The 70193-nt window shown below is 52.1% G+C and overlaps 2 protein-coding genes across 2 annotated transcripts; both read left to right on the plus strand.

Moving 5' to 3' along the window:
• Positions 1 to 22393: 22393 nt before the first annotated feature.
• MLN (motilin) lies at positions 22394 to 28753 on the plus strand. The gene is made up of 4 exons (XM_008581561.1): positions 22394 to 22511; positions 24278 to 24394; positions 27831 to 27912; positions 28706 to 28753. Exons 1-4 carry the CDS (start codon positions 22395 to 22397, stop codon positions 28714 to 28716), a joined length of 327 nt encoding a protein of 108 aa, XP_008579783.1. The 5' UTR covers position 22394; the 3' UTR covers positions 28717 to 28753.
• Positions 28754 to 35339: 6586 nt separating this feature from the next.
• LEMD2 (LEM domain containing 2) lies at positions 35340 to 52270 on the plus strand. The gene is made up of 9 exons (XM_008581562.1): positions 35340 to 35438; positions 37308 to 37348; positions 39817 to 39892; positions 42984 to 43060; positions 43972 to 44051; positions 45742 to 45887; positions 46919 to 47020; positions 47098 to 47200; positions 50627 to 52270. Exons 1-9 carry the CDS (start codon positions 35399 to 35401, stop codon positions 50775 to 50777), a joined length of 816 nt encoding a protein of 271 aa, XP_008579784.1. The 5' UTR covers positions 35340 to 35398; the 3' UTR covers positions 50778 to 52270.
• Positions 52271 to 70193: the final 17923 nt, after the last annotated feature.

Consider the following 70193-nt stretch of genomic DNA (forward strand, 5'->3'; position numbering starts at 1 on the left):
TGCCTTCCTGTAGTCTCTCCACCCCTCAAATGAAAACTTCCCCTTTTGATTCTTGCCTGAAACTTGTTCTTTGTTGGGTAAGGCTGGTGGTGGGGAGGCCTCGGAGGAAACAGAGGAATGATGTCAACATGCTGCTGCGAGCAGAGGTTGGCATCATGGGCCTTTAAAAAGTTTCATGTTAGGGCCGGCCCGGTGGCGCACTGGATAGTGCGCCTCTTGGGAAGCGCGGCGGCGCTCCTGCCCGAGGGTTCGGATCCCACATACAGACCGGTTCCCACTCACCGGCTGAGCGAGGCGCGGGAGCAACACCGAGGGTTGCAATCCCATTGCTGGTCCCCGGTCCGGTACGAGGGCAACACTGAGGGTTGCGATCCGTTGCCGGACACGGAAAAAGACAAAAGACAAAATAAATAAATAAATAAATAAAAATAAAAATAAACAAATAAATAAAAAGTGTCATGTTAGTGAGGGCACAGCACTCATACAGGGTGTAATTAAAAGGAATAAATAAATAAATAAAAAGTGTCATGTTAGTGAGGGCACAGCACTCATACAGGGTGTAATTAAAAGGACTTTGACGTTCAGGCTGGGGGCTGGGCTTTGAGAGGAAGGGGAGGGTCTGGGGCAGCCCATACCCTCCTCCAAGGGGGAGGAGCCCCTGCCGCATCTTGGCTCACATGGTCCCTTGTCCTGGAGCACCCTCTCCTTCCCATGCAATCGTTAGTTTACTCATCCTTCAAGGCCCATCACAGATGCCACCTCCTTTAGGAAGCCCACCCTGAACCTCCAACCTACTATCTCCCACCTTTCCCAAGATGCTCGAAGCCCGCTCATAAATGGGATCCTGTCCCTGGTAGACTTACACGTGTGACTGTGTCCTGTGGCCGGTCTTGTCTCGGGCAGAGCCAGCACTCGCCCTTACTCGTGTGAATAACCTTTGGAAACTGTTTCCATGCCAAGGGGGATGTTCCAAGCAAAATACATGAACAAAAAAAAAAATCTGTGCTTTGAGCTCTCCAAGGGCTCACACTCTGGATAAAGAGCATTTGATGGGAAGACGTCACCAGTTTCCAGAGTTCCAAGGGGAAGGGCGAGACCCCAAAGTGGTATAAAAGACCTCACTTTTCCCTTGAGCTTTCCAGTGCAGGACAAACCACTTCCCACCAGTTGCTACACGCTTCACTCCTTGTAAAGAACTGGTCGTGGCAAACATTGTGTCTACTCTGTGCCGGCTGCTGTTCCAGAAGCTGGGGATACAGCCCTTAGGAAGCAGACAAAAACAACCACCCTCAGGGAGTTCACATTCCGGTCAGGAGAAACAGACAATAAACAAAAAAAAAGAACTAAAATATATGGTGTCAGAGGAGGGCAAGGGCCGTGGAGAGGAAACACTGCCTGGTGTCCACGGGCTCCTGCTAGGGAATTAGAACCGGACGGGGAGAAAGGGGAGGGACTTTTGCGTCTTATCCACTTAGGTATTGCTATGAACGATTAAAAACCGTAGGGATTATTTTTGTAATAATTTTTAAAATTTTGAAAGGAAACGAGCAATTCATGCATGGTGTGAATGGCAATTATCTATTCAACCTAACAAGCATTTATTATGTGCCTACTGTGTGCAGGGCAAAATTTTAAATGGATAAGACACAGTTGCCATAGTCAGGACACTTAAGAGGCATGATGGGGAGTGAGACAGACAAAATGGCATTAATAGGAAGGAGGAGGAACCACACTGGAGGTGTTTACAGGTACAATGGGGACGGAAATGGCAATGAATTCCACCTGAGGAGTCAGAAAAAGCAGACAGAGGAAAGGTAGTATTTTCATTCAGCCTTGAAGGACCCCAGCTCACGGTAACGGCGTGAACAGAGCCTGAAGAAGAAACTCGGTGTCTACATTTTTAAGGAACTGGACCAAAAGCCTGAGGTGCTGGGTGGCCTTGGGATGGGGGGTTGGAAAGTACTGGAGGGAGGCCAGAAAAGGCAGGTGGCAGGCTGGTGGTGAAAACCCCTCTTTAAGTGGCTGTGACTTTGCAGAGAGCCCTCAAAGTTCTAAAGCAGAAAGACGAGCCCCTCAGATATGCATTTCAGAAGGGTGGATGGGATGAGGCAGAGAAGGAAGCTGGCCGGTCCTCCTGGGAGGAGTCAGGTGCAGGTGTCCCAGAGATGGGTGATGAAGCCCTGGACTGGGGACAGTAGAGGAGCAACAGAGAATGAGTGTTGCTGACGCCCAATCTCAGGGAAGAAGAGAGAGAGGCTGATGTATTCTGAGATTCCCAGCCTGGCCACATGACTGTGGCAGTGCCAGGATCAGTACCACAGGGCCAGGCCTGCCCTATTTCCCAGCCATAGCTGATTGGTCCACATCCAGGCACATGATCCAATGGGGGGATACTAGAGGGTGGGGGGCTGAGAATCTACCGGAGACTTGCTCTAGAGTATTCCTTGCCAAATATATATAATGAAGGACTCAGTATTGATATGCCCACACTCCTGGTCCCAGCACAGGAGTAGGCACACAGCCTGGTATTCAGAGAGAAAGAGGGCAGAAAGGGCTAGTGCAGTCCAGGAGGACTTCCTGGAGTAGAGAGTTGGATTTGGAAGGGCAGAGGGAAGGGCAGAAGCCATGGCAGGGGTACAGGACCAGGCAGGTCCTTAAAGTCCATCTCTTTCTCTCCAGCCTTCTCAGGGAAGGAGCCCCAGTGTAGCCCTGCACCTCTGGGAAGGGTCTCTGACTCACCCCCACCTCCCCACCCCTCTGGCCTGGAGTCCCTGAGAGCAGCTGTGGTAGGGAGTGTGAGCTCTCAGCAGATAAAGAAATGAGCCCAGGGAGAGCAGCAACTCGCCTCAGGTCACACATCCAGTTAATGGCCCTGCAAGGACTCCAAATCCAGGCCTATTTCCCCTGGGGAGGTGGCCGGAACTGGGCAGACCAGTACATGGTAAAATCTCCCAGCCTATATGGGACACAAAGGACTGGCCCAGAAACACTGACTCAGAACCCGGGTCGACTCCCGCAGGCACTGAATCTGGGCAAGCTCTGCAGACCTGGTACAAGCCTGCCGAGAAACTCCTCGGCTCCAGCCTGGGAGAGGAGGCTGGTCCTGGGAGTGGGGTCAGGAGGCTAACAGTGCTCTGACCTCAGGGCCTCACACCGATGCCTCCCCACCCCCTGCCAGCTACCACCATCTGGCCTGGGGGGTCTCTCCCTCCAGAGCTTCAGCCACAAGCTACCAGGCCTCATGGAGAAGGAGTGAGAGGGGGAGAAAAGAGGCTCTGCTTGTGCCAGGCCAGGTGCCCATAGACCCCTCCTCGGTGGCGGGGATCTGAGTGGAAGTGACAGCAGTGATAGGCACCAGGTGCCCAGAGTGCAGATCAATCCATCAGGAGGTCAGATGGCTGTAAGTGTGCTGCAGTAGAAGCGGGACGCAGATGCCTCCACAACTGGAGTTCCCCCAAATCAGGATGAACCCACTCCAGGGACATCTTGAGGCCTGGGGGCAGCAGGAAGCACTGCCTGCTCCTCCACTCCCCACCTGGCTCTGTACCAAACCCCGTTCTCTCCCCACCACACTCCATCCCACTTCCTCTCTTCTTTATTTTCCTTCCCTCCTTCCCTCCTCTCTTCCCCCTTCCCCGCCCTCCTCCTCCATGGATGTTCCTCCTTTGGGTTAAGCATTGCCCTCTCCTATGTCCTCTCTTTAATCCCTCTGGGGAAGTTCTCAGGATGTGTCAGTGACGTCCCTGGAAGGAGGCAAATGAGAACAAGAAAGGGGTGGGTGGGCGAAGAGCGTCTCCCTCCTTCTCCCACTTTGCCTCCTTGCGCCCTGCTTTGGGACTGCAGTGACAGGAGGAGAAGCCAGACAAAGAGGAGGCCAGGGAAGCTGAGAAAATGTCAGCACCTGCCCACAGAGAGGGGTTGGAGCAAGCTGGGGAAACAGGGCTGACCCCAAATTTCAACCCCAGAAGCGTTCCTGTCCCTGACAGGGACCAAGGATAGCTACCTTGTTTCCCATCCCTGGCTCTCCCCTGGCCTGAAGGATGCTTGTCACCTGCCCGATGAGATGCAGCTGGTGGGACTGGGTTACAAGGTGCAAATGAAGCCATTCCCACCATCACCGTGCACAGTAACCGGATGTGGCAGGTCCTCAGCAGGGAATGGTCCAATACCCCTGTCACCCCCGGGCCCCCTGGGTATCTGTCCCTGCTCCTGGGGAGAATCAGGCCACTGTTGTCCATTTCCCAAGGGCTGTTCTCAACCTGCATGCCTCAGCCCCAGGTGGCTTTAGAATTCTCAAAGATGTCCTACATCTCCTGCCAACTGAATGCGGCTTACAGACAGAACATGCTGTCCCACACACTTGCACTGCCATTTTTCAAATGTCTAAAGATGCTATTGTGATTAATAAAATGCAAATCCATCCACAGCATCCCTGGATCCACAGCAGATTTTTGTCATTGTGAATTTTCTACACAGTGACAAGATACTGAAAATGCAGTTGAAAGTGTTTGTTTTCAAACAAAGTGGTGCTGGTTTTTATTCTTTTTTGGTTTTTAAAATATTTTTATTATGGAGAATTCCAAAAATTCACAGAAGTACAGAGAATAGTCTAATGAAGCCCCAGGTACACCTCGCCCAGCATCGAGTCATCAGCTCATAGCCAGTCTTGCGGCATCTACACACCCAGCCTCCCCTGGTGTTTTGAAGCAAATCCCAGCCATCATCTCATTTCATATTTCAATAATTCACTATGCATCTCTAAAAGGTAAGGATCTTTACTTTTAAACAGAGTCAAAATACCATTATTATGCTTCAAAAAAATAATAAAGCTCGATGGTAATTCTTTCATATCCTGTTGGTGTTCAAAGCTGTTGAAAGTTTTTTATGTCAAACGTGGATTCTTATTCTTGAAAAGGAAGGAGCCATTGGTCTGTGTGTCTTCCTCACATTTTGAATGTAACTGTGCAGGCCTCTGACTCCCCATCCAAACCCCTCCCCAGCACAGCGGGTAGGAGCAATCTCAGGCCAGAAACCGAGTCTTCTTCCCTCCCCAAGCCCCCACAAAAGAAGGAAGTCAGAACCATAGCTTGCGGGTCACAGTGGATGTCTCATAATCCTGTGTTCAGGTGAATTGAGCTGCACTTTTACCTTGGAACGTAGGTGTTTGAAGGCCTCAAAGCTTGCAGGATAGTGAAAAGCAGTGGGAGCAATCTCAGGCCAGAAACCGAGTCTTCTTCCCTCCCCAAGCCCCCACAAAAGAAGGAAGTCAGAACCATAGCTTGTGGGTCACAGTGGATGTCTCATAATCCTGTGTTCGGGTGAATTGAGCTGTACTTTTACCTTGGAACGTAGGTGTTTGAAGGCCTCAAAGCTTGCAGGATAGTGAAAAGCGGTGGGCCCCCCAGCCCCAGCAGAAGCAGACCCACCAGGAGAGGGTCCATGTCCAGATACGGGGTAGAGGCAATCAGCTTCCCCCTCTAGCTGTCTAGAACAGAGCCCGCATCCCCAGCCATTCTCCTGAAAAGGACCTTGCCTGCCTAACCTCTCCCCAACTCGATCAAGTCCTGTGAGAAGCTGTCCCCAAGTGTCCTACTCTCCACTCTGCATCTAAATGTCATCTCCTCCAGGGAGCCCTCCTGGCCCACCTAGTACTGAAGGGCCACCAAACTTTATCCTCTGTACCCTCTGGACTTTGCCTGGCCCACCCTTAACTGAGGCTGTGGGTCACTTGCCTCCCCTCCAATGTAGCTGGGAGCTCCTGAAGGCCAGGGACCATGCCTTCTCCTTCTCCACATCCCCCATCGTAGGCTCTCAGTAACTGCTTACAGCTGAGCAAGTAGCAGACCATCTTTATATCCTGAGATGTTCCTTCTCCCTCCCATCCTTCTCACCACCACCAGGGCATCTCACCCACAGATCCTTTTATTTCACCAACTCTTATTAAATACCACTGTGTGCCAGGGAGGGCTAAGCCTGGGGAGGAGAGTAGAGAGAGAAGGCAAAGTCACTCCACCCAAGGCGAGCTCAGCAGGGGCTCAGTGACAAGGGCAATGTCACACATGTGTAGGTCTGGGTGCAGGTGGTTTCTCCAAGCCATTCACATACAGATGGGACTTCTTGGTTCACACAACCCCACAAAGCCTGGCTTCGCTTCACGTACAGGTTTTGTTAGCAACTCAAACCTGAGTCAGACACTTAAACCTGTCCTTGGTGGAGATGACATTTAAGTTGGAGAAAGATTTTCACATCCACATCTCAATAACATCTCAGGTCAACACAGGAGGTGGGAGATGGGAGACTAACATGCCCAGTTGTCAGTTGCTGAAAGTGAGACACAGAGAGGTCATGCCTTGCTTAAGGGGCACACAGCATGGCAGGGAGACTGTCTGCCTGAACCCTGTTCCACATGCATTTCAGTGGTCACATCCACAATGCATGGTCTGGTCCCCTCCCAAGCCCCTTGTTGTCACCTAGAAAGGCCTCAGTCTTCCTTGTGTCTAGTGCTCAGAGGTTGGGAGAGGCCTCCAAGAGACCCCAGTATGGCCTACCCCCCAACTCCTTATATTACAGTTGAAGTAACTGAGCAAATATGGGGTTTCTCTCAGCATTTATTGAGCCCCTACCATATATACCATGCTCTTTACATCCTTTATCTAGTTATACTCACAATGCCCAGCAAGGCAGACATTTATGACCCCCTTATTCTCATGAAAAGGGGCTCCAACCACACCAAGCCCCAATATTTTCGTAACCTCAGTGGCCAAATATGGGAACAAGCTTCTGTGTCAAAGCTGTCAGCAATTCTCTGATTTACGTTGGGCAAAGACAGCTCTTTTGTTCTGAGAAAAATAATGTAGCAGATCGTTTCTGTAAAAGTGCAGCCAGACTTCTCTCCTGGACTAGAGGGGATGGATCTGCTAAGAAGTTCATGATTCAGGAGACAGTATCCACCCCCCAACCCCATCTCTCTCTGAGCTCAGCAGAGGTTGGGGGCCTGGAATCTGGGTCACAGGGCCATGGCCAAAGGCACTCTCATTAAAGGTATGAGCAGCCCCTTGACATCAGGTCGATTCTGAGGTGAGAGCCTCCCAGTGGGAGAGGGGTTGGGGAGGTGCACATGGAGGCATGGAGCCTTCAGACCCCAGGATCAGAGCTCCTGCTAACCAATTTTTCTTTACTTGGCTAAGCCCTAAGTAAAGCTTGCTTAAACCCCAGAGCCTGGTCTTAGTCAGACTTCACGAATTAAGGGAATTAGGCCTGTGTTCCAGCTCAGAGGAAAGGGGTTTGAGGACGAAGGAATTGACCTAGAAATGCCCACAGTGAGGAGGTGGCAGTCAGAGCCCAGGAACAGCCATCAGCTGGAGCAATATGCTGGTGGAGCAGCTCCCATGGATTTGGGAGATGTGCAAGAACTCCTTGCGGATCCCCGGAACTACTTTGGAGGGGAACCTGGAAAAGGCTGGACTTGCCGCACAGAGCAGGGAGCATAGGGGCACAGAGTATTGTTGTGTGGGCATTGAAGGAAGTACGGTCCCCATAAACTAAAGAAGCTGGAGGCATCTGGGTTACAACAGATTAGAAAACTGAGGCCCCAACGCTTGGGACCGTGGCGGCGCTCCCGCCGAGGGTTCGGATCCCATGTGGAGACCGGTTCCCGCTCACTGGCTGAGCGCGGTGCGGGCGCAACACCGAGGGTTGCGATCCCGTTGCCGGTCCCCGGTACAGGAGCAACACCGAGGGTTGCGATCCCATTACCGGTCAGTAAAAAAGACAAAAAGGAAAAAAAAAAAAAAAGAAAACTGAGGCCCCAAGAGGCCAGGGGGTTGTGCAAGGCTCCCAAAGCCCCTGCTTTCCCCACTGGAAAAGATAAATAAAACATTCAACATGGAACTGTTGATTCTCTCTCCCCCAACAAGTATCTCTTCTTTCCTCAGTTTTCTCCAGCTCAGTAAGTACCAGCACTGTCTACACAGTACTCGAGTCAGAACCCTGAACACCATCCTCATTCTTTTTTCCATACATTCAATCATCACCAGATCTGTTTCCAAGTACCTAAGTCACTTGAATCTTTGGTTTCCATCACCGCTGTCATCTCTCCCCAGCCTGTGACCTCCCAGCTGGCGTTCCTGCTTCTCTCCTTGCCTCCCCACAACCCACTTTGCACACAATACCCAGAATGATCTTTTAAAAACATAGTTCAGGTCCGGGGATCCCCTGTCTAAAGCCCCTCAGTGTGTCCCATTCAAACACCTACCCAGGGCCAGTGTGCTCATTCACATGAACACCACCTGTTTCTGGCTATTGTAAGAAAGAAAGTGCTCTGCTGGAGGATATGGGGCCTCAGAACTTGTAACAGGATACTGTAGATTTGGAAAACAGGTAAGAAGCATCTTTTGGCAGGAAGAGCCTGGACAGAACATCCCCAAGGCATCCCCATCACCACATAGAGGGGGCCTGACTTTCTTTCCATCTTTGGCCATTTGAGACTCAAAGTCCAGGGCAGGAGTGAGCAATCGGCCAAGCCAAGTTCTGTGCCAAATCCTAGCAGAGGCAGAGAGAGGATCTAGCCCCTCTGGCTTCCCTCTCTCTGCCCCCAAATGGGAGGATGGGGGGCTGCAGACAGTCAAAACATGGTAAATGTCCTCACATGACCTTCAGGTCCCTGCATGATCTGCTCCTCTCTCCCCTCCCCCAGCTCAACCACCCTCCCCACCCCTGGGGTTCACTCCACTCCATGCTGACCTGTTAATTTCTATAACACAACTGGGCTCTTTTCGGCCTCTACAGTCTCCTGATCGGGCTGCTCCTGACAGAGGAGTGGTGCCCACAGCCCACTGCCCGAGCCTGCTTACTCCATTTCTGCTGGAGGTTCGGAGGGGTGGGAAAGCTAACTCCATGTCTGGGAGGGGTCAGGCTCCACTTGGTTGTGCTGGGTGACCCTAATCCAGCCTTCGGGCCTGCACATTTGTGGACCCTGAGTGTTGTCAGGGCAGCTTAGGGCTCCGGCTGCTGCAAGAGAGAGTCCTCTGGTGCCAGCCACATCTGCCCCCAGCTCCAGGGTCTGCAAGTGAGGGCTCCTCCCTGAGGCAGAACTCACCCTCATCGGGTGCAGATATCCTGTCCTTCTGTGTCCCATGTCCCTAACATGTCCCCTCCTGCCTCCTCCCACCTCCCTTACCACCAACAGCTGCAAAATTTCAGCCAAGAGCATAAAAGACAGGTGCTTGTCTTTGGCTTTATTCTTTTAACAAAAAAACAATGAAGTGACAAACCCTAGGAAATCAAGCTGGAAGAAAACCAACCCTGCGTTCTGAGGAAATGTTAAATCAGCGAATTGAAATGCCAAGATGAAAGCAGGAAGGCTGGGTGGAGCCTGTCACACCCATGCTCTGATAGTGACAGTGGGGCAATGGTGGGGGACACAGGCCCAGCTGGGGAGTGGAGGTGCTGCCGGCACTGCCAGGCTGTGAGGCTTGACGTCACCACCCCATCCTTTGACTCTCCTCAGGCCCCTGGGCTCCCATACTCTCTCCCCTCTGGTGTATACAGTATGGTTTGGGGGGAGCTCTCTTGCATTGGCCCCTCCAAATACCAAATTACACTTAGGTCCCTCACCACCACCCATCATGCAGGGGTGCAATCCCAGTGGTGGCCTTGGTGAGTTTGATCAAGAGATGGTAGCCTCCTTGGCTCTCCAGAGATGGCCCACGGGGCTGGGACTCCTGGAGGAGAAGGGGCTCTCACACCCTCCTCCCCACAGAGAGAGCTTAGCCCTCAAGGAGGTGGACTGCATTTCTCTTTCCCAGGGCCCGACACTCAGTGCCCTGGTCATGGGCTGATGACCTTGGATCTGCTGGATGCAGGAGGGCTCAAGTGGCTTAAGTACATGGGGAAAGGAGAGGGGAGAAAGAGGCAGCTGGGGTCTGTGAAGGGGGTCCTTCAGGTGCAGCTGCTCAGCGCTGGCCTGTGAGGTGTGTGGGGGGGGAGGGAGAAACAAAGAGCATTTGGAGAGAACAGAGACCCAGAGATGCAGCAGGGGCAGCAGGAGGATGGGCATCTCCATGGGCATCTCTCCTGGCTGGGCTGGACCCAGGTGTGAGGGTCACACAGGACCTCAACTACAGCAGCTTGTGAATTGGAGGGTGAAGGAGAGTCCTGCTGCACACTCCACATGGTTAACATGTGCTGGACTGTTTTGTCCTCCCATGAGCTGTCTTCTCACTGCACAGGTCTGTCTCGGTGGTTCTGTGTGGAGCCTCCACTCACTGAGCAGCTGGGAGAGTCTTTTAGGATAAAGTGGGGCCATCGTGGCAGAGCACTGGGCTGGTCATTATGAGCTTTGAGGAAAAACACTGAGGGACAAACAGTTCCCGTCACACAGATATGATGAGGCCAGTGGCTGAGAGGAGGGCTGGGCTTGTCTCTCCAGGGCTCCCCTCTTTGGAGAGCTAGCAGCCGGCCCCACCCGCAGCAGGAAGGCTGCTGCAGAGCCGACCCACACTCCCCTCTCCATCTTCCAGAATCTCTCATTTTCCTGAGCACACTTGAACGAGGGGTAATCATTCCAGAGACTCAGCAGGGGTTGTTTTGCTGCCCTTGGGGAAAAGACAAATATGTCCAAGCCTATTTGTTTAAATTATTCAGTCCTCCAAGTTCCGAAGCTGCATGGAGTGCCCCGGGGTGGCTAGATATACCAGCACCACGGACAGCGCACCAGGCTAAAGTGGTCAGGCGCCCGCAGGGTGGAAGCTGGGAAGGGGGTGGCTCTAGGCCTAAGAAAACCCCACTCTTGAGGCCCCAAGAACATGTCCCTTTCACTGCAGCTTGAAGGGACATCGGATAAGGAATGTCACCACTGGGCCCAGCTGCCTGATAATCAACCATTCTCAGTGCCCTGCATGGAAAGGCAATTAAAGCAAGAATTAAAAAACCATCGCATCATTTAAAATCCAATAACACGGCTGGCCTGAAATGTGTCCTTGGTCTCTAGGGAGGGTGAAGGTGGGGTGTGGGAGGTGCTGATGGCAGAGGGATGCAACAACGAGGGCAAAGAGAGGCAGAAAGGGAGGGGGGCTGGCACGGGCATGGAGAAGATTTCTGAGGCTTGCACGCCTTCCCACCATACAGCCAAAACCTGCCCATCCACCCGCTCTTGGAAGCCCTCCCTGATGACTCTGGCCTCAAGGACGGTCTCTTCCCTGGAGTCCCCCAGAGCTTGCTGCTATGAAAAATGCCACCTCATGGTACTTAGCATTGATTCCTGGCTGGTTGTCTTTTCCTCTTGAATAGAATAAGTACTCCTGCAGGGGTGGGCCATGCTCATATCATGAGTGTACATACCCCCACCCAGTGCCTAGCACAGAGCTGAACACTGGGCAGGTGACCACTACTCACCGACGGCTTGCCCGGCTGCAGCTCTTACACACTGCCCTGAACTAAAACATAGTCTTACCCCTGACCCACATTACCTCCCCACAACCCAGCAAGGCCGTCCCCCAAATGAGGACAACAAAACTCATGAACCTCAAGAGTCTGTTTTTTTTGTTTTTTTTTTTTGTTTTTTGTTTTTTTTGTCTTTTTCCGTGTCCGGCATCGGATTGCAACCCTCAGTGTCGCCCCTGTACCGGACCGAGACCGGCAACGGGATCGCAACCCTCGGCGTCGCTCCCGCGCCTCGCTCAGCCAGTGAGCGGGAACCGGTCTGTATGTGGGATCCGAACCCTCGGGCGGGAGCGCCGCCGCACTTCCCAAGCGGCGCACTATCCAGAGCGCCACTGGGCCAGCCCCGTCAAGAGTCTGTTTAACACAAAGTGAGTTCAGCCATTTCCCCCTTTTTGTCCCAGTGTCTAAAAGGGGTTCATGCTCATTCCTTCATGCTAAAGCTCTGAATTTGCTTCTCACTCCTAAGAGAGCCAGAGAATTTCTAATCTACTAAGATGACGTTAACCCTTTTCACATTTCCGCCTTATTGTCCCAGTGTCTAAAAGGGGTTCATGCTCATTCCTTCATGCTAAAGCTCTGAATTTGCTCTCACTCCTAAGAGAGCCAGAGAATTTCTAATCTACTAAGATGACGTTAACCCTTTTCACATCAAATAAAGCCCTCCTGCAGGTAATCTTCCCGTCACAAGCTCACTGCCTTGATGTAGCTTGGAAGTGAGTGGGGATGCTCCGCTCCCTTTCATTTTCCATCCTCCTTAGTAAAATCCTAAACCAGGAGGATTCAAGTTTGATTGCAGCTGTTCCTGCAGTTTATGCCTCCGGTCCCTTGGGGGCTTACACGTGTCTATTTTAAATAAATCCCCCCTTTTTTCTCTCCTTTTTACAAAGAACAACTGCAAATCTTCTCTGAGGTGGAGCTTTTCTTTGGGATGGAATTCAGTTCTGACAGTCAAACATTCATGAGACAGGGCCCTGGGTGAATAACGATTAAATGAATTATCTCTATGATGGTCTTGCCTGAGAGCTGAGGGTGTTCTTTCAAAGTCCTGCANGCGCCCCCGGGCCGGCCCCGTCAAGAGTCTGTTTAACACAAAGTGAGTCCAGCCATTTCCGCCTTATTGTCCCAGTGTCTAAAAGGGGTTCATGCTCATTCCTTCATGCTAAAGCTCTGAATTTGCTCTCACTCCTAAGAGAGCCAGAGAATTTCTAATCTACTAAGATGACGTTAACCCTTTTCACATCAAATAAAGCCCTCCTGCAGGTAATCTTCCCGTCACAAGCTCACTGCCTTGATGTAGCTTGGAAGTGAGTGGGGATGCTCCGCTCCCTTTCATTTTCCATCCTCCTTAGTAAAATCCTAAACCAGGAGGATTCAAGTTTGATTGCAGCTGTTCCTGCAGTTTATGCCTCCGGTCCCTTGGGGGCTTACACGTGTCTATTTTAAATAAATCCCCCCTTTTTTCTCTCCTTTTTACAAAGAACAACTGCAAATCTTCTCTGAGGTGGAGCTTTTCTTTGGGATGGAATTCAGTTCTGACAGTCAAACATTCATGAGACAGGGCCCTGGGTGAATAACGATTAAATGAATTATCTCTATGATGGTCTTGCCTGAGAGCTGAGGGTGTTCTTTCAAAGTCCTGCAGTGTTTTTGGCTGCAGTTTCCCAATAACTTTGTTGCTCTTTCAAGAAAAATCTTATCCTAAGAAGTGGAGATGGAAAAAAGGGATGGATGTTGCCAGGGGAAGGAAGAGTGATCTCTGTCTGGTGTTCCCTGTCTACAGAACTGCTTAGGTAGCTCTTTCCTGTTTAGATCTAGGTGAATAGCCAAGGCCTGCTACTATCTAAACCAATGTCTCCAAATTCATCCTGCATCCTGGATGCCACAGTGTGAACACCAGATCATGCCTCCAGCTTACCCTACTACCCTGCCTGAGATTTTAGGAGCTTCCATTTGGTGCATATTTCAGTTAAATGTGGGACACCAGAGACCACAAGAATCAGAAACTGAGAATCCTGCTTGTTTATGGTGGCAGACCAGGTTTCTGCTCAGCCAAACATCTATGAAAGGATTGGGGCGTGAGCTCCCTAGGGAACAAGAGCTGTGAGTGGCCCCCTGAGCACCAGACTTGGCCAGCAAACAATTCCCATGCAATTCGTGGGACCCTCACCCTTCCCCAGACCCCACCCAGCTGCCCATGGACTGCAGAGGAAATAGGATTCCCCCCACCTTTCCTGCTGCTTGCCTCTGGAGTGGGCTGGTGGGAAGGAGGCCTGTGTGATGGTCACCCACAGCTGTCAACTGCAAGGCTGCATGTGGCCTGCTGTTTCCATTTGCAGAAGCTGGCAGCCCCCCAAATCCAAAAGCCATCAACCCAGTAGATGTGGAGAAGTCAACGACTGAGATTTGCTGATGCAATGGAAGTAAGAAAGTTTGGACAGCTAGAGTCTTTTACCTGAATCTACCCTGGATTAGCCTGACATTTGCAACAATTTTGGCTCCCATCCACACAGCATAAAACTTCTACCAACACTTCTTTCCTTCTTAAACATAAAAGTGCAAACTTTTCTCAATTACAGATTCTTAATCATTTATGAAAATGTGTCGGCTGTCCCTGCCTCCTCGTTCTAGTGCCTGGTGCCCTCGGATCAGGGAGCCGGAGCTGCCTGCCCTGAACAGGTTGAAGAGAAAGGAGAGGTTTTGGCTTATGAGAGGCCAACCTTTCTTTATAATTAACTCGTCACTCCCAAAGCCATCTGCTTTCTCTTTGCACACATCCATCATTGCTATAAAAATATAAATACATATATTTAAAATTCAATTAAAAGGAGATCTGGTGTCACAACCTCAATTCACAGAAGGAACAGAAAAAACAAATCCCACAGAAGTCCATCCCATAGACCCTGCTCTTAGCACCCACATTCTGCCCCTGGAAAAAAAGTTATGTGACCTCTTCCTGAAGTTTTATAGCAGCAGCTTTCGTGATAAACCCCCATAAATAGAAAGGGAACCCAGAGTAAGCTGGTGACTGGGATATTTCTAGGAGTAGTCTAACCACCCGGAGTAATATTGACCAGGAAGTCAGCAGGGATGCTATTGTAAAACTCAGTTGAGTCCCAAGTTGCGTGCACACTGTCAATAGTCCATGAGGCTGAACCAAAAAGGAAAGTATTTTATCAGATTGTTTTGGGTCCAGGTTGTTGGTGCACATTAAGTAGACTCGACAGGAAATTGGAGATGCAGGAATGTCAATTCAAGGAAGAGATGTAACACACAAACAAGAAGCTCAGCAAATTGGAAATTCTGGTGCACATTAAGTGGACTGGACAGGAAATTGGAGATGTAGGAATGTCAATTCAAGGAAGAGATGTAACACACAAACAAGAAGCTCAGCAAATTGGAAATTAATCCTGATGGACTCTTTCTGTGTCTGTATTTTCCTCTCCACTTACACTGTCTGTATCATGGGATTTTTGGTATACAATTTCTGCTGTGTATCATTTCCAACAAATCATTTGTGAGTTCTGAAAAAAGGTCCTGAGCTATAGAAGAAAAAGAATAAAAATACCCACAGATCACCAAAGCTTGTGTTCCCTGGGCCAAGGCACAGTTGTTGCCCAAAATACCTCCTTCAGTGCTTTGCTTGACCTAGTTTTAAATGTCATCATCATCAACTTGTACTTTTGCTCCTGAATCCAGTTGCACACCTCTAACTCTGTGAGGGTCATCAGGACTTTAAACACGAAGGCTTGGCAACAACTATCTCTCCCCTCTCCATCTCCTGCAGCTGGATTATTTGCCTCTCCTTGGCCTTTGCTTAACATGAGCAACACACATTTAATTCTTACCAGCGTTCTGGGCAAGCCAACCTTTCAAAACCTTTCATTTTTCATTTTTATACCTTCAACTTCGGTACTCCTAGCAATCCCTGGGCTATTTCGGCTCATCTGAACTCTGCCTTTCTTTAGCCACTATTCTCCACCTGTTCGAGGGAACCATCTGGAAAACAGAGCAGTGTTTGAACTGCCCCGCCTCCCCCAGGTGCCCCCAATTGCAACTTTCCTTCCTGTGGGTCCCTCCTTTCGTCCCTTGCACAGGCTCCATCCTACGTCTAGCTGCTCACCTGGCCATTTCCAGCTCGTAATTCTAACCTCCTGACATCTTCTTGTATTAGGTCTCTGTCCTCCCTGATGTTTGCTACATCTCCCAATTTAGTATCATCTGCAAATTTAATTAACATGCTGTTGCCTCCCTGTTCCAGGCCATTAATGAAGATGTTATGGCAGTACCCAGCAAACAATATTTTCAAGGTCATGAGGCAAGGAGAGCTACATTGCTAATACCTCTGCCCAATATGGGAAAGACAATCAAGTGTCCACGTATGGTTTGAGCCATCTCCTCTGAGTGTTGTGAACTTCCTTTCCCAGGCTTGGGTTAGATTACGCCTCCCCCTGCCTCAGCCACTACACATCTTGGCAATTCCCATTGGGAAAATAAAGAACATCAGATTATGCCTTCCTTTTATTTTTGTCCAGTTTCTAGCAGGAGAAACAGCCACTAACTAAACATTGGTAGGGAGAGATAACGTACATGGTAAAGACAAAGTAGTCGTTTTTTGGTTCGTTATCCACACATCTCTCCGTTTCTAACGCACTAACTGTGACAGCAGAAAATACCCATCAAGGGCAATGGCACCTGACAAAGAAGGGAGAGAAGACATATTCCCACTGAGACAGTTCCTAAAAGGCCGACCCACGAGCTCTGCATCCCAGAGGGCCGTGAGGGGAGGCCGCTTCGCCCCAGCAGCTTGTGCTGCTAACACCTTGTGACCCAGCAGCAGACCTGGGCCCCCACTGGTCTGCATTCCTCTCTTGCATTACAAGGAATAGCTCACTGTGAATCCTGATTTGCCTTCCTTCCACATCAAACTGCAGATATCACACTGTAATACTCCGAATTAATTGGGTCAGAAATACCAGATCCCAGATAGTGCTATTCATGCCCCCAAAATTGATTCTGAGTTATTTACTGTTTCCAGCACTTCCCTTCTCCCCATCACTCACTACAGACCCATCTCGGGTTCAGAGGCTCCTAATCATTTCTCAGACAGAGTGTCTTGAAGGCGTCTCTGGATCAGAGCCCAGACTGGCCCAGCCAAGGCAGGTCACAGATCTCAGAGGCCTGGTATGGAGGAGCCCTCGGGGAGCGGTCTCAAATGTCTCCTTGTGCTCGGTGGATAGGCCTGCCCTGCCATCTGCAGTCTTCCTCCCCATCCAGGCCTGGCTCCTCCAAACCTAAGAACACATGAGAAGAAACTGCACTTGTCCTAGGTGGTCGGCTCTGACAGCATCATGCTCAGACACCTTGCCGGGGATAGCGTAAAGAGGGAGTGGCAGGGGTTTTTTTGGTTTTGGGGGGGTTTTTTTGACCAGTAAGGGGATCGCAACGCTTGGCTCGGTGTTGTCCGCACCGCGCTCAGCCAGTGAGTGCACTGGCCATCCCTATATAGGATCCGAACCTGTGGCCTGGGGGGTTTTTTTGACCAGTAAGGGGATCGCAACGCTTGGCTCGGTGTTGTCCGCACCGCGCTCAGCCAGTGAGTGCACCGGCCATCCCTATATAGGATCCGAACCTGCGGCCTCGGAACTACCAGTGCTGCACTCTCCCGAGTGAGCCACGGGGCCGGCCCGGGAGTGGCAGGTTTGTAGAGTGTGTACCAGGCTGCTGTCATGTGTTTCCCCTATAGCCATCCATATGCTCGCTCAACACTGAGAGGCAGGAAAGCACTGTGCTTAAAATTTTGGATTCTGAAGCCTGACTCCCTGAGTTTGAATCCTGGCCCAGCCATTTTAATAGCTGCATTTCACCACTGTAGTAGGCCAGTTTTCCACCTCAGTTTTCCCACGTGTAAAATGGGATAATAATCACACCAACCTTGCAGGGCTGTAGTGAAATTTTAAAGAGCTGGTATGTGTAATGTCTGGCTGTTATTTATTACATGTTCCAGATATTGTTTAGATCAGGAGCCAACAAACATTTTCCATAAAGGGCCAGGTAATAAATATTTTAAGCTTTGTGAGCCATAAGATCTCTATCACAACTACTCAATTTTGCTGTTGTAGCCCAAAAGCAGCCACCGACAAAACATAAATGACTGAGAGGGACTGTATTCCAATGGACATGGAAATTAAATTCACATGTCACTACATATTATTCCTTTGATGTTTTTAATTATTAAAACGTATAGGGCCAGCCTGTGGCTCACTTGGGAGAGCGTGGTGCTGACAACACCAAGTCAAGGGTTAAGATCCCCTTACTGGTCATCTTTAAAAAAAAAATTAAAAGTATAAAAACTATTCTTAGCTCACAGGCTGTATAAAAATAGGTGGCAGGCTGGATTTGGCCCAGGCACTCATTTTGCCTGCCCTGGTCCAGGTGCTGGAGATGCAGGTGTTAATGGGCCCACAGCGGCATCGTAGAGCCTCCCTGGAGCGTCCCAAGCCTAGAAGCTGGTGGCTGCCTCACAACCCTTGAGCAGCTTTGCCCCCACCAAGCTCTGTGTCCTCATCTTAAAAACCCCTCTTGAAATTGGGGCACTGAGACTCAGGCCCAGAGTTAAAGGACAGCAACTCAGTTACAAACCCTGGCATTTCAAGCTCTAATTCCTCTGAGATCAAAGACTTCTGAGACACACGTGCACATGTAACAACAGTGGCAGGCCCAGCGTGCTGGAGTTCTAACCTCGGAAGTGAGGGTAGCGCCGCACACAGAGACCCTGCTCCAGCAAGCAAGGACACCGAGCACCATCTGCTTCCATCAAGACTGGCTGAGTAGGGAATTTAGAGGTTACCCGTGTTGTTGGAAGCCCTGCAAATGTTTGCCACTTTCTAAGGGAAAAAGCCACAGCAGACAGACAGGGGTTCCTGGACAAGAAGAACCCCCACCTGGATGTCTGGGTGGGGCAGCCTCTCTGGAAGGCACTACCAGTCAACGTGGTTTGCCTGGGGAAATGTCCACTGCCCACCCAGACCCTCTGGATTTCACACCCAGAATGTTCCCTGCCTTGGTCTCCCCTGCGCCAAAGCCAGCACCTGCCATTGAGTGATCTTCCAGTATGATGCTTTTGTCATATCATCCACATCAAGGTTTCATGAAGACCCCCTGTCCCCCACATCAAATCTAAATCCTTCTGCTTGGTTTCTAAAGGCTCCCACATTCAGGACCAACAGAGTCACTCCCAACCCACACAGGGGACCTCCTGAGACACCTGATCCTCTGTGCCATTCCCTGTGCCTGCATGTGACCCACATCCCAGAAGCCCCATCCCCATCCTCATCCTCTGCCGCACCTGGCCATGTCCAGCCTTGACCCTGTATAAAGAGACCTTGCAGGGGGGCCACAGATGTGTCATTTAGGTGTGCCTCAGTTTTCTTATCTTTTAAATGGAGGAAATAAACACACCAACCTCATGGACTTGCTGAGCTTGATTGGAACGTGCGTGTCAAGCATTCCCTGAGTAGAACTGTGTTCCCGGAACGGCAGCAGCCAGCAGCAGCAGCAGGCCCGTGGGACTCCAGCTCACATGCACCTCCTCCCTCTTTGAATCGTTAAACAGACTGTTTGCATTAAACAATTGCCACAACATGTCTCCCAGATAGGTGTAGGGTCTCCCCTTTAGGTTACAGACGCATAGACCCTCATGCCACCCTTGCTCCCTTGTGGCATGCAGCCCTGAGCAGCCCTGGGTCTGGATTATCAATCGATTGAAACACTGTCACACACTCCTGAGCGCTTTCTTTCATGAGGGGCTTCAGGGGAGGGACTGAAGTGAAGTTATCTTTCTAATACAGTGTTCTGACAGCCGACAAAGAATCTGATCACTTAGAGTTAGCTGGAGACGCTCAACGACATCATCTATTAAAGGAGCAAAAAAGAAAAGGCTTTCGTTATAATGACTTCAGAGCAGCAGCTGTGTTTAAAGTGGACAGGAGAGTGCCATCTGGGCGGGGCAGCTTCCACAGAACCCTGACCATCACTCACAAAAGAGGCCTTCCAGGAAAGCCCTGGAAGCCCACAGCATGGCAGGTTTCCATGAGCTCTGAGAATCCAGGCTCCCCCACCCAGAGCCCCCAAAAGTGTGGCCAAAGGTTAATGGGTTCCAAGGGGAGGACGGGAGGGATAAAAGGGCCCATCAGACCAGCCAGACACCAGAGGACAAGCAGAGAGAGACTCCTCCGGGCCCCTAGACCACGCTCATACCGTAAGTTGCTGTAGGAGAAAGTTTGGGGGGGTGCTGCCAGCATAAGCCCTGAAGCAAAACAGAGGTGTGGGCAGAGCCAGCCCAGTCCACAGCTCCCTGGGGTGTACTGACCTGCTCCTGTGTCCCTCTGCCACCTTTAAATGCCTAGCTGGAGGGCCGGCCTGTGGATCACTCAGGAGAGTGTGGTGCTGATAACACTAAGGCCACGGGTTCGGATCCCTATATAGGGATGGCCGGTTTGCTCACTTGGGAGAGCGTGGTGCTGACAACACCAAGTCAACGGTTAAGATCCCCTTACCAGTCATCTTTTAAAAAAAAAAAAATGCTTAGCTGGGCCTCAGACTGAGCGCCCCAGCTGATTCCCAAGGGAACTGGCTAAAGCTGCCCTCACTGGGCAGAAGCAGGGCTGAGGCCTGGTGGCTGCAGGAAGCAGGCGGGTGCACCTCCTGGAGGAGCAGAAGCTGTGTGGGGTGGGTCTGGCACACCGACAGTGGGCTCAGAACCCAAACCAGGGCTTAGCAGGGACACAGGGCCCCACTTGGCTTTGTGGCTTTGCTCTGGAAAGTTCAGATAAAGAAGCTGATCGCGAGGGGAATCACATGGCTAGGCAGTACTATGGGAGGGGGAAGGGAGACGGGCCCCCTCCTGCAGAGCTGCATGTGAAGGCTGAAGCCCCATCCCTGAGGATGGAAAAGGATCCAGCACCTCATTCCACAATGAAAAGCTCTCTCCCACTCCCAGCTTGCCAGAAAGCAGGTGACATGCCAACTGCCAGTTGGATCAAGAAAATGAGCAGCAACTGGATTTTGCAGTTTTTCTTAATTTAAAGTTTTTATTGATTCTTATGGAATGAATTAAATGCAAATACCAGAATGAAAAGGAATCTATAGCATCTCTGTGAAGGAAATAGGACGCTATAAATGTGACACATCTGTCTCCTCTGGGATGAAAAGCAAAGCCCCAGAGACTCCTCAGGGAAAGGATGGGAAGGAGAGGGGAGGCACCAACGCCACCCATCCTCTGTTCAGCACATGCTCCTTGGGCTCTGGAGAGGGTCTTGGCTTCCCAAAAGGTGATCATTAATGGTCCGGTGGCCCTTCCAACCTACTGGGAATTTGTATGCAGCTGGGATGGGGAGGCTTTAGCTGTCTGATCCCTGGTATTCTTGCTCATGGAGTGTGAACAAAATGGACAGAAAAAGTAGCAAGAGGGGAGGGAGAGAGAGCAGAAATAGCAAGAAGGCAGAGGAGTGTCCTGCTTGGCAGAGGTGGTTTTGGATGACTGAGGAGACAGGTGCTGTCAGAAAGGTGGGATGCAAGCCCACAGCCCTGGAAGCTTCCCTCCAAGGGAACAGCTGGGCTTACACCTGCAGAGAAGCTTGGTGGCTGGCCCAGAGCAGGACCCTCTACCACCCACAAAACCCAGGGTGCCCGAGGCTGGGGAGCCCTTTATCTGAAACCTTGAATCACCACCACCCCTACTACCACAGAGGCTTCCCTGGTCTCCCCTCCCTGTTCTGGAGGTCTGGCTCCTGCACTCAGCAGCCCACCCAGCACAGGACCGGTAGTACACAGGATGCATTCAGCAGGATTGCCCCTAGCAATGCCCTCCTGCACCTACTTGTGGGCAGAGACAACATGGGGTGGGATATTGGGAGAGACACCAGGCCTTGGAAAGCCAGGGTTCCAGCCCAGCTGCCTCTGAATGAGTCAACAGAGGCTAACACCCAGCCAGGTTGCACCACCCCTGCCCAGGATCTCCCTGACCCTGCCCAAAGCCTACCCAACTGACACCCTTTCTCAAGTCTCTGTACCTCTGCAGTCACCTCATCACCTGCTCCCTGGCAGGACCTGAGCCTTGAAAGCCCCCTGTAGCCTGCCTTCCTGCCAGCCATTCCAGACATATCCACTTCCCAGGATGCAGGAGGCCCCCCCACACACTGGCACCCCACCAGCACTCATGGCATTCCAGGGCATCGGCAGGCTTGCAGGGAGGAGCCCCCTGTTGTTTCTGGCTGTGGCCAGCAGGCAGCTAGACACACTAGTGCTGGGGAGAGGCTTGTTCCAGAGCCAGCGCTCAGCCCAGTGGGGTGGGGGCCCCACTTGCAGCTCTTGGATGCAGCTCTGTGCTGAATTTTACCATCTGGCTCTTCCTCCACATGGGCCGAGGGTCTCAGCATTTTCTTCTACAGACCTGGGGTCTTGGCCTGGTGCTCCCAGGTAGAGCCACAGTCATCTGGGCCTGAGTCCATCCCTTTTGTCATTCTCATCAGCACATGGAGCAGGGAGGCCTCCCTGGGTCTCGGGGCACAGTTCTGTTGATAATCTAGGAGCTCTTTCTCCAAGAGATGAGGTCCCTCCTGTCTCACGAGCTCAGCTGACCCCAGAAGACCTTGCCTGTAACAAGAAGTGCCGACAAATGGAATGATTCTTCCCTAGTGTGTGGCAGGGGGCTAGGTGGCCTTTCCTAGGAACTTAGTCAGCTCTCACAGCTCAGGGCAGACAGGGTGCTCAGAGCTCATCTGGCAAAGCCCTGATCCCAGGCCCAAGTCCAGAGAGGCCAAGCACTTGCTCAGGATTACACATCTACACATGGGGCGTGGAGCAGAGCTGAGCGCTCCTACCTCCAATGTAGCAGTCTGCCACCAAGGCCTAAACTTAGTGACAGGAGCTCCTTGTTGTTGTACAGCTCCAGGATGGTGTCCCGCAAGGCCGTGGCTGCGCTGCTGGTGGTGCATGCAACCGCCATGCTGGCCTCCCAGACGGAAGCCTTCATCCCCATCTTCACCTACAGCGAACTCCAGAGGATGCAGGTAGGAAGCAGCTGCTGCCCACCTCCCAACATGGCTGAGGTGAGTCACAGCCCTGCAGTGGTGCTAGTGTCTCTGAAGCGGAGTGTTCCTTTGGTGAACCATGTTAATTACCTATGCCAGTGATGCCAAGGAGAGCATGAAGCCACAGGACCTGAAACATCCCCGAGCTCCAGCTGTAGCTCTGGCCACCTTCACTGGCATCACTCAGAGATGTCAGTGGCTCCCATGAGCGACATCTTCTCCCACCCCTGCCTGTCCTTTGGAGGAAATTTTCAATTAGCAAGTCAATAAATATTTACTGAGCTTCTCTGCAGCACAAGGGGCTACCCTGGGTGATGGGCCAGAAAACGCAAGGAAATCCAAGCACCTCCCCTGTCTTCAAGGAGCAGGCTAGGGAGCCAAGACACACACATATGAAAAATTAACTAACAATTGATGACGAAAGAGAGATGTCACAAGGCAGGACATGATAAATTGCTCCCTAAGTGATGCCAATGGTAAGTGCTTGGGTTCAGAGGAGGGAGAAATTGCCATGGGCTGGAGCTTTTTGGAAGCCATCAGGGAAAAGATGAAAATCCTGAGACATGAGTGAGGAATGGATGGGAGCCAGTGTCCAGAGGTGGGGAAGAAGGTGGCCTTCTACCTAGTGGTGGCAAAAGCCTCTTTCTCTTTAGAGCCCAGAAGAAAACAAGGCAGGCCTGATGGAAGTCAGGCAATGGGGCCTAAGGAAAACTGGACTGCTGGCTCAGCCTCCCTGGCACCTTTTACTATAGACTTCAGGGGTTCCCTTTAACCCAAGGAAGTGAAGAGATGGGACTTTCATGCCCCACCCTGTCTGAGACGGAGGTTCCCACAGGGCCAAATGTATGAATTAGTTCCCTGGGAGGCCTCAGAGCCCTGTGGCACAGCCTGTCCGTACCTGCACACTGTGGGCCAGGTTTCCACATTCCTAGTGAATGTGACCCTTTGCAGAGGTGAGGCTGAACCCAGCTCCTCTGCCTCCACTCTGGCTCAATCTCCCAAGGAGATGGCCATTGTTCTGGAACCACTGCCTCTCAGTGCAGGCCAACAACAGAATCCCAAGAGTGTCATTAGAGTAACCAGAAGAATGGGTTTATCTGGTATCAGTGCTCAGAGACCTGGCCAGCAGCATGCCAGGTGAGATTGGGGGCTGAACAGAGACAGCCAAACTCAGGAGAACATATGCTAGCAAAATGGCAACCAAAGGACACTTTGCATTAATTTGCTCCATGGTTTTTCTCCTCGTAATTGCCAGGCACCAGGATGTTTATGAAGAAGCAGCAAACTCCTTCCTCCATAATTCATCCCCCTGTCTTGCCTCTTATAAATCACCTCCCAGGGACTCTGAGTTCCCGGGCCACCCCATGGTGCCCTCACAGGCTAGGCTGTCTTGCTACCTTTTTTATAGGCTTTCTGCTAAGAAAGACACATTTTCCCACTTAATATGCATGAAGGGCAGCCATTATTTTCAGCTTTTTAACTTAATTAACAGTAACAATCCGGGTGCGATGTTTTAACTTCAAAGGAGCCAATTCCTTTTCCAGTTGACCTGTTGGTGGGGGACTCCTAGGGTCATCCTTAAAACCCTGAATGTCTGAGACTCTATGTAGCAGGCACTTGAGAGGAAGGGTTCTCTCAGTCTGTGGGGAGCTCAGGCCAGTAGCACCCTGGGCAGATGGAGACAGGGGCAGGGCTGGGCAGATTGCGGGAGGGCAGTTTTGTGCAATTTTATACTCTGCCCCTAGGAGAGGGAACGGAACAAAGGGCAAAAGAAATCCCTGAATGTACAGCAGAAGTCTGAGGAGATGGGTCCTGTAGACCCCACAGAGCCCATTGAGGACGGAGAAAACAAAATGATGAAGGTGAGCAGACTATGGGGACAGTGGCGAAAAATCAGTGTGGGGCATGGTTCCCCAGCCTGGCAAGGAGGCAGGGCCCACCAACTACAACCAGTCATGGGATGTCCTAGGATCCAGCAGTGAACAAGACATCCAGGCAGCAAGCACCATGCTGATAGGCAGGGACAAACACCAACAATGACACAAAGCAATTATTGTAGGCACCAAATAAGGAAGTATGATAGAGGGTGACCAAGTGGTGTTTGGGGCACTGCTTTGTCCAGCGGAGAGGTCAGGGAAAGCCTCTTGGAGGAGGTGACATTTGATTTGAAGCCTGAATAAAGAGAAGGAGCCACTTGTGCATGGAGCTGGAGCAAGGGCCTCCCAGAAGAACGAACAGCGAGTGCTAAGGCCCACTCTGTTTGGGGCACTGCTTTGTCCAGCGGAGAGGTCAGGGAAAGCCTCTTGGAGGAGGTGACATTTGATTTGAAGCCTGAATAAAGAGAAGGAGCCACTTGTGCATGGAGCTGGAGCAAGGGCCTCCCAGAAGAACGAACAGCGAGTGCTAAGGCCCACTCAGGAGCACCTGGTAAGTCTCAGGCCCCTGTGATGGGGGTGTGCTGAGAGGGGGCGAGAGGTCAGCAGGGCCAGCTCAGGTAGGGCCTGGTGCACCAGGCAAGACATCTGGGAAGTCACTGGGGTTCAAAGCAGACAAATCACCCAATCCAACTTAGAAAGATCTGGGGCAGCGCAAGTAGAGGCAAGAGACCAGTCAGAAGGCAGCTGCAATCCTCGCAAGAGAGGTGAGAAGGGCATCGGTTCCTCTCCTCCTGCACAGGGGCCCAGGAGACAGCTATCGACCTTGACACCCAGGGCCTGGGTCCTTCTGCACTGATTAGGATCAGGGCTGCAGAGAACCTTGAGTGTGTCCTGTTCAGCTCTTTAATTTCACAGTCTCGTTTACTCAGAGGATGAATAAACGAGCCCCTCCTTTGTGTGAGGCACCACTCTAGGCACTGGGGATGGAGTAGTAACTAAAACAAAGTCCCTGCCTTCGTGGAGCTCACACTCCAGCGGGGAAGCAGAAAGGGATCCCGAAGGACCAGGGACAGACTGCAAACAAGGTAAATCAGCAAATTTTGTAGTACGGCAGGTAGTGACAGGTGCTGTGGAGGAAAATACAACTGGCCAAGGAAATGAGATGGGTACAGTATTAAATAAGGTGAGCAAAGCAGTACCCCAAACCCCACTTGGTCACCCTCTATCATACTTCCTTATTTGGTGCCTACAATAATTGCTTTGTGTCATTGTTATTGTCTGTAAATGAGTAGATGGCATCAGTGCAGAGACCCGAAGAGAGCAGGGCAGTGAACCATAGGGATGCCTGGAGTAAGAGTATTCCCGGCAGAAACAGCCAGTGCAAAGGCCCTGAGGCAGGGGCGGGAGGGTGCATTCAGGAACAGTGAGGAGGCAGAGAAGCTGGAGCAGATGGAGCCGGGGAGATGGTAGGCATGAGGCCAGACTGTGGATGTCATAGGCCATTGTTTGGACTTTGCATTCACTCCACAGGGGTGGGAGCCCTTGGGGGCTTTTGCACAAAGGAGGGATATGATCTGATTTACATTTTAAAGGGATCTCCCCAGCTGCTGTACAGAATTAAGGAGAGTACTGAGGTGTCTGCTTTAGTATGAGAGAGAGAGAGAGACTCGGCTTGGAGTGGTCATGATGGAGGCAGAGCAGAGTGGTTGGATTTTAGAAAATGGAGGTAGAAGCCCACTGGATTTGCTGAAATAATGGATAGAGGATGTGAAGAAAGAGAAAAGTAAAGACTAACTTGAAGGTTTGGGGCTGAAACAGCTGGAAGGACAGATTTGTCACTAACAGACAGTGAAGACTGTGGCTGGCTGCAGTTGGTGGAATAAAGATCAGGCGGTCAGATTGTACCTGTGAACTGTGAGATGCTCTTGGGCATCCAGGTGAAGACGTTGCACAGGCAGGTGGAAATACCAGGCTGGAGTTCAGGAAAGAGGTTAGGGATAGAGTCATCAGCTACTCGATGGCATTTGAAGCCAGGGCTGGTTGAGCTCCCTGAGGGGGCAGATGTGGGTGGAGAAGAGGAGAGGCCCCAGGCCTGAGTGTGGGGCACTTCCATGTAAAAGAGCCTGTGAGGTGAGGAGACGGACATCCAGCAGAGCAAGGGCCTCGCCAAAGACACCCAGGCCAGTGATCTTTCCATGCTCTGTCAGGTAGGTGGCCCAGAGAGTGACCTCAGCACTGTCACTGGGCTCAGCATGGTGGGCCTCCTTTCCTCCCCACATCCACTCTGATCTCCTTGAGCTCATGAGGAGGGAGCCAGGAGGGAGCCTTGCAGCTGGCAAGAGGAGAACTCACTAAGAAGTTCCCTCTACATTCACCTGAGGCAGAGCTGGAGACACCAACTCCCAGGTTAATGAGATGCGATACATCCAAAGTAGCATCCTTTTTGGGGAGACTTGGGGTAAGACACCTCGTGTCCCCTTTCCATCTCCCTAGAACCATGATATACAGGATGTCCTTTCTGGATTATGCAGTCCAGCCTCCTCATTTTAAAGGGGGCAAACTGAGGCCTAGAGAGAGGCATAACCACAGCAAGAGGATGGCATAGGCAAGTCTCGAACCAGAGCCCCACAGTGATGCCTTTCAGGCATCCTGAGCCCCGAGGGTCTAGAGGGCAGGCCCCAGCCTGTTCCCCACACCCAGGGAGCCAGGTGGGAGGTGGGGGAGTCGGGACTGGGACTCCTCCACGGGGACTCTCCGGAGAGGAGGGAGCAAGACCATTGAACCAGGAAGCTCTGGGGGATGATGGGAGATCAGTCAGCACACTGGCTGCCTCTTGACAGCTCCTGCAGGGCCTCACTCGCGTTCCCACGGTGCCCGGTAGTCATGCGCGCAGACCCTGGAACCAGGCCGCAGGGGTGTAACGTCTCCTTTCTGCTACTTACTACCCGTGTGGCCTTAAGCAAGTTACTCCACCTTCATCCTCAGTTTCTTCATCAGCAAAATGAGAACACTAATAGTCCCCACCTCATAGGGTTATTGAGAGGCTTAATATACATAAAGCACTTAGAACGGCACCCAGTACAAGGTAAGACTCCTCGATGTTAACTATTATTATTATTATTGGGGGGAAGGGGTGAGTTCCTTCCCCATATGAAAAGCCAGTGGGCTTCCTGCCAACACCACCCCTCCTGTCCCAGCTTCCAAGAGGGGGATCCTCCCAGCAGGACTCAGTGACTTGCAGGATCCAGCCTCCTAGTTAGAATTGTAGGGAAGGGGGGATGTCAGGGGATGGGGAAGAGTGGAGCCAGGCGGAGCAGGGTGGCATGGCTCCCGTGGGCCTCTCCTGCCACCTGTGGGGCACCCGGGGTTAATGGCCCTCTCCACATCTCTCCCTTCTTGTTAACTCTGCCTTATTTCACAGCTGACTGCTCCTGTGGAAATTGGAATGAGGATAAACTCCAGGCAGCTGGAAAAGCACCAGGCTGCCCTGGAAGCGCTGCTGAGCGAGGTGCTGCTGTGCACCCAAAACGGTATGGGAGGGGCTGGCCCCCGCCCGCCCTGGTGTTAATATTCCAAGAGCTCAGCTGAGCAAGGCTTGAGGACAGCAATTGGTTTGCTGCCTTGCACTTGAGAACATGGAGCTATCTGCTCCTCCAGCACACCCCCATCTCCCAGGGGAGCCTACTGGGGGGGCGCTCTGATATCTGCCCGTGGACACGGAGCCCCAATTCTCCAGGGAGGGGGCCCTAGGCCCCTGCCTTGAGGATCAGTCCTTTTCCTAGAAACCCCCCTGGCAGAGGGCCACTACAAATCAACAGCAACCCACCCAGCCCTCTCCCGTTCCAGATATTTTCATTCCCTCCCAAAACATCACTGGGCTGGGTGGTTGCTCTGAAGGAAACCCTGGTGCAGTTTTTTGGTTTTTTTCTTTTCTTCCGTCTCTGTAAATCAAAGTCCTGGGCCCCATCTGGCCTTGCCCATTTCAAGGTCTGCCCAAGTTACTTGTGCAAAGCTAGATCTTGTCTGACAACAGCCACTAATTACTTCTCATGGTCCTCAGGAGGAAAGGAGAGAGACAGGGAGGGAGTGTTGGTAGAGATGGAGAAACTGGAAGGTTAAATGACTTGCCCCAGGCTACAGAGATCTTCCAGGTACCCTGTGAAACCCCCATGTCCCAGGCCCCCAACCTGCCCTGGATGCACCTCCTCCCCCTGACCTGCAGGCAGGGTTTAGAAGGAGGTTTCATAAACAGACCTGCTGATACCACTGAGCTGCAAACCTTTGCTTTTTCCCCAGCAGCCAAGTGACAGCCCCACTCTGGGGAGAAGGTGAATGGATCCGGGACCCTCTTCCTGCCTGAGGGAAGCCCCAGAAATCTACATAGTCCTCAAGCTGGGCTGAAGGAAAACAGTCTCCAAAGCAAATCCTCCTCCAGCAAATAAAGCATGAAATAGAAAGAAACTACTCTTTTATTTAATATTTTAATTTCCAAAGGGCAAACTCAGGTCATGAGGAAAAGGAGGAAAAAAAGCTCAGAGAGAGTTGGCCATAAATGGTGCATACATTAGCAGAATGTGTCCTTCTGTTAGTTTTATGTTCAATTATCAGCTTGGATTCGACAAACTGTAAGATTTGCACCAGTACTTCCATTATAGGTGAGAAAACCAAGCACCAGAGAGGTGGCATTTTTGCCCACACACTGAATCAGTGGGAGAGCGAGGACTGGAATTCAGGTCTCCTGAATTCTGGTCCATTTTCTGTTTAGAGCTCCAGGTCTAATGGGCCAGAGGATTTTAAGGCATCTGCACTTAACCCCTTGCTGAGTAACTTCCAATCAGCCCTTTAACCTCAATAAGACTTTGCAAAAACAAGGTGGTAATACTTGCCTGGAGAGCTGGGAACCGAGGCACCAGCAAAGAACAAATCACTATTATTATTATCATCTCATGACTATGTGTGGCAGCTTCTGCAACAAAATTGCACAGCCAACCCACTTATTTCTGCCTTCTAAACAAAACTGGATGGGAAATTTTATTCTAATTTAATTTTACATTAATGAGTGTTCATTTATTTATAGACTGGGGCCATATAGGAACCATAGCTTCCCCCATCCATAGGTTACAAGCAATTAGACACAGTATCCATTCTGTATTTCCACCCACCTCAACCACTGCAAGGGCTTAGCCACAGAAAGTAGTTATCAAAACAAGAAAAGTCCAGTGCTTGAAAAGGACCCTCCTTTGGGCTGCTCTGAATTCTCCTGAGGAACACCCAAACCTTCCGTGGGACCCAGACCCTGCCACGCTGCACAGCCACACACATTTCCAGTGCACATACTGATTAACCCAAGAGCAGCTGCAGGTTCCTGGGAAATGCTGCCAAGACATCCTGTAATAAATGGAGAGAGAGGGCTACTGCAGCAGAGCATGCAGGGAAGAAAAGCACACCATGGGGCGGAACCGGATCCAGGACTCCTCCTCACCCTTCTGAGTTCCACCATGCCAGTTCACCCCATTCTCTGTAACACACGCCAAAAAACAGAAAAACAAGATGCTCTCCGTCTCTTTCCATGAAGAAAACATTTTGTGTCCTCCACTTACCCTCTGCTGGAATCTGCCCCTATAGTGAGACCATCTTCCCCATCACCAGCAGGGGGTACCCATTTCTGGGGTGGGTGCCCCAGCCCCTCTGGGGAATTTTCCCTAACATCCTGGGATTGAAAAAAAGCATTGAAATAGATGCCACAGAGGGAAATAAGACCCCTAAGAGATTTCACCCCACGTGGTCTGCACTTCTAAAAATGGTAATTAGTTCAGCAACTACAGCACCTGGAAAGGGCTCAGGTACCATTCGTTCTGCAGAAAAGCCCTGTTCAAAGCTCAGCGCCGTAGCCCAAAAGTCCCTGACCCTCACACTGCACCTCTGATGTGCTTCTCAGTAATGAGCTGCAACAGGGACCCAGCTACCACCTACATCTGTATGCACAGTGCCCCGGCCACTTGTTTAGATGTGTCAGCTCCTTTCTTCTCTCGTTTTCCTCCTCCTGCCACTGTTCGATTTCTCACAACCAGCCCAGATAATTCTTTTTCACCAATGAGCTCCTCCAGTTTCCAGGGCCACAGACTCGATTGCTTACAAGACACGCACAGCCCTGGAAGAAATTAAAATTGGGGAGAGGTTGGGGAAGATTCCATGAGCTAAGCCAAGAGAAAATGACCATGTTTTCACATAACAGAAGAAAAGAGAGACACACCCCTGGTTAAAACTATAGAATGAGTGGGACCAGAAACCAGCCAGGATCAGATAGAGTGCCCAAAGTAACCAGCAAGGCAAGGATGCCCGACCTCCTCACATCTTACTGAGGTTTATCCAGCAAAATCTGCAGGAGTCTCTCCAGAACCTGGCAATCATGAAGAGGTACAGATTACCCCATCTTCATTTGGACTGTACTTTACGCTTACCGGGACCACAGGTAATTATAGGGCACCCTGAACCTAGCTTCACAAGATGGAGATGATGAGGTATTTTCTCAGTAACCACATTGGTGTGATTTTATAATTACTGAGCTACATGGATTTGCCATGAAATTGAATAGTTAAAAGCAAAGAGTAATTGCCTGATATTTGTACTCTGTAATTTAGTATAATCTAATCATGGACAAAGCCCAAAAGAAAATGTCCTGAAAGCATTACATTTTTCTTCCTACACAATCTGTTATTGACATCGGGCGATGTATTCCATGCCTCTAAAGGAACTCTTACCCACAGATACCAAAGTGTGAGAGTGGTCGAAAGAGTGAGAGTTTTGTTTAATTTTACACAGATTATAAAAAGCAGGCACAATACTGCCCACTAAACCCTTTCTGGCATTTCTGTGACTCTATTTTTCTCCTTCATTGACACCCCCTGCAAACCTAGAAAGAGATGAAAAGGGCAACCTCCTCTTCCACAAGACACAAGATGAGGGAACAGGAAGTTGCCCAAGAGTTCTCATGGGGTCATTCCAGTCAAAATCTGAGCCCAAAACAGCTCCCACTTTTCAGCCACACTCTACCAGTCACCCCCTCCCCACCACCATGATGTCACCCATGACAAGGTTTGAAGTAAGCCCAGAATAGCAGAGAGAGAACAGAAGGCCCTCGACGAGGTGGATCAAGGGTGAGTCCACAGTCTCTGAGCATCTTTGAGGACCTGATAAATGTGTGCAGGGCTTTTTGCAGGAGGAGCTGGAGATTGGAACCCACTAAAAGATTTATGGCCGTTGTTATTATAAGGCTCTGCCGAGACAGAGAGAGGTCAGCAGGACGGAAGGCAGTGTGGCAGCCCTCCGGGAATCCAGAGCGTGCTCCGAGCAGCCCCTAGCCTCTGCCAAATGTGTGGATGTGGTTACTAAGTAGATTTAGACATTGCTTCTTGTTTTTCCTCTTTTGCCTTTAATAAATCAGGAAGACCCACTGCAGCTTGAGCTGCTTACCTTTAAAAAACCCACAAGAAAACGACAGGAAAGGAGGGCAGGCAGGGCAGCCATTGACTTTGCAACGTTGCCCTTTCTTTAAAATATGCATTCCCACCCTGGACAGGCCCAGCAGGAGGCCAACGTTGAAGATACAGAAAGGCAGACTCTAGATGCCCCAGGAGGGCCTCACGGTCAGCTCCTGACAAGGGGGCAAGGGGCAGTGGTGGCAAAGAAGCACTGAGGTCGAGCTCTTCGGAGGGGAATTGTGTGCATGGTGTGGGGGGGAATGTAAAAAGCAACAAACTGACTTCACTAAAATGGGTAAAATGGCTTTGGGCACAGAGAATGTTGATGGAAGATTGAGGAGGGCTATAAATCCAGGAAAGGGGCGGGACTGGGAGCCAGGAGTTTGGGAGGAAAATGGAAAGGCCTGAGATCTGGGAGGAACAATTGATTGATTTTGAGGCTTCTTCTCAGAGGGGGCGGGGAGGGGAGCACTGATGGGCAAATACACCGTAAGTGGTTGGGTGCCTGTTGATGCACTACACCAAGAAAGACGAGGCCATCGCCTGCTACAAGCCACCATGGGGGCAAAAGGCCACTGCTACAAACATGATGGGTTCTATGCTACAGGAAAGACAACAGGGTTCAGGTGAAAGGGCCCATTTGGCCCCAGGCATGTATAGTAGCAGCAGTTCTGTCCCCAAACACAAGGAAGGCTGACAAAGCCCACGCTGCGTACCACCACTGGGGTGGCTCCAATTCAGTCCATATTTTTAAATCGCCCTGAGATCCATTGTGATATAATTGACCATAACTCTATGAAATGTTGTAACGTTAACTTTGTTTAAGCATCAGTTTCAAGCCCTCTTAGAATACACAGGGCCAGTATTGATGCCGAAAGGCTCATTCTTTATATATTGAACTGCACAGCTGCAAGGAGTTGCACAAATGTTACCAGCTCATTTGTCATGCAAACAGAGCTTCAGGAAGAAATAAAATACTATTATGTGGTATATGTGTTAGGCAATCACTATATCAAATTCATGGCATTCCATGCAAACACAGGCAGAGGAAAGGAAAACAACACTTGGTGAGAGAAATCGCACACCACATGGGAGCAGCTAAGTCGGGGGAGACAGGGAGGCTAACGACAGAAGCCTGACCAAGTCGAGGCTGTAATTTTCCCAGCAACTGTGGCCAGGGTTGAATACCCCCGAGGTAGAGCAAGTGGCAGGAATGCAAAACCCTGATGGGGGAGCACTGCTCAGCATCCCAAGGAGGGAGGGACAAGGTGGGAGTGGGTGATAGGACTGTTGGGTAGAGGTACAGGGAGATCCCAGGGAGGAAGGGGCGGGGGGGAAGGGGAGAGCTGAATGGGAGGGGTAGAAACAGACTGGAACCTATTAGGCCAGCAATAAATGTTTGGGAAAGGGAGCTGATGAGGGATGTGGAAGGAATACAAAGAGGGAGGGGGGTGGAGGGAAGACTATGAACTATAGCTATTTTCATTTACCACCACTTCCTTTGCTTCCCTTAGGGGTTTCCTGCTAAGAGCCTTCATGTAACCAAATCACCTGCCCTGTGGGAGGCTCTACACAGCTGCAGACATCCAGGTTAAGTATAAACACTTGTGAGCATGTGCCAGGCACTGTCCTAAGCACCTTACACAAATTACCTCTTCTACTGCTCACAGCAACCCTCTGAGGTTTTCTGGCAAACAGGCTAGAAATGTTAATTGGATATGATCACATATCTAACAGTTGTGGAGGTGGGATTTGAAATCAAACTGACTGGCTCCAGAGCCCACATCCTAAACCAGGAGTGAGGGAAACAAGATCGTGGGTCTCTGGTGTCTTTCCCTACCCATCTCTCCTCGTGAAAATCCCACTATGCAGCCCCGGGGCTCCGATGAGAAGCCTCAACTGCCCACTTGAGCCCAAGGGCATTTGGCTCTTCCGCCCTCTCCGCTCCCCCCACCAGGCTGGAGTGCATTCAGGGCCAGTGGCTGTCCTTGAGCAGGGCCCGCACCTACCCGGTGCTCAATATCGGGCGTGTGAACGACTAGAATACAGAGGCCGCTCCACCGAAGCCCGAAGTCGAGGCAGGGTTTCGGGGCATGCCTGGGGTCTACTCCACCACCCAGATACAACCCGATCCACACATTGGTCCCCACGCACAGAGAGAGGCCAATGATCGTGTCTCCCCACTCTTGGCAGTGGCTTGTCTTTCACCATTAAGCAATTCATCCATTAAATCAACACGACTTTATTGAATGCATACCACGTGCCAGAGACCGCGCTTGGGAAGGTGGATTCAGAGATCAACAACGCTTGGTCTAACAAACAAGGGGCAGGGACAGGGGCAGGGCGGGACAAGAGCGGGGAAAAAACAAACAAAAAATTCCCTCGGACCTTCCTAACATGGCGCCTCTGGAGGCCGAGTCTGACCTCCTCATCATGGCCGGCCATCGGCCAGGCACCGACCTTCCCAATATGGCTTCCACGCCCGACCTTCCCATCATGGCGCCGGCCCCGCCTGCTCCGCCGCGACTGCCGGCGGGAGCAGTTCCGGGTGCGGTGCGCGCCGGGGGCGGGCGGGGGGCGGTGTCCTGGCCATGGCCGGCCTGTCGGACCAGGAGCTGCGGCGGGAGCTACAGGCCCTGGGCTCCCAGCCAGGACCCATCACCGACACCACTCGGGAACTCTACCGCAACAAGCTGCGCCGCCTGCGGGGCGAGGCCCGATTGCGCGACGAGGAGCGGCTGCGGGACGAGGCTCGGCCGCGGACCGGGGAGTGGCTGCGGGACGAGGCCCGGCTACGCGAGGAGGCGCCGCTGCGCGCCCGGCCCGCTGCGGCCTCTCTGCGGGCGGAGCCGTGGCTCTCGCCGCCGGGAGGCCTAGTGTGTGTATTTGTGTGTGTGTATGTGCGTGCGTGTGCATGTACTTGCCCTCCTGCTCCAGCCAAGGAGCATCCCTTTGGGTCTCTAAGGTGAGAAGCGGACAGGAACAGCCCCGTTGCTGGCAAGTTGGCCACAAATTTATAAAGTTGTGCTGGGCCTGACCGTCGGTGGAGCTATGCCTGGGGGAAGTAGGAAGAAAAAGAACTATAGAGAAAGACGGAGAAGGGGGAAAGGAGTGGGGAGGGAAAGAGAAGGAAGGGAGTAAGTTGGGTGAAAGCCCTGATACGGAGCTTGTGTCCCTGCCCAGTTAGGAAAGCACAGGGCCTGGTATACCGCAGGGAGCAGGGCCTTCAGCTGACAGTTGCTGGTGGCTGGAGGCTGGGTGTGAGCTACTGGAGTGCGTTTGGGTTTAGGTGGCTCAGGCCTGAGTCACAGCTCTCTCATCCCTGCCTGTGGAACCCACATTTCGTCGGAAGGGGGGAGCACCCAGGGCCAGGCAAAATCCTCCTTGTGGGAGAACTCGGAGACACTAGGTTCAGGCAGTAGGATCCCGACGCAGAAAGGGAGCAGCCCCGGAAACTGCTCTGCGCCTGGGGCTGCTGCTCGTCTTCCTGGGCATCCTCTGGGTGAAGATGGGCAAGCCCTCGGCGCCGCAGGAGGCGGAGGACAACAGTACGTCCCGGGCCGGCTCAGGGGAGGGCCCTGGGGGCGCGTGTGTCCGCTGGGACGACCACCCGTCCCTCTGAACGCCAGGCCGCACACTCCCGCGCTTTGTCAGCTCCCTCTGAGTTCCCTCTCACCTTCACACCTTCACTTTCCTTTGTCCAGCTGTGGGAAGAGAGCGCCAGGGTTCCTGCATCTGCAGTAGTTTCTGCCTTCGCTTTCTTCTGTTTTCCTTTTCTGCCCTATCCCTCCTTTCTAATGTCTCCCTTTCAACTATGTGCCGGGAGCATCCTTCATTTGTAGTCACTCTTACCCCAACCTCTGGTTTGAAAAGAAGGGAAAACCACTCTCTTCTGACAGATCGCCCCCACCACTTTTGGGTTCTTTCTTCCTTTTTTTTTTTTTTTTTTTTTCCCCCTGACCGGTAAGGGGATCGCAACCCTTGGCGCGGTGTTGTCCGCACCACGCTCAACCAGTGAGCGCCCTATATAGGATCCGAACCCGCCGCCTCGGCGCTCCCAGCGCCCCACTCTCCCGAGTGAGTCACAGGGCCGGCCCCTTTTTTCCCTTTTGAACTCTTGCTCACTGACACATTAGTGCCCATTTGAAGGCACCACAGATTTCACTGGCCCACAGACGAGATCTTGTTGGGTGCCCAGCTTGCAGCACTAAAAAGACCACTTACTCCATTTCTCTGGACCTCAGGGCCCTTGTCAAAAGGGGGTTATACTAGCCCTGCCTGAGAGACAGGTGTGGAAGAACCTCTTGAAGGGTTCAAACTGATATCAACAAGAGGCATTTATTATTGCTTGCAGCACCCTCATGGGGTGTGTTAAGAGGGGGTCTATGATTCAAGGACGTTCCCAGCCATCCTTCTGTCCCACGTTTAGTTACATGATTAGACATGCCAGTGGGAGGTCTGCAGGATACAGTATGTCTCCTGAATAGTTGAGGGTTTGTGTCCTAAAAGGGAAATTTGCCTCTTAACTCTGGGCTCTAGTCTAACAAAACAACCTAGAGATCATTTCATTATACACTTAGGTATAAAGTGTCACTGTAGTTCGCCAGCTTTTAATATTCTTTGCAAAGCATGAGTGTGATTAATACTGTTACCAGCCTCGAGCCAAGGCCACATCTTTCCATGCTTAGCAGGAGTAGCCAAAATACAGGAAAAAGCTAAATAATGTCTTAGCCGTTTGGATGTTTGGGTGTGTACAATCTGTGGGCCCCGGGATCACAGACATGCAGATACCCAAATGATTTCACCAGTATGAGAGCAGTTTATCAACGATGTAAATAGTTTATCAACCTGCTAGAAAAATTAAGCAGACCTGGGAGTGTCACAGCACTGTGCTGGTACTTGAACTACACTGTTGTCAAACATATCACATTTGTACTTGCTGCTGAGATGCTTTAAGACAACAGCTCTGAGATATATAGTAGGATTTACCTGGAGTTTCCCTCCCGTGATGGTATTAATCCCTATTTTAACATATCATTGTTTACAGTTCACAAGATTGTTGTGTATGTTGTCTCATTTGAGCCTAACTCCAAGTTAAGCAGGAAAGGCCCATTTGATCCTATTTCACAGATGAGAAAACAGAGGTTCCAAGTGGTTGAGTTGCCCAAGAACCCATGGCTAATCATTTGCAATTGGGATGAGGACCCAGCTATCCTAATTCCTAACCCAGGACTGGGAAACCCTTACATTTTACTGTCTGCATTTTTTAAATGCCTCATTTAGGTGACATCTTTCTAATCCCCATCCTTATGTCGGTAATGTTTTATTTCTCATGAATTTTGAGAATGGTCTCTTTTCATATTATTTTCCTCAACCCACATTTTTAATTTCCTTTATGTTTCTTTTCTTGGTCCCAGTGAAATTATTGCCAGTGGACTGTGAGAGAAAAACAGATGAGGTGAGTCTGAGTTTCTCTAGCTTTTATTATCCCTCCTGAGGATGTTAGCCTCCATAAGGAAGTAAACTTCCCCAGAAAAAGATCATAATAGGATCATTTCAGGGAGTGCTTCCCGTAATGTACCAGAGTCACATTGTGTTCTGTGATGTTTGTGTCAGACTCAATTGTGGCAGTGAAGAAGTACTTGAAATACAGAGAATTGAGCTTCCAAAATCCAACCCTGGGCTTGTTACAGAAGCCCTCCCATCAATCTGAGCATCAGGGACTTTGATCTGTTGGAGTCGATCTTTGGTGATGCAGTAGGTTGTTGCTGAAGGACCTCTCAAGCTCCCTGGCATCAGGAGGAAGGGCTGGCAGTTTTTAAGCATCAGGAGGCCACATTCTCCTCTAGCGGTATGTCTATGGCTTTGAAAATGCTGTCTGATTTGAAACATCATAAGGGGTTTGCTTGAAATGCATTTTAAGTGAAATTAGCCCTCAGTCTATGTCTAGATTTGTTTTATGACACTCTAATGTTCCCTACGAATAATATTTGGGGAAGGTGAGCGGCCTCATCCATTTATGAATCATAAAAGCAGCATTAGTGAGGAGCTGGGATGCTGGTACTGGTGATAGTCTGGGGAAGGTACGAGGCAGTAAATTTTCAGGTTATAAATCCTACCAGGAGAAGTCTGATGCTGCCAGAGGGCATGACTTCGTAGTCTAATTATTAAATATGCAATGGCAGGCCTCCTGAGCCCTTACTTGACATCTCTGGCAGCCCCAGGGCTGGAAAGAAATGATGCATGGTCATCTGGACGCCCCTCCATTGACTCCCTTACCTACATTAATGAAAGGGCATCCTGGTGCAGATAACCAGTTTTATTTCTCTTTGGCTTCTGATGTGTCATGTTTGGGGGTGTTTTATTACATTCATTTATTGCATTCATCCAGCAAATATCTTTGCTTCCCAATTGTTTTGTAAAAACAGATACATAATATATTTAATCTGCCTTCCATCATAAAAACTGCTGTTGATGATTAGAGGAGGTGGCCCAGAAACATAGGCAGCCAGAAGGGGAAATTAGAATTTTGAAGACTGAAAACAAAAACAGGACAAGATAACTTTTCTGTAAGATATCTCTGGTAGTGTTAGTTTTGCTTGTCTTTTAATTAGAAAAGGGTTCCTGGTTTCTATTTCTTGGTTGTTCACATCTCTAAATATATCAGACCCAGAAGTGAATGCCACATCTGCTCCTCAGCCCTGCTCTGAGCTGGACACGCTCACGCCCCACTTGAGTGAGCCCAGATGGGCACCTTCCATATCCATGCCACAGATATGCTCAGTGAGCCTCTAGAACCTGCCAGCCAGGGCTTCAGAAGCTGGTTATCCGATATTTGTAACCATTCCAACCTGCATCCGTGCAGCAAAAAGCAGAGTCTGGGCTGTTCCAAAACAGGCTTCATTGAGCTGAAATCTCATGCCACCTGCCAGCCAGGGCTTCAGAAGCTGGTTATCCGATATTTGTAACCATTCCAACCTGCATCCATGCAGCAAAAAGCAGAGTCTGGGCTGTTCCAAAACAGGCTTCATTGAGCTGAAATCTCATGCAGCTGAGATCTCTTCGGCCTCTATGGAGGGTTGAAACAGGAGCACGCAGGGTGGGATGCGCTTCTTGGCTTTGTTGAGGCTGTTGCTGAAAGTCTCATTCTTTGTGTGGCTCCAGACGTCCCCAGAGCCCAGACAGCATTTGAGTTTCAGACATGTGTTCTTTCCCGTCTCAGCCATTGAGGACTGTGATGCTGTGTTTTTCTGTCTGCCTTTGTGCTGCTGAAAATGTGGGGACAGGATGGGAGTGGGTGTGTTGTCTCAATCAGGCCTTCTCGTTGTCTGGTACCTTCTGTCCTCCCATTTCCTTTAGGTGGTATCAGCCTATGCTGAGTAGTTTCTTTGTGAGCTCGCACAGAGTTCTCACCAGTCCTTACTCAGATGAGCTTCTGCTGAGCTTCTACCTAGCTTCTGCCTAAAGGGATGGGAATGGTCTAAGGAAGGGACAAGACTGCACTCACTGCCTTCTGCCCTGTCAACTTGGGGCTCTGCAAGCTCCGACAGCCTTTGCTCTTCCCTCTAAGGAGGCTGGGCTACTGCATTCATCCCACAGGCACATTCCTTGTGCCCCATGGCCCTTCTTACTGGCCTTGATTCCAAGGGGACCTGGGGGCATCGGCCAGGGGCCTCTGGGATGGCAGCCCCTTAGCTGCTGTGTCTGCATACAGCTCTGCCTCCTCTTCTACAGTGTCTTTTTCAGTTAACCCAATATTTATCCACTCTTTCCCTGGACCCAGCACTCTGCAGAATTTGTTTCTTTTTTGTAAAAGTATGAGATGTTCTCTGCTGCTTAGTACTTGACAATGGGACTTGAGAAGTAAAAATAGACCCTCCACCCCACCTACCCTTCTTACTGACCAGTAGTTCGGTGCCTTTTCAGTTCTGTCAGGCCAAGCAGAAGGCGGCCTTGCTGGAGCTGCTGCATGAACTGTACAACTTCCTGGCCATCCAAGCTGGTGAGTAGGTCGCATAAGTACTGAAATTCCCCTTGTGTGGGGTGTGGGCTGCTGCTCTGATTAGTTGGGTTGCGGCTGGCTGGTGGGCAGCTGAGACGCTCCCTGGTTGTCTCCCAAAAAACGCACAGGCACAGCTGTTTTAAGCCTCCCATTTGGGCAAAACACATTTGGTTCTTGCTCCTCTTTAAGGGTTCTGGGGTCCTGGCACATGCACAGCCTTTCAGCAGATGTTCTCCCTTCCCTGGGATACCCACCAGCTAATGCTTTGGGGGTCCATGTTGGCACTGGAAGGGACCAGGCCCAGGTCTTCTGGGAGTCAGTGCTGGCTGGGCCAGGGAAGAAGACTCTCGCCTGTGTTGGTAGCAGGTGATCCGCATGGTAGGCCCTGGTGCTGCATCTAGTCCTGATGACTGCATCTGACTGTGGGACCATGGACAAGTCCCTGACCCTCTCAAGGCCTCTATCTCCCTGTATGACCAAGTGATCTCAGGTCTGTCTTTTCTCTACAAAATGAAAGTCAAGTGCTGTACTCTAGAGGAAGGCATTCTTAGCACTCCCACGAAACACCCCCTGGAAACTCTTTCAGGAGGATCCCCTACTGTTTTATTCAGTGAACTCCTTGAGGCCAGAGATGTCACCTATGTTATTGTGTCCCCCAACACCTGGCATCTAGGAGGCTCTGAAAATCACTTGCTGACATAGGTGAATATCTAAGGCTTGTGCCTTGTGTTAAATATCCTTAGCACCAGAACCAGATGGAGCACTTCAGTCTTAAGGGATGTTCGGAAGATGGGTCTTAGGCTTGTGGGTTCAGCCCTGTCTGAAGTTTCACTAGGAGGTCAAGGTCAGGTGGACCGCAGTCTTCAGTCCTTAGGGTCAATCTCATGGGCATCAGCTTTGCCACCTCCTCCCTCCTGATGGTAGGAGACTGGAGATGGTGGGAGACTGGTCAGGGAGCATCTGGAAGCCCCTCAGAGGAGAGGCAGGAGTTGGGGCTCTGTTTACAGCATCACAGCCATCATGGGCATTCCTCCATATGGCCCAGGTGCTTGGGATATAAATTCTGGCCTAAGAGGGTGTTTCAAACCTTTGCTTCTCAATTGTGGTCCGAGGACCAATAGCATCAGCATCACCTGGCAGCTGTGGGAAATGCAGAATCTCAGGTCTCATCCCAAACCCACTGAGTCAGAATCTGTACTTAACAAGATCCCCAGGGGATTTGTGTACACCCTAAAGTTGAGAAGCTCTGCTCTAAACTGGGTCCTAGTAGATATTTCTCTTCCATCCTACCCTCCATATGTGGTCTGGCTTATGCCATCGAGGGCCCTGGGGCCTGTTGTCCTCTGACAATCCTGGCACGTCTCACTGAGACAGGCTGCAGGGGAGGGTATCTACTAGGCCATACCCCCTTCCCCCACCTCCTGTTGGGGATTAGCCATGGGCTGGGCACTGTGCTGGCCCCTGCAGGATATGAGATGACTCAGCCAAGGGTCCTGCCCGCAGGCTGCTTGTGGTCTAGTAGAAGAGACAGGCCACCCAGCTCTCTGACCACTGGATGATGTAAGATGCAATTGGCCGAGAACTGCAAGGCCAGAAGTTCTGAGAGGCACAATGCCTTTTAGCTGGAGCAGTCAAGAAACCGTCATAGGGGAGGTGGCATCTGTGCCAGCCCTGAAGACCAGGTAGGATGGGTTATATGTACGTGGGGGAGGGGCGGGCCAAAGAGGCAGGAAATTACAAGTCAGGGATGGGAAGCAGCAGGTTCATGGGGGAAGGAGAAAAAGAGGGAATGAAGTTTGGAAATGTCGGTTGGACCCCACCATGGGCCGCAGATGCCAGGCCACTGGAGCTTGATCAGGCAGGCAGTAGGGGCTAGGAAGGCTTTGAGCAGGGAGTGACATGCTCACAGGTGCCAGGAAGGTGAATGCAGCAGCAGCTGGAGTGGTGCAGTGTCATTTAAGCAGATCGTTTTAAGGCTTTACTGACAAAACATGGATTGAAAAGGGGATAGGCAGAAACTAATCAGGGGGCCATTGAGGTGGTCCAGTCAGGCCTAGCTAAGGCAGGGACAGTTCCGGTGAGGGCAGGAGGATGCTAGAAGCCAATGTGTTCTCAAGGGATCCACAGAGTAGAGATCAACTTTGAAGTAGGAGGATTTGGCTGTGTTAGGGGGTAGGGGGCAGGATTCAGTTCATTCTCCAGGTTTTTTTTTTAGTATTACCTTCAGCCACCCCTCCCCCAGCACACAGACACAAAGAGATTGGCCATCCCAAGCCTCCAGGCTCTGCCTGGCTGAGAGCAGTCAGGCCATACAGGAGTCTTCAGGATCTTGTTCGCACCTGGCCTGTACCATCCCTGCTCTCAGGGAGCCCCGTTGACCCCCACAAAGCAGTGCATGACAGTAAACCACAGCCTGCCATTGAGAGCTGAGGACTGTGGCAGGCCATCAAGTCTGGAGCAATGTGGCCAAATAAGAGGTACCCGCAGGCCATGGGCTTCCCAGAGGAGGTGCTCTTTGGCCGGGCCCAGGGGGCTGAGCAGTACTAAGGGGTGGCACTACTCCGTCCTTGGCATGCCAGCCCACTGCCCAGCACACGGACACCCTCTTCCACCACAGGGCCATCTTGGACATCTCTCCTCAGGACCCCTCTAAATAATGGGCCTAGCATTCCAGGTCGCCTGCCTGTCATGAGTCAGAATGCCTGTGGTGCCCATGGCCTCCCTGCCTTTCTTTCTTCCCAGGCTGTGTTTATTTATAGTGCTGTTCTGGTACCTTCCAAAGTTATCTGTCTGATCCTTTTAGGGATCAATTGCAAACAGACCTTGGTATTGGGCAGCTTTTTAGTCATTTAATGCAAATTGCCGCACTGCTTTGCAGGTCAGGTTTTAATGATCTGGAATCGATCCAAGCTAAGTGGCTTTTGATCTTGCTGCAGAGTGAAGGTGCCCCACAGAAGCTGGGAGCTGCCGGGCCACATGCTCCTTATTAGAGCTGATGGCTTGATTCTTGCTGCATTTTTTTAGTCTATTTTAGAGTAATTTTTTTTTCACCTCTTCTTTGTGTTTGAATGTGTTTTTTTTTTTCTCCTAGGTAATTTTGAGTGTGGAAATCCGGAGAAGCTAAAAAGCAAATGCATTCCTGTTATGGAAGCCCAGGAATACATAGCAGTAAGTAGGCGTCGGTGCTTATCCATTCCCGGGAGGGCCTGATGCTTTCCTATTGATCTTTCAAGCCCTGTGGGTTTTTTTCCCTCTTTGTTTTGTGTTTGCTTTGTGGCTTTGTGGCTTTCCTTTTTCTTTAAACTTAGTGGAGCAATAGGCTACCTTAAGTTAAGGCAGCCATGGTGGTGATTGTGCCCAGAGCTGAGCCTGCTGTGTGTGGGCGGATGGCTCACGCCTGGCCCTCTGCTCCTTAACCAGCTTAACACCCGTTGCCGGCTGCCCTGCCTTAAGTGGCCCTGTTACTTGCTCCACCTTTGGTTTGCTTTTCTCCCCTTCTCAACAGCTTTCAGGGTACATACTTACCCTGTCCATTCTCTCCCTTTAGAATTCATACTATTCAGACTGCTCAGGGTCTATCTGATTTTTGCATGGCCTCAGGATAGAATTAATGGAACTTTGGAGCTGGCAGGGACCTTAGGGGTCACCTAGTTTAATTTTCACAGATGAGGAAACTGAGGTCTAAAGAGGATCAGGGACTTGCCTAAGGCTACACAGCAGGACTGGCCACTGGGCCCCCGCCCCCACCACAATGCTCTTTTTCATTTTACCCCAAGATGAGCTGTCAGTTCTCTGGCCCAGCGCTTGAGTCCTTGAAAGAATTATATCCTTTGGCCGCCTCAGCCCCGCATTGCTTTCCTGCTTGTGCTTCCACATCGGCTCCTCCGGTTATTGCCTCTTCCTTGGCCCTCATCGGCCCCAGATTTCCTTCCTGCCAGTTTGCTGCATGTTTAGCGGAACGGGGCTTTGGGGCATATAGAGGACATAGGAGAGGGCTTCCTTAATCCAGCAGCAGAATAATGTTGTTCCAGCTGCTCCGCCCAGACACAGAACTAATCGTCTCCCGCCCCCTCCCACAGAATGTGACCAGCAGCTCCTCCGCCAAGTTTGAAGCCGCACTGACCTGGATACTGAGCAGTAACAAGGATGTGGGCATCTGGTGAGTGTGGGCGCAGCATCACGAGGTGGCAGCACAGCCCTGGGCGCCTCTGGCCACTGTCCTCACTGGTCAACTGACTCCCATGCTCCAACAGAGGTATCTTAGGTTTAAAGTGAGAGGCTGGGTGTCCCGGCTAAGTTGTGGGCTAGGTTTGAAGCTGGGTGATAGAAGGAAAAAGCATTTGGAATGAAGTGTGAGGAGCAGCATCAAGATGAGACACAAAGTCCAGGTGTTAGGATGTTAGACTGATGTTCCAGCAAATCCTGTCTCAAGTAACTCAATCTGTGCCTTTTTAATTCAACGACACCTCATAGTTTGCTGGAGAAAGCATTTTTCTGCACTTCCTCTCCTCGGGTGGTAGTCTTCATTTGTAGATGAAATGATTCCATGTGTTGGTTTTCCTCAGCATGGAAATTGCTTAAGGAAAGACTGGGTTTTATTCTGACCGGGCAGTTTCTACCTCATTTTTATCACTGGCAAGCACTGTTAACAGAGATAGCGAGCCCTTTCACGGAGCTGAAAGGCCCGATGTGGCTGCTCAGCCCAGGGGGAGGGGCACACAGCCGGCAGCCAGACAGCCCTGAGAGACCACCCCCCCCTCCCAAGAAGAGCAGGCATCACATAACCCCTCCCAACTCCTCAGTGTTTGTCAGGATCTCTGTTCAGGTTGCAGCTCCTGATATTAAAACACACTGCAGGGTTTTGTTCTCTTCCTCTCTAATCCACCCAAATTACTAATTCCATCAGCAGTGCATTCAGCAGAAGCCCCTTGGGCAGCTCAACCTAAAGCTTGATAATTGGATGCATGGCACGATTAAAATTTGTTGGCTTATTTAAAAAAAAAAAGCCTCCCTGAGTGGCTGAACGATTTTCCTGTGATAGGAAAGGCAGAGGAGAATACGGATTTTTTCCTCAGCGGCACTCACTGAAGCTGCTAACATGAAGAATGGTGACAAGTACTTGCCTTTTCATACTGGGGAAGGCAGCACCCGCTCAGACAACCAGTGTTGAAAGTGGGTCATGAGAAATCGGGACACTTCAGATGCCAGCTATTCCAGTGCACAACTTCAAGAGCATGATATCGTCACCCCAGGTCACCTCGCTGGAAGAAGGCTAGGGTGTTGGCATCCACACAGGTCCTGATGCCTCCTCGCAGGGACTGTGGTGGAGGTGCTGTGACAGGGGTCTGGCCATGGAGAGCCTGGTGGTTTTCAATCCCCGTGAGCCTCACAGATGCCCCAAGATCTTTCTCCTTAAATAGATTATGTGCCTCCTCGTCACAGAGGAAAAGCGCAACCTCCCAGATTCTGTCTCTGAGTTCTTGCCACGCAGTTGCAAAGCCAGTGATTCAGTAAACATTTCCATTTCTCTGTGCTGGGAGGTGGGAATCCAATTTACAGTTTAATCTTCTGCATGCTGAGAGAGGCTGTCAAAGACCCGACAGAGGGGGACGTCACTTTAGCGGTAGGGGTTCAAGCCTGCTGCTGTCTTTTAAGCTTTATTCTTTCTAAGTAGCCAATGTGGGAAATTTCTGGAAAGAGCACAACCCGGATAGCAAGCCTATTCTATAAATAAGTAGAGGCCTCTAGGCCGCTCCTTCCTTCCCCTTCTCCTGTTCGAAGTATGGCTCATACAGCAGTTCGTCAGAGCTTTCGAATGTGTTCAGAGCCCCGTGTCCTTCCTGTTGCAGGTTGAAAGGGGAAGACCCCTCTGAATTGGCTACCACTGTGGACAAGGTGGTCTGTCTGGAATCCACCCACCCCCGCATGGGTGTTGGCTGCCGCCTGAGCCGCGCCCTGCTCACTGCTGTCACCAACGTGCTCATCTTCTTCTGGTGTAAGTGTTCAGTGCCCTTCCCTCCCCTTCCCCGCGCTGTCAGGGCTGCTTGCAAGCAGTCAGGCATACTCCTAGGCATGAGTGATGAGGTATAGAAATTCCAGGCCCAGAGGGTTCATTTCTGTCTAGTGAACCTGAGGTCTGTCTAATAAAACAGAGGATATGAACAAGTCAGCCTCTGCCCTGGATTGTCTTTACCTTTGGAGACTGGTGGTGGGAATGTGAGGCTAACTAGAAAATGTCCTTGATTCAGGGCAGGGGACTGTCAGCTTTCCTGAGAGGGAGCCTGGGCAGGAATGGGCATTGCCCCTTCAGCGGCTCTGCCAGGATCCTCTATGCAGACCAGCTCTGAGCAGGAGGCACAGTGGGGGCTTGGCCTAATTTTACTCCCTGAGAAATGTAAACATCTCCTGGAGAGCTACAGATACCTGATGAAAGCAGGAAGGACCCAGGATGCTGAGCTGAAAAGGAGAGTGCAGGTCTTGTCTCCCTGACATCAGGGGCCGCCTTTGAGCAGGACCTCAGGGTGTCTCTGAAGGCAAAAGGCCAAGTCACAGAAACCACAGGCTCTCCAGAGATAGCCGGAGCAACAAATCACAGGCCATCTCAGTGTGCACACAGCTCCCTCCCCCACGCCATCAGGCATAGAAATCATTATCTGCGGCAGCATCTCAGAATACAAAGGGCCCCGGCATGTATATATGTATGAAACACTATGTTCTGGTTCACAAGGGAGGAGATGAAAGCCCCAGAACGAGGTTGGGAGGAGCGGAGATCTGGATGGCTGGGGCTGTCTCTGTGTGACAGCAGTGGGAAGAAGATGATCACTTAATAGCCTGTCCTCGCTTCGCACTCCCGCGTCCTTTGTTTCCTGCATGCTAGCCCTGTGCCTGGCACACAGTAGGTACGCAGAGCACATTTGGCAGATTACCCACAGCCTCCAGCACAGCATCTTGCCCATAGTGAGACCACCGAGTGTCTGGACGTCTGAAGGAGATGTGAGGGATTAACGGAGTTTTGTTCTCTCACAGGCTTGGCTTTTTTGTGGGGACTCCTGATTCTCCTGAAATATCGGTGGCGGAAGTTAGAAGAGGAGGAACAGGCCATGTATGAGATGGTGAAGAAGATCATAGGTGCGTGGCCTCTGGTGAAAGGGCTGCCCAAGCCTGCCGGAAGGTCCCTCCCCTAAACAGTGTGCTCTCTCCTGCAGATGTGGTCCAGGACCATTATGTGGACTGGGAGCAGGACATGGAGCGCTACCCATATGTGGGCATCTTGCACGTGCGCGACACCCTGATCCCTCCACAGAGCCGGTGAGTCCTCCCAGGCTGGGCTTGCTGGGGTGGGGTGAAGCAGGCCTGACCCCACAGAGCTCCATAGAAGGAAGCCCAGAGTCTCCCAGCAGATGGCAGTCGTCAGTCATCAGCTGAAGGCAGATCAGTCCCCAGGGTCTCAGGGAGGGAGCTGCATTCACCTCTTGCTGCTCCACCAGTGTGCTTGGCTCCTTATGGCAGAAGGAGCTAGACAAGGCATACAGAAGCACCGCCCCGCTCCTCTGTAGAGATTAGTGTTGAAACCAGTTGGGATGCTTTGGGTTACAAGTAAAGGAATCCCCTCCCACAGTGGCTAAAGCAGTGAAGGGTCTGACGGGCTTCTGTAAGTGGAAGTCTGGAGTGGGGTGGGCTCCAGTCACAGAATGGTCACGTCCCTAGTTCCATTTCTCTGTGATTCTTGTGGTCCTGCCCTCTCCTGCGGATGTTGTCAGCAGGCTGGGGTCCGTTGTTGCAGGGTGGTGGCCAATGGCAGCTGGAGCAACATCTGCCTTCTCACAGCCTTTAGGGGAGAAGTGGGCTTCCTGATGCTCTCTTACGAGCAGGAGGAAACATTCCCAGTATCCTTCAGTGGCAACTCCTTGAGGCTCCATTGGCCAGAATTGGTTACTTGTCCATTCGTGAATCAATCACTAGCAAGGAAAAGGAGATTGTTTTTCAAACTTGTTTAAATATGACCCGCAGTCAGAAATATATTACCTATGAGACCACGATCCAGTTTCCACACACCCATGCACACACACATGCATGTACATATAATTGAAAGCAAAGTTTCACAGCAGTGAGTGGGGTCAGCTTCCAGGGCACAGGGCTGGAAGGCCATTGTCTTGCACAACTGCAGGGGCAGCTTCCCCATGGGCTGTGATGCTGGGGTTGTGCACTCTGGTCCTGACAAAACCTGGGTAGGGTAGGGAGGGGGGCAGAATCCCTAGAGGCAGCCACAGGGATGACCACAGTGCTGGCTCAGATGGTGGCCCTCCGCAACAGACTCGCCATGATGTCTGGCCAGATGCTGTCATCTGCCAGCTGATGCTAAGAGCTCACCCCTCGAGTGCTCGCTGGGCACTAGGCACTGCTCTGAGCTCTCCACAAGTGCAAAGCCATTCACTTGGATCTCACAACAGCCCATGGAGGTGAGAACAGTGAGTACCCCCATTTTACAGATGAGGAAACAGGCACAGGGAGGTTAAGGAACTTGCTCAGAGTACCACGGTTAGTGGCAATTCTGTGCTCCCACCACCAGGCTCTACTGTCAACATCAACCTTTCCATGCAACCCAAGAGGAATCAGAAGAGTAAAGCATTTATGGGTCCATTTTAAACAGAAAGATGCTAGATAACTTCCATGCCCACCCACCCCCCGGAAAGGTGGCAGGCAGGAAGCTTAGAGCAGACTGACCGCAGTGTGGTCTTGTGCTTGCTCTGAGACATGCTTGCTCTTGTTCTCCAGTGTGAGGCAGTCACACAGCCCTCCAGCTCCCAGGGGAGGCCACTTGGTGTACTCAGACTCCCACATAATTCCTGGCCCCAGGAGGAGTCATTGTGTGACCATGAGCAACTCACTCAACCTCTCTGAGCTGCAGTTTCCTCAAAACAGAGGTGATACCTCTTGCAGAGGGCTGTGGTGAAGAGAGGCTGTTGTTCATTCATTCACTCATTCACTCATTCATCCACTTCCATTGAGCACCTACAACATGCCACATACTCTACTGGGTCGCAGGGAGACAGCAGGGAGTAGAGGAAGCAAATCCCTGCCCGGCTGCAGCATGTGTTCAAGGGAGAGAGACAGATGACAAGATGTGCAAGGAAAATATGTGATATCAGGTAGTGACAAGTCCGAAGGGAAGGGGGGATGGATGTCAGCGAGGTGGCCTCGAAGCTCACTATGTCAGTGCCTGGCCCGTGAGGACTCATCCAAGGGTAGCCATTGTTGCTTGGGCTTAAATGACATCTCACACACATTCACTTGCTTAAGAATATGAGATGCAGCTCACCTGTAGCCAGAGTCGCCCACTCTGAGCTCCTGGCGGGTCAGGTGCAGGGTCTGAGCCTGTTGGAAACCCTGGGAGCTCATGCGCTACTGGTGTTCAGTCTCTTGACTCATCACCTGAGCACCCAGTCAGCGCAAGCCCAGCTCGCGGCTTATAAGGATGCATTAGGTCAATGTCGCATCTGCCCTGTAGCTGAGGGCCTGCTTGTGAAAACTGAGTGAGATGTGAAGAACGTGTTTATTAGGAGAGAAAGGTAGGGGAGCTGATTGGAGCACTGCTCTGGGCTGGCATATTCATTACCTGTTGGTGGCAGCCTGGGGAGGAGGGGCCAGGTGAAGCACTGTTCTGCTCAGTGCTGGCTGCCGCTGCCTTGTCCTCAGAGCTCAGTTCCCAGGGAGCATGTTGGCATATTCATTACCTGTTGGTGGCAGCCTGGGGAGGAGGGGCCAGGTGAAGCAGTGTTCTGCTCAGTGCTGGCTGCCGCTGCCTTGTCCTCAGAGCTCAGTTCCCAGGGAGCATGTGGCCTTCACCACATCAGCTAAGTGGGGGCTACTGAACAGGCTGTGGGGTTTGGTTGGTGACAGGGCTGACCCCTGGGGAAGAAAGCCCTTACACCTCCACCTTGCCTCCTGACTCAGCCACCCCCTCTATTTGTTCTCCATGCATGGGATCATGGAGAGGTGGTCCGCAGTTCTGAGAAGAGGCTGAGGTCTGTGTGAGGCTGGGGCTCATCAGAGGGAAAATTTCAAAGCAACCCTCCCTGACAGCCTTGGAACCTTCTGTCTAGTCTGAAAGAAGAGATGGGGAGAGTGCTGCCCAAGGGGATGCAAGGCCCCAGGGACCCAGCAGAGCAGGGACTCTGACCACCAGAAGGGGCCCTCCCTGGTGACTCTGGTTCCCAAGAGCAGCCCCAGCTTCTCTGCCTCCCAGTCTGATGCTCAGGTCGGCCCATCCCCTGAAGCGTTGTGGAGTTTAGACTCAACAGCCCAGTGGCCGCTCTCTAATTAGCCTACACGAGGCATTAATATGCAGCCGACCCCGGCGGTGGGCTAGGCTGGCAAGGGCGCCACAGGTTACAGATCCCAGTAAGTTGGCAAGCCCAGCACAGCCCGTCACACTTGGAGATCTGGGGGTGTTCCAGATACCTTCGGCCCCTGGCAGGTTCCTTTAATTGAATGTTTTTGGAGCACAGAAGGTTGAGGAATCATTTCTCTGTGGCCCAAGAAATTTCTGTTCTCTTCAGTTGTCAAGTTAGTACCTGGCAGCTTTTTCTCCCCTAAATAAATTCCACACTGGAGCTTGGAAATGTGTCCCTCTTTGTAGGGAGGGTGTCACCAGGTCAGCTCATCTCTCAGCGGCGCCAGGCAGAGCTGCTGAGGGCATGACTCACCTGCTGAGCCCTGCCCTTCTTGTTGTAGGAGGCGCATGAAGCGGGTCTGGGACCGAGCCGTGGAGTTCCTGGCCTCCAATGAATCCCGGATCCAGACGGAGTCCCACCGTGTGGCTGGAGAAGATATGCTGGTGTGGAGATGGACTAAGCCCTCTTCCTTCTCTGACTCGGAGCGATAAACCCTGGGCAGGGGCCTGTTCCCAGTCAGCCTGTCCCAGGACAGTCCACTCCAGGGGCACGAGAAGGTCACTAGACCTACCGGTGCTGAATTCACATTTGCCTTGACTTTTTGTCCTCCTGACACAAGTCTGAAGGTCTCTCTCTATAAGACTATTCAGAGGAGCTCAGCTCATTAGGAAAATGTGGGCTTCCTTTAAGGGTGGAGGGGAGAAGCCAGGGGCAAGGGCCCATCCTCTCTGCCATGTTTTGCTGGCAGAAGAAGGGAGAAAGGTTTGTAATTTCATGAATAGAAAAGACAAAAGAGCAGCAGCTGTAAGCCCTGCAGAACAAATGTGAGGCTGGGTCAGCTGGAGCTCGGCCACGCCAGCCCAGCTTAGGAGCTGGGCCTTGTGCCTATGGAGCTGGGTCAGGGATGGCAGGTTGGGGCAGCAGGGGATGGGAAGCAGCTTGGTCCATGTGCCTTCAGGGGGTGCTACCTGGGAGCTCAAGGATGTGGGGAGCTCTGTCCTCTGGCTGGATGGGCCTCTTTTATCCTGAACAGGGAAGATGCTAGAAATTAAAACAAGTGACTATAGGGGAACTGTCTAGAAACAGCAGGCCCTAGACTCAGGAGTGAGTTGCTGGCCTAGCCTCCTGGGAGGAACCCAGGGTAGGGAAAGGGGCTGAGAGCAGAGGGAGGGTCCAGCTGCCCTGCAGCACCGTCTCCAGGGCCCCCACCCATGGCAGCCTCCCCGGGTGGGCCTTCTGTGGTGGTGCTTCTCACAGAAGTTGCAGTTTGAGACCAGAGCTGCAGCCACGACATTGTGTCAGGCCAAGAATGCCGACTCGAGGACCTCAGGAGTCTGTGCAGAGCTGAGAGCCTCGCGCTCCCTGTGCGAAGATCACCAACTTTACTGTGACCACAGCCTCCCCACCTGGGCTGTTTAACCAGAACTTCCAGCACAGCGTTTATTTCTGTGCAGCTGCTGCAGCAGCGCCCAGCAGGCGGGGCGGGGCAGGCGCGGCGGCCGCACACTGCCCCCTGCTGGCCACATGGCAGCGGTGCCTGCACTGCCGCAAACCAGGGCCCTCCCGCCAGCTCCGCTTTGGCGGAGGCAGGCTCCAGAAACACCCTGGCGGGGGGCCTTATTACTTAAGTGCGAGAAGCCTCTCCAGCTAGTCTCATCCCCAAATGTCCTCATCTGTGGCAGGCAGGAGAGGGGGAGCAAACAGCAGACGCAACGGCTGCCTCCAGAAGGTATTAGCCACCCCTTTCTGGTCTTATTGGTATTTTTTGTTTCCTTAATAAAGCTCAAGTCTCTCTCATTTGAGCAATACTCTCTCATTTCCTCTGATGTCTGGACGGACGGTGGGGCTGGAATCTGAGCGCCAGCCCCATGGTGAGGACATGTTCTCATAATCAGGCTCCAGCCAGAAGAGTAAGAAATACTGCAACAGGCCTCAGTATCAGGGTTGAAACTGTTGGATGAATAAACTATTTATTAAAAATGGATGTATTTCTCCTCCATGGTTCTTTCCCTTTTCCCCCAAAGCAATTGTCTCAGGAATGGCATTGTGCAGAGTTATTAAGCACTGGCTCTGGGAGAGGTCGGCCAGGAGAGAAGGCGGGAGAGGGCACAGCAGGACATGGGGCTCCGTGGCTTCTCTGGATGTCTGGCCTACCTGCCCCAGCCTCAGCCGCTTAGTGACAGGTCTCTGGGCAGGCTACATAACCTCTCTCGGAGCCTGGGTTTCCACATCTGTAACAGTGTGATGATCCTACCTTGCAGGTTGGCTGTGAGGATTGGAACTCACATGGTACCCACCTGGTTCTGGCTCCATTTCTGCCTCCCCTCAAGACCCAAGGTTCCCCTGGGCTTAGCAGCAGCCCTGGGAGGAGGAGGAAGAGCAGAGTGAGATTGGATGCTGTTTCCCAGCAGCTTATAGTGTCCCTTAAGGAGGCAGACTTCTTGTCTCCTCTGGACCTCAACCACTGGGGAGACCACTGCATTGGCCATCTGGGTGGTCCGGCGGGCATATGGGGGTTCCCTCGCATGCAAAGGCCAGCAGGACTTTACAGAGGTTTGCAGAGTGTGCTTCTGCTTCCTACCTACTGCTGTCCACGAGCACTGGCGGCAGAGGCAATTGGAGAAAGCTGCAGACATTTGGGATTGGCCCCAATATCCAACCAGGCCTTCCTTTTACAGGGGCCCTAAGGTCAGTCACCGCAGAAAGACAGCAGCCTCTGAGCTGCTGGCCAGCCACTCGCACTGCCCTCCTGTGCCCCATGGGGTCTGCAACCTCTTGTGGCCCTTTTCCCACCTATACCAGTCCCACCAGTGGGTGTTGGCTTGCACCTGAGCACCAACCTGTTCTCCCATCGGCTGGAAACTTGGTGGGTAAATTAATAGTCAAAGGACCCAGAAACACAACTCAGAAAAGAAAATGAGCCCATCTTTCCCTTTTCTGTTTTTCAATGAAAGATTTTCCCTCTGCCGTGTTTTGTCTTAAGTTGAGAAGGGAGCTAATGCAGGGCTCTATTTCTGTGAAGCTGTTTGGAGAGCAGGAGTGAGATCAAAATAAACTAAATAACAAAAGGCCCCTGCCAGCCAGCTCCCTCTTTTATGGTACACAGAGCACTTGGGCACAAAGGCCCCGAGCTGCATGCTCATCCTCACTCGGTGCTGGAGACACTGCAGATCCAGGCTTTGCCGCCTACCACAGCTTTGAAGGGCCAAGCCTCACTTTTGAGCAGCTCATTTCACGAGGGACTATGCGGGGTGGTGGGGTTTGGCTGAGGAGGGGGTCCGAGGGCATATCTGGGCAGAAGCTGTTGTTGAGAAGCCTCAGCTGCTTTGCCCAAATCCCTTCCAAGTGCTCCTCGGGCCACAGAGCTGTCTCTCCTCAGTGACAAACAGCTCTCTCGGGCCTCAGTGGGCACTGGTAAAGAAGCTCGAAGTGGGGGAGGAGGGAGGGACAGGCTGTACCCCACAAATCTCAGCCATGGACATCTACCCAGGAGCTTCAGGCCACCTTCCGGAGTCTTTACTCAGGAAAAAGGTAAACATGGCCATTTGTCACTGACTTATCCAAAGAACTGCAGTAGCAGCTGTTCCCCTTAATTAATACACCATTGACTTTGAGACTCAAAAAAAAAAAAAATCCCTTTGTTGAGGCAGGTGTGTGGACGCAAATCCATTATCCTGTCGGCCTCCCCCAAAGGGAAGGGGCAGGAGAGCAGTTATACAGTAAGTCATCCTACTGTTTCAAAACAGTCCTCGCTGGGGCAGCCAGGCCAACTCCTCCAACACCATCCCCAGAGAAAGCTCTAGCGATGAGGAGAGAGTCTGCATGAGGGTCTCGTGATGTGCCAGGGATGAAAGAGGCAAAGGGATCAGTGGGGGAGGTGGACCCCGTGGGCACCGTGCCACCTGGTGCCACCATGTTTCCCAGGGGCAACACTGCCCCCAGTGGATGAAGACAGAACCAGCTCTGCCCTTCCATGGCTGGGGACCTCGGGCAAGTCACTTTATCCCTGTAGCAAGGGGAGTTATTAAGAAAGAAATGATAAAATTAGCCAACACACAATAACATTAGGACATGCTCCTACTGAGCCGGAGCTCACCGAAGCCTCACGACAACGCCAAGGTGCAGGTGCTATTGCTAAACCCTTTATATAGGGGGGAGAGGCAAGTAGTGGAGCCGGCTGGTCTGGCTCCGGAGTCTCGTTCTCTCCAAAGGAAAGTGGTGGAAGCCTTGTGCTCCCAGACTTGTGCTGCTATGGGTTTGCCAGAACAGAATCAAACAACTTCATTCCAGAAGAAAAGCCAGGATCCCACAGAGGCTCTAGCAGGCTCAGCGACCTACCCCCACCCCGTGGCTCCTCTGCCCTCTCCCCTGCTGGCCGCAGCCCTTGCTGCCCTGCCCTCACACCCGCTCCTGCCTCCAGGCCTTTGCACTCAATGTCCACCTACTGTGCGGTGCATCCCCCTGATCTCCAGTGGCTCCCTCCTCCTCTCCCAGGTCTTGCTCCATTGTCACTTTTCTCTGTCTGAAGTTGTAGCCATGGCCCGGCCGCCTCTCTCTCCTAACACTTGGCAAGCGATTTGTTTTACTCATTCACGTCATCTTGCTGCCACCTCACCAAAGTCAGCTCCTCGAGGGCACGATCTCTGCCTCATTCACTGCCATGTCGCCAGCACTTTGAATGGTGCCTTGCACACAGTAGGCACTCAGTAAATGTTCAATAAGTAGATGAATGGAAACCGTCTTGCTGCCACCTCACCAAAGTCAGCTCCTCGAGGGCACGATCTCTGCCTCATTCACTGCCATGTCGCCAGCACTTCGAATGGTGCCTTGCACACAGTAGGCACTCAGTAAATGTTCAATAAGTAGATGAATGGAAACCTCCATCCACGGAGGAGGAGAGCCTCACATTGAGTTTCTAAGATCTGAATTGGTTTTGTTTTATCTTTTTCCTTTTTCATCTGAGTGACTTGAGGACAACCACTCACTCTGATCTGGCATAGGCGCCACACTCCCCACTGCCTTGCAGTGAGCACCCCCCTGTGAGCTGTCTCCCTGAGGATCCCATATCCCCGTGTTCCCTTGAGGACTCCAGGGAAACAGTCTCTGTACTAACCACAGAGAGAACCAGGCTGGACTGTCTGAGGCGGGGTGGGCTCTCAGGGTGACCAGAGAAATCGCCAGGAGCAGGCATGTTTGCTGCATTTCCTCACGTGAGACACAGTGCAGAGCACTCAGGACCTGCACCATCCACAGCCCATCTAACAGAAGAAGCCGTGGTAGAGATGGTCCAGGGGCCAGGCCCCTCCCTCTGCCAGGCACCAAACCAGACAAGCCCAACACTTGTGTAAGACGCTGGTGGGGAGGACCTCCCAAGTGGGACTTCTTACCAGCCCCAGTGAGTGACAGCTTGAAGAAGATTTAACTAGATTGCTTTTTTTTTTTTTAAAAGATGACCGGTAAGGGGATCTTAACCCTTGGCTTGGTGTTGTCAGCACCACGCCCTCCCAGTGAGCCAACCGGCCATCCCTATATGGGATCCGAACCTGTAGAATCACAAGTAAATAAACAATGGTTGTTTTAAGCCACTAAGTTTCGTATTATTATAACTTTTTAATTTGAAATAGCTTTACTCACAGGAAGATGTAAAGATAGTAACGTCTATGGCTTCTCATGAACTCTTCCCCCAACTTGCCCCAAGGACATTAACCCACATAACCGTAGTGCCCCATCAAAACCAGGGAACTGACCTCCATACAATACTCCTAACTCAGGGACGGGCCTTACTTAGGTGTCACCAAATTTACATGAATTTTGTGTGTGTGTTGGGGGGTGTTCTATGAAATTCATCCCATGAAACCATAAGTTTCAGGGTGGTCTGAGTCCCACAAGACAACTGCTACGGGCATTCCCAGGCCTGGGCAGCGCTCAGCATTCTTCAGCTGAAAGTAACAGACACACAACTCAGGCAAACGAGCACGTGTTGGTTTGCATAAACCAGCCCATGGAGAGGCAGGGGAGGCAGGCCCAGAGCAGCTCCATCCAGGGGCAGGGGAGCACCAGGGCCTGGCGAGAGCCATGTTTTCGGCAGGGCTCCTCCACGTGGCTGCCACAGAGACAGGATGTTTCTTCCTGCCAAGAGTGTGGTCCAGTTCATCACTGAGGCCCCTCTGTGAAGTTGAGGGCAATGGTCTCAACATCACAGGGGTATGGTGAGGCTCCAGGTGTGAAGAGCTGTTTTGCAAACCATAAAACTGCTGCCCACCAAGGGGCCAGGGCTGAGCCACCTCAGGCCAGGTGGATGAGCAAGAACAGTCCTGGGAATGGGGAAAGGACTGAGCAACAAGCTCTCAGAAGAAAGGGTAGAGGAGGTAGCACTGGTGATTACAGCCCATTTTCTAAGCTCTCTGTTTAGTAAGAAGACAGGAGAAAGTATGGTAATTTTCTTCAATGAAAACAGGCAACAGAATTCCCTTCTCCTCGTTCCCCTTGCAATTAAGCCCTTCTCTGCAAATGAAATGATTTGGTTTTCACGGGGACTAATTTAAGCACACTGGAAGGACCGCTGAACTTTTTGATTGCAAACACTAGCATGTGCAAAACAGAAGCCAGCAGTAGTGCCAGGCTGGTGGGCAGCCCTGCCCACAGAGGGGGCTTTGGCAGGGGAGGTTGGATGAGGCCTGGCTGGCAGTCCACCTCCGCCCTAAATCCATGACCCTCCCCAGACTCCATCTCCTCATCCCATGCAATGAGTTTGGATGAGATCCGAGCAGCAAACTCAGAAGCCTCCATGGCCTTCGGCAAAGGCTCTGGGTTGAAGACGCCTAACGTTCTTCACCACTCCGTCGTCAAGATGCCCTAAATCCATGACCCTCCCCAGACTCCATCTCCTCATCCCATGCAATGAGTTTGGATGAGATCCGAGCAGCAAACTCAGAAGCCTCCACGGCCTTCGGCAAAGGCTCTGGGTTGAAGACGCCTAACGTTCTTCACCACTCCGTCGTCAAGAGGTGGAGTCCACCTCTCCTCCCTTGAATCGAGGCTGGCTCCATGACTGCTGTGACCAATGGACTGTGGCGAGTGGGATGCTGGCCTTGTCACCTCTGCTCTCACCCTCCTGGCCCTGAGCCACCACAGAAGGAGGTCCGGCAGCCTGCTGGAGAGGTCGTGTGGGGCAGTGCAGCTGTCCCAGGCATCCCAGCTGGCACACCAGATGTGTGCGGGAGGCCACCCAGGGTGGTTCCCACGATGCCCTGCCCAAACTGTAGAATCACAAGTAAATAAACAATGGTTGTTTTAAGCCACTAAGTTTCGTATTATTATAACTTTTTAATTTGAAATAGCTTTACTCACAGGAAGATGTAAAGATAGTAACGTCTATGGCTTCTCATGAACTCTTCCCCCAACTTGCCCCAAGGACATTAACCCACATAACCGTAGTGCCCCATCAAAACCAGGGAACTGACCTCCATACAATACTCCTAACTCAGGGACGGGCCTTACTTAGGTGTCACCAAATTTACATGAATTTTGTGTGTGTGTTGGGGGGTGTTCTATGAAATTCATCCCATGAAACCATAAGTTTCAGGGTGGTCTGAGTCCCACAAGACAACTGCTACGGGCGTTCCCAGGCCTGGGCAGCGCTCAGCATTCTTCAGCTGAAAGTAACAGACACACAACTCAGGCAAACGAGCACGTGTTGGTTTGCATAAACCAGCCCATGGAGAGGCAGGGGAGGCAGGCCCAGAGCAGCTCCATCCAGGGGCAGGGGAGCACCAGGGCCTGGCGAGAGCCATGTTTTCGGCAGGGCTCCTCCACGTGGCTGCCACAGCCCTGAGGACGCATCTGAGAGGAAGGAGAGGGAAGGGCTCAGCTGGTCCAGCATGTGTCTGGAGCCCACCCCAGGGCCAGTCCCTGGGGATGGAGCACTATAGGGGTCAGGGCGCATGGCATACTGTGTGTGGCTGCCGGCCAGTCACAATGTTGCCTGGGGCAGGGAAGGCAGGGGTAGCAATTTTCAGAGGAAGGGCTGGAGCATTGTGACCAGAGGAGAGAGGAAAGACGCATGTGGCTGCCGGCCAGTCACAATGTTGCCTGGGGCAGGGAAGGCGGGGGTAGCAATTTTCAGAGGAAGGGCTGGAGCATTGTGACCAGAGGAGAGAGGAAAGACGCACTGGGGAGCAGAGAAGACAAGAGCCCAGGGCAAAACCCCAGCACATGGGCCCAGGTGGGAGCAGAGGGTGTTCCACACTGGACTCAGAGAACGAGTATGCAGTGGTATCATGGGAACTCGGGTGGCCCTGAGGGACAGGAACAGCTAATATGCAGAGTGGTTGCTGGGACCATTTGCCAAAATCCCTAGCACAAGAAAAGACTAGACGCTCCACTCCCTTTGAAAGTAGGCATGGCCATGTGGCTTGCTTTAGCCAATGAAATGTGGATGGAAGTGGCAAATGGCACTTCACCGCAGAAACATTAAGGGCTCGTACATGATCTGCCTCTTCTTCTCCTGTGCCATGGCGTCATGCTGCATCGGGGAGCTGCCCCTCAGCCTGGAGCCCAATCACTTGGAGCAGAACACCCAGCTGCCCCACAGCCACCACGTCTGGGGTTGTTTGTTACTGCAGCACCAGCTGGCCTGTGCTGACTGACACATACTGACTGAGGCAGGTAACCAGCTCTTGCCATCTTCCCTGAGGGAGGAACAGACAGCTCACATTGCAGTAGGAGAGGCAGGAGAGCATGCCTGAGTCCTCTACGTTCCAACACCAGTGCCTGGAGGCTGCAGAGTGGTCTAGAAGACTACAGAAGGTCTGTCCAGGCCCTGGGTTTTCTGGCTCTGCTAAGCGTTGGTGCAGAGACCAGGGCAGTGTCTGGTGGGCTCTTAGTGAGGGGCTGCAGCTGGATCTTTCTGAGCTGGCTACCCCAGCTATGCAATTACCACCAAGACAAGGACCAGGTCCCCCAAAGAGAAGGATCAGAGAAGCGATATACAGCAGGCTTCTCCAGGGCAAGGAGGAGTCCTCAGGCCATGCAGTCACGCTAGCTCCATCAGCAGCAGCCACAGCCACGCAGAGAGGAGGATGCGTCTGCATGTTCAGGCACTTCATCGTGCATGTTTAACAACAGAGGGAGGGCCACACAGCAATCCCAGGACTGCCAAGGCCTACACTGGCTGGTTAGCCTCCACCCAAGCTTGGTGGAAGAAGCCAGGGGCACAGCCAGGTCAGAGCCAGAGTCAGAGAGAGGGAGGTGTGTGAGCCCGCGTGTTTGGGTGTGTGCACACACAGGCATGCGCACGCCTGTGCTCCACCCACCCAGTGCGGGGAGGAGGCTTCCTCTGAGACAAACACGCTCCACGAACTTTATCAAATTTGCAGATGCCACACAGCTTGGGGGGATGATGGCAAATACGCCAGATGACAGAGCTGGGATCTAAAGAGAAGTTGACAGGCCAGAGCGACGGGGTGGATCTAATGAGATGAAACTTAACAGGGACAAACATGTTTACTTCATCTTATTTATTTGTGCCCTGCCTTCACGCATGGAGGAATGGGGAACAACGGCGGCTCATAAGAGGAAGGAAGAGAAACACCTGCTCTTGAGCCACAGACATGACTGCACAGGCTGGGGCGGGGGGAGAGAGCAGGGGGCTGAGTCCAGTGTGGCCTTGGGGCTTAACCACGATGGTCAATTCCATGGGTGGCAATGGGAGTTGAGGGGAGTGTCAGTCCAGCTGCATCAACAGAGGTGTAGCATCCAGTTTGAGGAGGGTAGAGGGGACTTGGGAGTCAGAGCAACTGGGTTTGAAGCCCAGGCCCATCAGACCATCCTGTGGAGCAGGGATCTTCCAGGCAGCTGAAGCCCAGTCCCCTCCATGCTGTCTACCTGGGAAACAGGCCCCCATACCCCATCTCTCCTTCCCTGTGGCCAGCCAGCCTCTCCCTTCAAATGTGTCCCAACAAGAGTCAGGCCTGGGCTTGTGAGATTCCCCAAAGTGCAGGGGACACAAGTCTTCTGCAAGAACTCTCTTCCCACTCTCCACCCCAATGCTGACAGGGCAGGCCCAGAGCTTCAGCAGCTCAGCTAAGGGTTGGGAGTAAGATGCGTCCCTCCCTTCTGGCAGGCAAGGGGGGGTCCCTTACTGACTCTCTCTGGGCTTTGGTTGGGAAGAAGATCAGCAGGAAGATGGTTCTTGCTTCAAACATCATAAGAGGGATGCTTGAGGTCCTGAAGGGACAGAGCTGGGCCTTGTGAGTGGAAGCCTCTCAAAGACAAACCCCAGATCTAGAGGAGGAGGAAGGCCCTCACCATTTCGAGCCTTGGGCTGCCTCAGGAGGTCGTGAGGCTCCCATCATGGAGGTATGTAAGCAGAGGCTGCACAGCCTCTCAGCAGGGATGCCAGCACTGAACAGATGGGCAGAACTAGATGAGTTAAGGTCTTGCCCTACACTGAGATGGTGCAATTCTAGGCAAGCCTTTGGTTAAAGCTTGGCCAAGTTTCTCACCTATTGGAATCCTCCTAAATGAGGCACCTCTCCCTGGGGAAGCAGTTTGCCTGGTCTCAATAGTTAGATTGAGAAATGGAAGAAGCTTGAGGTGGCAGCCAGGGGTGAGGATACCTGAGCATGACCGGGGCACTGTGGCTGTGGAGTGTGGCCAAGGGTCACAAAAGGAAGGGGAGACTCCAGACCCCTGCTAACCAGAGCTGGCCTGCATCCCACCCCTCACACACTCACAGAGCACCTCACCCTATGTGTGACCTTGTGCTCCAGGGAAGGCTGGTTCCAGACTCCTGCTAACCAGAGCTGGCCTGCATCCTGCCCCTCACACACTCACAGAGCACCTCACCCTATGTGTGACCTTGTGCTCCAGGGAAGGCTGGAACCCAGGAAGCCTCCCCAAGCCCTTTCCCTGCTTCTTGTCCTGTAAGGGGCAATAAAGTCTGCACCCCCTGTCCTGCCTTCTAAGTATTGCTGAGACCCCAATAGAACCCGATGTCTGCAGGGCAGGGCTGGGCCACAGGCCTGCAAAAAGATGTCACCCTCACTACTGCAGGCCCTGCCCATCCTGTCAAGGGTCATTGTAAAACCAAGCCCAGGCCGGCCTCCCAAACACCGACTCCTGGGACCCTTCCAGGCTCTGAATGGGGGCCTCAGGTCCTCAACCAAAGCCTTGTCTGGAAGGGAGGGGAGGAACAGACCCCTCCCCACTGTGTCACTGCCAACCCACCCACAACACAGACACAGCCCCATTATCCCCTCCCCTCCTTTCTTCTCCCTGTTAGAAGATAACAGGAGGGGAGAGGTGATTCCCTCCTCACCCGTTGGCTATTCCTGGAGGGCTAGGAATAGAGAAGTTAAATCCAATTGCAGGGTCTGGTGGAGAAGGTGTGAATTTATGTGGGACAGCAGGGCCTGGTGGGGACATAAGAACCAGCTGGAAAGGGAACAAGCCACTGGTGGAGAGGGGATGGAGTGAGGTCCGCAGCACAGCTGGCAAGGGCATGGCTCTGGATTTGAATCCCAGGTTCTGTGACTTCCCAATTCCCTAGCTATGTGGCCTCAGATGACATGCTTCCTCTGGGCCTCACGTTTCCCATCTGTATGATGGGGATGACACAGACACCAACCTCACAGTTGTTAAAAGGATTAAAGGACAATGCACAGTGCCTGTACATAGATGGTATCTGTTGTTGATGTTGCTATGAAACTGTGACTCCGGAGGGTGTGACTAAGAATAAACAGATGGAGATAACCAGTGTTCAGACTCCAGCTAATTACGAAGAACTCTTCCGAGAGGCGGAAGCATCTCTGCCTGGAGCAGGCCACTGTGTGAGGTGGTGAGCCCCCTGTGCTGGAAGCATCCAAGCCCCAGGGCACCATGCAGGGAGGGTACGTGAGGATGGCCAGCAGGGGTCAGCAGGGACAGCACTGACAACTGGCTCAGGCAGACAGAATCCCTGGCCACAGGCCCCAGGCCCAGGCTGAGAGCTTCTGACAAGTGTCCTGCAGGGGTCAGGCCAGAGTCCAGACAGCAGCAGGGCTGGGCTGGGGTGACAGGAAAGGAGGGCTCTGAGGCTTCCAGTGAGGATCCCAGGGCTGAACATGCAGTTGGCGTGAGGGACTTAGGCAGGCTGGGGTCCCCTGCTGGGGTGTTGGCATCCCAGAAGACAAAGCTCAGGGTAAGGGCCTCCAACCGGGTCACTCAGGTAGCCAAGATGGAGCCTACTGACCAGGCCACTTGTGTCCGAGCCTCTCCATCCCTCTGTCCGAGGGGTAAGGCCTTCTCCCCTTCCGATCCCCACAGTGGGGGCTGGCAGGGTCCATCACAGCCCATCCCCAGCACTGAGCCCACTCAGCTCTACCAGGGACCTCCTGGGGCCAGAGGTGAGGATGAGGAGGCTAGGCCCAGGGAGGGCCAGGGACTCAGTCACGTCCCCTGACCCTTGTCCCGGCTAGAACAGCCAGGGATCCCCGCTGTAGTGGATTGAATTATGTCCCGCAAAACTCACTGAAACTTGAATTTTGTCCCCCAAGTTTTACGTATTAGAAGCTTAATTCTCACTGTAACTGTTGAGGGTGGGAAATCCTATTATGGTCATTGANCCGTGGGGAAGCAGTTTGCCTGGTCTCAATAGTTAGATTGAGAAATGGAAGAAGCTTGAGGTGGCAGCCAGGGGTGAGGATACCTGAGCATGACCGGGGCACTGTGGCTGTGGAGTGTGGCCAAGGGTCACAAAAGGAAGGGGAGATTCCAGACTCCTGCTAACCAGAGCTGGCCTGCATCCCGCCCCTCACACACTCACAGAGCACCTCACCCTATGTGTGACCTTGTGCTCCAGGGAAGGCTGGAACCCAGGAAGCCTCCCCAAGCCCTTTCCCTGCTTCTTGTCCTGTAAGGGGCAATAAAGTCTGCACCCCCTGTCCTGCCTTCTAAGTATTGCTGAGACCCCAATAGAACCCGATGTCTGCAGGGCAGGGCTGGGCCACAGGCCTGCAAAAAGATGTCACCCTCACTACTGCAGGCCCTGCCCATCCTGTCAAGGGTCATTGTAAAACCAAGCCCAGGCCGGCCTCCCAAACACCGACTCCTGGGACCCTTCCAGGCTCTGAATGGGGGCCTCAGGTCCTCAACCAAAGCCTTGTCTGGAAGGGAGGGGAGGAACAGACCCCTCCCCACTGTGTCACTGCCAACCCACCCACAACACAGACACAGCCCCATTATCCCCTCCCCTCCTTTCTTCTCCCTGTTAGAAGATAACAGGAGGGGAGAGGTGATTCCCTCCTCACCCGTTGGCTATTCCTGGAGGGCTAGGAATAGAGAAGTTAAATCCAATTGCAGGGGCCGGCCCGGTGGCGCACTCACTGTAGTGGATTGAATTATGTCCTGCAAAACTCACTGAAACTTGAATTTTGTCTCCCAAGTTTTACATATTAGAAGCTTAATTCTCACTGTAACTGTTGAGGGTGGGAAATCCTATTATGGTCATTGAAAGGTGGAGCCTTGAAGAGATGATTGGATTGGAGGACTGTGTGATAGTGAATGGATTAAAAACAGTGGTCAGGGCGTGGTTCTGAGGGCTTTAAAAGAAGAGCACATGAGAGGTTGGTCTCTCTCTGCTCCCTCAGCTCTGCTGTCTTAGCAATGTGATACCCTGTCATCACTGTCACCACCAAGACTTCCGCCAGCTGTGTTCCCTGGACTTTAGACTTCTAGCCTCAGAAACTGTAAGCAATAAACTTCGTTTTCTTTACAAATTACCCAGTTCTGTGTATTTTCTTATAAGCAACAGAAGCAGACTAATACACCGGGTTCTCCCTCCTGGTCCTCCAGGCTGAAGAATGTGGGGCCTGAGACAGCCCTGGGAGAGAAGGGGAGCAGCAGCGCAGGGAGAGGGCCCAGGATGAAGCCGTCCCCCAGCTCTGGAGAGGACAGGAAGCCTGATAGTTCCCCGCAGCCTGGTGTGCAGGGAAGCACCCACCAGGAACTGAGGATAGATGAGCGGCTCATTCCTTCATCTCACCCTCTGAGGCCTCCCACTCAGAGAGAGCAGCTGGAGCCCCAGAGACTGAGGCAGGGGAGCTAAGTCCAGGTAAGGGCTGACACTGAGTCACAGCTATGGAAAGTGACTCAGAAGTGGCTGGACTGCTCTCCACTTACTGGGGGTCTGGATCAGCCCTGGCCCTTCAGGAGCGGGGGCATTTCACTCCTGGCCCCTGGAGTGCTCCCCATCACCCCTTGGGGAGGGTGTGCCACAGCTGAATGCAGGGAGCACACAGGGTACCTAGACCTGACAGATGGCCCATTTTGGAGCTAGAGGAAGCTGATGTCCCCCACCCCAGGAAATGTTCTGGCCACTCATGGGGAGAGTCACCTGGGCAACAGTATCCGGGAGGGATACTGGGGCTTCAGTGTGGCTCCGGATACATAGGAAAGGTCTGCCAAAACCAAACCAAGGCCCAAACAAAGAAAACTTCTCCTAAGAGGAAGAGGTCTGAAATTCCACCATTAAAGATTCATTCCTTTAGCTTAACACTTTGTCCTTTTAAAAAATGCAAACCTATCCGAGTCTCACCAGCAAGTAGGTTTGTCAAAGGATAGAAGAGAGAGAATGCATAGCATCCTGGGGAGAAAAATGGAGGAGGCCCAGGGGGAGAGCAGGCAGGGTTCCCAGGATTTACTCTGGGGCGGAACACAGCTTTGGCTGAGGGCCAGCTCTAAAAACACCTGCAGGAGAAGGAAGCTCTGAGTCTCCCTGTGTGTTCCTGTGTGCAGGGAGTGAGATGGACAGGACAGACTCACACCCCTACACCCGAAGACACCATTCACATATGCACACATCCCCCACATGCATGTATGCATGTGCACACACACGTACATGAGAAACTATGCATGCAAACCTGCACACCTCACACTCCAGGTCACACATGTGATGTGGAATCCAGGAAACATAAGACTCTGGATCCAGATGACCCATGGGGTAAGGGAAGGGAGCTTGGTCTCCAATGCCCCCTTCCAATACTCCTCCAGGGGTGGTTGCTATGACCTATATCACACCCAGGAGTTGCTTTCTGATTTGGGGTCAAGTCTTCCAGCCAGCAAACATTTACGGAGAGTCTGCAGGAAGCTGCTGTAGTGCCCTTGTGATGGGGGAAAGGTGGAGCAATTAACCCATTAGCCAGGATTAGTTTCTCACCTTAGCATCTGCCGTGGCGCCCCGCAGGCTCCCCCTCTGAGTCCCTGCCATTCCACCTGCGCTGTCCGCCTGTGTGTTGTCACTTCTCTGCCAGCTTCCACAGGGAAGGGGGGCACTTTGGAGCATGGGGCCAATATACTTGGGGTTTCTTCCTTTCCTTTCTCTTCCTTTTTTAAAAAAGTGAGTTTAACATTTCTAAAAGTAACACATGGACATAATTTTAAAAGTCAAGTAGTACTTCATGACTTATGACGAACAGCTGTCCCCCACCTGTCCCCACTCCCTGGCCTAACTTCACCTCTGCTGGCGACTTTCTTCCGCTCAGTGTCTCAGTACTCCAAAATATGCACACACCACAATTCATGATCCTTCTATTTTACATTTATCTATTGACTTGTCAGTATAGGAGATCATAATTTTTTTTTTCCTCTTTGTCTTTTATCGTGACCGGCAACGGATCGCAACCCTCAGTGTCGCGCCCGTACCGGACCGGGACCGGCAACGGGATCGCAACCCTCAGTGTTGTGCCCGCACCTCGCTCAGCCAGTGAGCAGCCGGTCTGTATGTGGGATCCGAACCCTCAGCGGGAGCGCTGCCGCGCTCTCAAGCGGCGCACTATAGCAGTGTGCCACCGGGCCGGCCCAGGAGATCATAATTTAACTTCCCATTGGGGTTTAACTACCCCATTACCCCTTCCTTCATCCTGTCTCTATCCTTATATTAGGATTTTTATTAAATCAGCATCCCACATTTACATTACTGTCACAACATGTACTTAATAGTCTTGCTGAATCAGACAATGTATAGACTGTCCCCATTGCCAGGAGGACCCCCGCAGCCTGGGTGGGGGCGTGAGGAGGGTTGTGCCTTAGAGAGGCCAGGCCTGCAGCAAGGACAAGGGTGTCCTCCACCTGAGAGATGGAGGCTGGAGCCAGCACAGAAAGAGAAGGGCGAGGGGTAGGTTTCAACCTGGCCATAGGGGTGAGGTCAGGGGCCTGGCAGCAGGCAAGCAGCAGTGCCAGTTAAAACTAGGACAGAGAAGTCAGGAGGAGAGGCCTGGAGTGGGTTTCAGCACTGGGTGCCAGTGGCCCTGTGCTAGGGCAGTATAGTGGGCTGCAGGGCTGGACACCAAGATGCTGATATGGACACAGCAGGGACCCTTACCTTCAATTGGGCTTCCACCCTGTCTTGGCCACTTATTGGCTATGTACTGTTGGGCTAGAGACTTACAGCCCCTAAGACTCCGTTTCCCACCTATAAAATGGGGATAATCTGGCCATATATCCCCACCTCCACCGTCTGCACTCATCACCTCCAACCTGACAACTGCAAACCTCCTCACTACCCCCTGCTTCCTCCCTTGACCCCAGGGCTGGCTTCATGATGCACAACCCCTGCAGTTGATCCCACGCTCCGAAGGATCCTACACTTGGTTTAATGCTTTGCTGTTGTCATCTTGAACTTTTTAATAATTTTTGAACCAAGGTCAAACTCTTTCATTTTGCACTGGGCTCCTAAAATTGTGTAGATTGGGACTGACTCCCATCCACTCAAAGTGGAAGCTGAAGTCTCATACACACACACACACACGCACACACACACAACACACACACACACATGCACACACACCCCTGGCCCTCTTTCTTACCACTCTCCCCTCACTCCCTCTGCTCCAGCCACACCGGCCTTCGCACACACACACAACACACACACACACATGCACACATGCACACACCCCCCTGGCCCTCTTTCTTACCACTCTCCCCTCACTCCCTCTGCTCCAGCCACACCGGCCTTCTCACTCCTGCCCCATGGCCTTTGCACTTACTGTGCCTCTTCCTGGCTCCCTCCTCCCCTGGTACCTACACACTAGCAATCTCTCCTCCTCAAGTCTCTGCTCAAAGGATAGCTTCTCAGTGAGGCCTTCCCTGATCCCCTTCTTTAAAATTCAAACCCCCAACACACCCCGGCCTTTCCCCATCTATATTTTTCTCCACCACTCACTGTCATCTACCCTCTGCTGTTTCATTTATTTTAACTGTCTCCCAGTTAACATCAAGGATTTTTGTCAGTTTGTTCTCTGCTCAACCCTCACCACCCAGACCTGGGCCTGGCACAGAGAGAGAACTAAGTAGATCAGTGTGGAGTGAATCGCTGGTCCTCGTGAGCCTTAAATAAGACGATAAATGCACGTAGGGTACGGTAGGTGCTGAGGACAGAGGAGCCCCTCTTCATGTCTCTCCAGCTCCTCACGACAAGGGCACCCAGTGAGTGAGCCAAGGAGAATGACATCCTGCTCAGAAAACCGAGGGCTGGAGCTGCAGGGAGGGTGGCCACATAACATACAGGGCCACACCTAAATTTGAGTCACGTGGGGATATACTCACACAAAATCATTCCTAGTTTATCTGAAACTCAAATGTAACTGGGCGTCTTGTACTTTTATTTGCTGTCTGGCCACCTTAGCTACAGAAACTGGCCTGAGGTCACCTACTATTTGGGTCTAGACCCAACCCCCACCCCTGCCCTGGCCCCTCCCCCTCAGCTCAGAGCTGCTCTTCTAGGCATGGCCCCGGGGCCACTGTGGCTGCCCATCTGGGAAGGTGAACTGGCTTCTCACATTCCAGACCTAATTTTCCGTGCTTCCTCAGAAGGGCTGGAAAGGGTGCCCGAGGAGTGAAGGCCAGGGGACCAGAGCTTTGGGGACTGAGCTGGCCGAGGCCTGCAAGCAGCCTCCTCCTGCCTCAGAACTTGGGGTCCAGGCTTCTGCCCTGGCCCAGCCCCAGAGCAGCAGGCAGTGGGTGGACAGCTAGGCTAAAATAAGGCAAGAGGTGAGAGAGAACAAGCTGGCAGCATCTTATGGGGTCCCCAGGGCTCAGCATGGGCCCATAGCCCGGTGGGATCCTCATGGCCAGGTCCTTACTAGGTCTCACCTGGGTGGCTGCCGCAGCCCTCCATGGGGCCCCCAGAATCTCAGAGCCTCCCAGGGGCTTGTCAATCCAGTGTGAGGTGTTAGGAGCCTGTGCCTCCATTTCCTCACCTGTGAAATCTGGGGATAATGACAGCACTTTCCTCACAAGGTTATTGATACACATTGGTGTATCTGAGTTGATACACACTGGTGGCTGCAACAGTGCCCAGCACATAATAAGGGATTTTTATGTGTCTGCTGACATTGCTGTTACAAACGTCATGATTTGAACCCTGTTCTTGCTGCCAGGCCCCAAGCATCCCCTGTCCCCCGGGTCATCCCAGCTCCTCCACTACTCCATAGCAGCCTTTAGGGCCTTCTTGGGGCAGAGATGGGGGAATGGCAAGTGGCCTTCACAGAGAACAAATTTCTGACCACCAATCTGCCCAGGCGTGGGAACAGCTACTGGGGGATAGGATGGGGGCAGGCCAAGGATGGATGGCTGCTCCAGCCCCATGTGCCCAGCTCAGCAGAAACCAGGGCCAACAGCAATAGGCTGGCAGCCTCCAGCAACAACCAACTTCATTTTCTGCCACAATTAAACAATCGCCTGCATTTGCACACGCTCATTTATTCAATTACCTTAGCTGCCCTGAAAGACTCTCAAAGAAACAGCCATAAATAAACAGCACCAGCCGTCCCCCAGGCTGTCATCCCTGCTTGTAGCTCTCACAGCCGCAGCCCGGGACCCTCCTTGGGGCAGGGATGACGCCTTGCGCATCCCAGTTGCCCAAGTGAATTCTCCGCAGCTCCCACTACCCACACCTGAAAGTCCAACCCCCGGCCTGAGAGTCGGCAGACCTGGGACACTACCCGACTCTGCCTCTGCCCAGCTGGGGGTTTCAGGGAGCCACCTCCTCTGTGGGCCTCCATTTCCTCACTTGTGAAATGAGAGAAAAGGTCCATGTGAGCTGTGAAGTGTTGCTCTCACAAGGGGCTGTGGTCCTGACTTCACAGTTGAAACATGGACATCCCCCTGGCTGGCGGGGAGGAGAAACAACTTGTCTTCCCTCCACCTGCCTCCACCCCAGCCACCTTGAAGCCTTCCAGAATGCCCTGCTCTTCTATGCCTCAGTGCCTTTATGGATGCTGTTCCCTTGCTGTTCCCTTCATTCACTTTTCTGCCTGGGGACTTATACACACCCTCCAAGGCCCAGCTTGGATGCCACCTCTCCTGGGAGGCCAGTACCACGACCCAGCCATGGCAAGTAGATTAGCCTCTCCCACCTTCTGCTCCCATGGCCCCTTACATGTGTCGTAGATTTGGGATACAGTCACAGACTCAAATACTCTGAGCCATGACATAACCATGTGAAGACACGAATCTGAATTCAGGGCTGCAAAGTGTGGCCACTGTGGATCCCTCCCAGGTGGAGATCACCCCCATGTGGCCTCGCTCACCATTTATAATAATAAGAGTCAAGGTTTGCGGGGACCTTGTGTCAGACACTGTGCTAAATGCTTTTGAATTGCATTGCATCGTTGGAACGTCACAATAACCCTAAGAAAATTATTCCTGCTTTACAGATAAGGAAACTGAAGCTCAATGAGGTTAAGATGCTTGTCCACGGTCACATCAGCAGGATGTGGCAGAGCTCAGAATCGAAGCCAGGTGTGTCCGCATCCAGCCCGTGCTCTTTGCCAGCCCTCGGTTCTGTGCAGCAGAAAGAACTGGCCATCATGGGACTTAGGTTCAAGTCTGGCTCTTCCAATGGCCACCATGCAACCTGGGCAGGGCCT

Source organism: Galeopterus variegatus, unplaced genomic scaffold (assembly GCF_000696425.1).
Source record: "Galeopterus variegatus unplaced genomic scaffold, G_variegatus-3.0.2 Scaffold2394, whole genome shotgun sequence".
Classification (NCBI taxonomy): Eukaryota; Metazoa; Chordata; class Mammalia; order Dermoptera; family Cynocephalidae; genus Galeopterus; species Galeopterus variegatus.

Coding starts and splice junctions, on each gene's coding strand:
- MLN (XM_008581561.1), top strand. CDS start 22,395: ATGGTGTCCCGCAAGGCCGTGGCTGCGCTGCTGGTGGTGCATGCAACC. Junction 22,512..24,277: donor GCGAACTCCAGAGGATGCAG/GTAGGAAGCAGC, acceptor CTCTGCCCCTAG/GAGAGGGAACGGAACAAAGG. Junction 24,395..27,830: donor GAGAAAACAAAATGATGAAG/GTGAGCAGACTA, acceptor CTTATTTCACAG/CTGACTGCTCCTGTGGAAAT.
- LEMD2 (XM_008581562.1), top strand. CDS start 35,399: ATGGGCAAGCCCTCGGCGCCGCAGGAGGCGGAGGACAACA. Junction 43,061..43,971: donor AAGCCCAGGAATACATAGCA/GTAAGTAGGCGT, acceptor CCCCTCCCACAG/AATGTGACCAGCAGCTCCTC. Junction 45,888..46,918: donor CGTGCTCATCTTCTTCTGGT/GTAAGTGTTCAG, acceptor GTTCTCTCACAG/GCTTGGCTTTTTTGTGGGGA.